Source organism: Telmatherina bonti, assembly GCF_933228915.1.
Source record: "Telmatherina bonti genome assembly, chromosome: 19".
NCBI classification, from domain to species: domain Eukaryota; kingdom Metazoa; phylum Chordata; class Actinopteri; order Atheriniformes; family Telmatherinidae; genus Telmatherina; species Telmatherina bonti.
Genome location: NC_136617.1, coordinates 27,211,335 through 27,283,423, shown reverse-complemented (window position 1 = coordinate 27,283,423; position 72,089 = coordinate 27,211,335). Strand labels below are relative to the sequence as shown.

At 39.9% G+C, this 72,089-nt stretch overlaps 4 protein-coding genes across 4 annotated transcripts; 2 read left to right on the top strand and 2 right to left on the bottom strand.

Annotated features, from left to right (window-relative positions):
- Positions 1–2,716: 2,716 nt before the first annotated feature.
- LOC306770271 (cholecystokinin-like) lies at positions 2,717–5,173 on the top strand (the record flags this gene model as incomplete). The annotated part of the gene is made up of 3 exons (XM_079259119.1): positions 2,717–2,837; positions 2,935–3,084; positions 5,037–5,173. 3 exons carry the CDS (start codon positions 2,717–2,719, stop codon positions 5,171–5,173), a joined length of 408 nt encoding a protein of 135 aa, XP_079115245.1.
- Positions 5,174–16,127: 10,954 nt separating this feature from the next.
- On the bottom strand, positions 16,128–35,455 carry trak1b (trafficking protein, kinesin binding 1b; the record flags this gene model as incomplete). The annotated part of the gene is made up of 17 exons (XM_079259310.1): positions 35,321–35,455; positions 26,378–26,454; positions 24,494–24,610; positions 24,290–24,390; positions 24,066–24,171; positions 23,889–23,967; positions 23,059–23,189; positions 22,893–22,967; positions 22,669–22,806; positions 22,511–22,587; positions 22,181–22,429; positions 21,817–22,094; positions 20,278–20,396; positions 19,566–19,773; positions 18,860–18,965; positions 17,334–17,459; positions 16,128–16,716 (listed from the first exon to the last, which is right to left on the bottom strand). The coding sequence occupies exons 2-17, from the start codon at positions 26,426–26,428 to the stop codon at positions 16,128–16,130; spliced, it is 2,550 nt and encodes an 849-aa protein (XP_079115436.1). The 5' UTR covers positions 26,429–26,454; positions 35,321–35,455.
- Positions 35,456–42,905: 7,450 nt separating this feature from the next.
- LOC306769992 (solute carrier family 22 member 13) lies at positions 42,906–59,259 on the top strand (the record flags this gene model as incomplete). Its single annotated transcript, XM_079258760.1, has 10 exons — positions 42,906–43,238; positions 44,748–44,851; positions 51,969–52,123; positions 53,536–53,704; positions 53,904–54,018; positions 56,622–56,728; positions 56,826–57,037; positions 57,112–57,220; positions 57,306–57,518; positions 59,157–59,259. The coding sequence occupies 10 exons, from the start codon at positions 42,906–42,908 to the stop codon at positions 59,257–59,259; spliced, it is 1,620 nt and encodes a 539-aa protein (XP_079114886.1).
- Positions 59,260–60,445: 1,186 nt separating this feature from the next.
- Positions 60,446–67,065, bottom strand: LOC306770041 (digestive cysteine proteinase 1). The gene is made up of 11 exons (XM_079258812.1): positions 66,929–67,065; positions 66,390–66,449; positions 66,146–66,238; positions 65,270–65,442; positions 64,732–64,993; positions 64,443–64,638; positions 63,871–64,064; positions 63,699–63,790; positions 62,016–62,177; positions 61,060–61,249; positions 60,446–60,969 (listed from the first exon to the last, which is right to left on the bottom strand). The coding sequence occupies exons 1-11, from the start codon at positions 66,972–66,974 to the stop codon at positions 60,782–60,784; spliced, it is 1,656 nt and encodes a 551-aa protein (XP_079114938.1). The 5' UTR covers positions 66,975–67,065; the 3' UTR covers positions 60,446–60,781.
- Positions 67,066–72,089: the final 5,024 nt, after the last annotated feature.

Sequence of the window (72,089 nt, the reverse complement as noted above, 5' to 3'; positions counted from 1 at the left end):
TTGACATCTTTCATTTCAAAACTGAAAGATCAACATCACCAACACAGCCAGATCCAGGTCATTAGCTATTTCTGAGAAATAGCCCTGAGACTGGTAGCAAAAAGCAATAACATGTAGATGACTTTTCTTCTTACTTAACTAGTAATATGCAATTTGTTAATCATAACTTGCTGACTGTGATTTATAACAGTGTAATATAGTTTAAACTGCAAAACCAAGGCTGAGTTCTTATCATGTAAGGACTAAAAAGGTTTGGATTTATTGTACAAAAAACACATGTTGGTGCAGCTTTAAACATGTAAGAGATGTAGTGAATGCTAAATGATTAAACATAGATCACTGATACCAACTATATGCTAATTCATGTAGACAGTAGCCGTTCTGTGTGGAGTTTGCAGGTTCTCCCCGTATGGGTGGATTCAGTCCGGTTTCTTCCCACCTACAAGACATGCGTGTCAGGTTATTGTCTATGGTTAATAGATCCTTTCTCACATGTAAGTTCATTCATTCATTCATTTTCCAAACCGCTTATTCCAATTCAGGGTTGCGGGGAAGCTGGAGCCTATCCCAGCTGGCTTTGGGCGACAGGCAGGGTACACCCTGGACAGCTCGCCAGTCCTTCGCAGCACATGTAAGTTGTTTTGGATAAAAGCGTCTGTCAAATGCCTGCAGAAAAAAACAACAGGATTTTAATTCAGTTCAATTTCTAATATACTTTTATATACTATATATATATATACTATATATTAATATACTAATATACTTTTTTATACTTTCTTTTCATCTTTGTCTATTTTTGATGTGTTTTAATATTTTATTATTATACTTCTTGTTTTTGCTGCAAATTTTGGTTGAATTTGAAGCACTTTGGTCAATTTTTAAAATGAACTTAAATTGAATTTTTAATTCAGATGCTTCTGGTCTTCTTGTGTGCATTTCTAATATTCAGATATATTGGATGTCAATGATTTGGACATTCGCTGCACTCAATCTTGTGTTGTTGTTTTTTTGCAGGGAACAAGCACTTAATCTATATTTTATTTAACTGTCAGGATATTTTTATTTCAAATACTTATCAGAGTTAAAGAGCTTTTTTATGTGTGTGAACAGTCTGTCTGAGTTGTTTCATTCATATTTCTTTCCGAATGAGGTTCATGCAGCTCTCTATAAATCCTCTCTGCATGTTAGCGTTAGTTAACAACCTCATTGATGCTTTTTTTTTTTTTTCTTATTATTGCCCACATTGTCTTGGCAGCAGGTAAAAACAGCTTTACATATCCGGAGAGAGATAGAGAGAGAGAGAGAGAGAGAGAGAGAGAGAGAGAGAGAGAGAGAGAGAGAGAGAGAGAGAGGGGAACCGCTGTTCCTGTCATGCATCAGTGGACAGTCAAACTCATTAATAAAAACATTAACTAACAACAGCTGATCAATAGCTATTGACTCAGGCTGACTGATTTGCCACACCAGTGTGATCGATGGACTGACTTAATCCTGTGTGATTAAAGAGGTAGGGTCGGGGTGGGAGACGGTGGGTGGATCGCGAAGATGTCTCACTTCAGGCATGAGCATCCACTGACATTTAATACATGTGTGGGTGTGTACAATTACTCACACCTACACATGCCCTTCCACACCACAAACACACACACACACACACACACACACACACACACACACACACACACACACACACACACAGGTGTGTCTTGAATTTTTCTTCAAGGATATAAAATCAAAATATTCTCAACTTCTACGTATTTCAGCAGCACTTTGAATCCTGACTTCCTTTGTATCTCTCTCTCTCTCTCTCTCACACACACACACACACACACACACACACACACACACACACACATATACAGCAACACTTTGTTATTGCATGTCAAACAGACATCTCCAGGGGTTTAACTTTATGACAAGCAAACACACAATAAATCTGCAGAACACTGTATAGTCGAGACTCCGGTAAATGTGCTCAGTCTGGGCTCGCACACGCCATGCACACGCAGGCAAAATGCACACACACACACGCACACAAACACACACGGAGGGAGCTGAGCGGGGAGTATAAAAGGGGCATCCTTCCCACTCATCAGAGAAGTGCTCTCCTCACTCTCACACACTCCTCCAACAAGCTGAACCTTCTTTTCTCAAGGTGAGCAAGACACTTATTGCTTGTTTGACAGATTAATTAGATTATTTTTTTAGACTAAAGAATTTTTTTTCCTCTTAATAGTCAGTGAAGAACTAAAGCTTGGAGGTTAGACAAAAAGAAAAATATTGACGGGACAGTGAAAGAAGAAAATTTGGTAAATTTGCTCAGTCTTTAAGATGTTTAAAGGTATTATTTATAGTAGTTCCACTTATTGCAAATTTTTTTTTTTTGTTTTTTTTTTAAATCAAAATTTTTTATTAGATCTTTTTATGAGATGATTCCCAAAGTGAAGCGGAATTGAGAAATTCTCCGTGCATAATAAAACCGGTCAGTTTGACCTGGAGAAATTGTTCTGAGGATTTCCAGACCATGACAGCTGATGCTCCTGGATGATGGTGTGAAAATGCTGCATCTGCTGGGATCAGACTGATCTGCTGCTGGGATTCTGCCATTTCCTGGCAGATCTTCTGAGTCGTATCATTGTGGATGAAAACTGTCTCACTGTAGACCAGAGTGCATCTCGGTTTCTTGTTAAACCTCTCTCTTCTCTCTCTGTTTCAGATGACTGCAGGGCTGGGTGTGTGTGTAGTGCTGGCAGTCTTGTGCACAAGCTGTTTGGGGCTCCCCTTCTCCCCCCAGCCCTTAGATGAGGGTCAACGTGCCATCTCAGCTCCCTCTGAAGGTAGGATTCTGTTACCCAAGCAAACATTCAGATATCAATCTGCGCTTTCCCACATGACCTCTACCCCTGTGTGTTTTTGCTGGTATGTGTTGGGCAGCTCTCCTGAAGGCTGACACCCACACGGGAGAGCCCCACCTTCGACACAGGCGTTCGAGCCCCCAGCTGAAAGATCTTCCTCTGGATGAGGATGCAGACTCCCGTGCAAATCTCAGCGAGCTGCTGGCAAGACTCATCTCCTCCAGGAAAGGTGTGTGTTAGAAACGTGTTTCTGTGTGTTTGCAGTCTTGACAAGGAGGGGGGGGGGATGTGTATGGTTACAGCATCGAACACTTGGCTGCATGAGTATTCGATTGACTTTCAGAGATAAGCTTTTTCCTGCCATTCTCCTCCCTTCAGTCATAGCTAATTACTGGAATTAGTGCAAAGCCAGCTTTGTAAAATGAATTAGTGGCTCTGAAAAGCTTTTGTGGTTTGGAAGAGAGCGAATTAGAGCGCGCAATCTTCCGGCTGTTCCTCTCCTACCATCTGATAAAGTACTGTCTTTTTATTTTTTTCAAATCTGTCTCCTAGTTGCTCCACTTCTTTTCTCTTTTTTGACCAGAAAAAGAAATTTACACATCCCTGCCAGTTATCACACATTTCAGGATCTGAATTCTCCACTGAAAAAAAAACTCCTAACAGCCTGAAAAGTGTACTTTCTTACAGTCACACACACACAGGCGGCCTAATATTTTAATACAGACTAAAAACGTAAAACATGTTCGACATTTCCAGCATTACTGAGGAATTTGTTTTCCAATTTGTCATTTTTCTTAATATTAAGTAAAAAAAAAAAAAAGGCTTCAAAAGCATGCAAAAAGATAAACCTTTATCTAACGGGCAAATATAAAAGCTGCAAATGTATGAAAACCCAAAGTTGCAACTAAACTCCACAACACACAAACTTAGGCTCTAAAGAGTTTTCTTTAGGATTAGAAAAAAATAAAACATGCTTGGAAACTGTTAAATCAGAAAATGATGAAATGTCAAAGGACAGACTAGAATAAACCTGTAATACCTGTGGGAGTGTGTGCTTGTCTTTATCTCGGTGTGTGTACATGTGGGTGTCTGTGCTCATGTTCATGCTGTTCACTTGCATGTTTCGGTGTAGGAGGTGTCGTTGTCGAGCCTTCTGCGGCCAATCCTCTCCGCACGCCAGGGAACCAAGACGCTGTGTTTATGCGTGTGCATGCATGTGTGCATGCTGGTGTGTGTGTGTGTGTGTGTGCTGTGTGGGAGGATGTGGGTGGAGGGAAAAGTGCAATCTCTGCGAGCGCACAACTGATTACAGAACGAATATCAACTCTGCTTCATTTTATTTGGAAACGAATAAATGACTAAAAAATCAGCGATTTGGAGATCAGAGGCAGAGAGGATGTAGAAGACGCTGGGGTGTTTATGGGGGGGTTGTGGGGTGGCATGTCGTGACTACACAAAACTGTACCCAAGTGCACATGGAATAACATGCAGACACTGAAAGAAGAGCCTAATTGTGCGTTGTCAGGCCTAGGTCCAGCTGTTGTTGCTGCATCCTCTTTCTCTTCCTTACATACCATTAGTGTGCGTTTTTGTGCATGTTTGTGTGTGTGCATATAGGGGATTTAATGAGAAAGCAGGGACAGAACCAGAACTGGGCAATTAAGATGCCCAAATGCAAATCAGCTTCACAGCAGAGCAGTCTAAAACCTAGATCAGAGAAAATGTAAAATCCACATACAGACAGTAAACGTCGTCGTTTGGGAGCCGTGAGGAGTTAAGTTCCTCTGGAACGTCAAAGTCAGGACCTAATTTGTTTCCGAACTCAGTTTACTGCCAAGCTAAGTGCCATGTTAATGTAGAAAATGTAATCAGAGGTTACAAAAGAGATGCAACTTCATATTAAAAGCATTCATCAGTAAAAGATGTTTGGCAGCTACATCTCAACTGCTGGATTCACAAGAGGCTTTTTGTGTTTTAATAAAGACAATGGCATCAGCTGTGTCATTAAATCTGTAAGAATCTCAAAAGTTAAAAAAAAAAAAAAGTTTTCATTCAAAAACTCATCTCCTTCAAAAGACACTAAAGTAGCTCTACAACTTCACAGTTTTCTAATGCGCCCTCCTCACTGATTTCCCCTGTGCTCTTTTTCTCTTCTCAACCCACGCTTCCTCATCCTCCCAGGCTCTGTGCGCAGAAATTCAACGGCAAAAAACAGAGGTGCCGGACTGAACGCCAACCATCGGATAGCTGACAGGGACTACTTGGGCTGGATGGATTTTGGCCGCCGCAGCGCAGAGGAGTACGAGTACTCTTCGTAAGGAGGTGTGGCTCCTGGTCCGTCCTTGCAGGAAGATGAGAATAAGCATAAAAAACCCCCCCACGCAAGCTGGCTCGTTGCAGTCTCAAAAAAAGTCTATTTATGATGTAATTGTTGTACATTTGTTTGTAAAACTATAATAATGCAATATTCATACTGTATGCCAAATTTTGCAGCAAAGCTCTCACTGTTTGTTCCTGGTTCTTTTCTCTGGTTTTATTATCATTTGGGGTGGAGAGGATTTGGGGCCTGTTGAGACTAACTGGACTAAATAAAGACTAAAAATACACTCTGCATGTGAGTTTGTCCTGTAAGTTGCACGCTGATTTAGTTTTTTCACACTTAATTGATGTTTCAAACAGCACACAAACTTGTGTTTGCAGCAATATTTAAGAATTTCCAGCATTCATGTAATGCAGATCAGATGATGTTAGCATGTTTCATCCCTTACATTAGGCCTATGAGTAGCATTACGACTAAAAGTAACTCAAAAACTCCTTTTGACAATCATTTAGGAGGGCAGCATCCATGCAGTTAGTTTCCACACATCATGCTATGCAGATGATACTTGACTATATTCATCCACGAAGCCTGATGAAACCAGTCAGTAGAAACTAGAAATAAGAAGAACAGTGGAACGTCATTCTGTCTAATGAAAAGTTTTTCCTTTCCATGCTCAGGACAAGAGAAGAGGAGATCCCTTAGCTAGGATTGGCTCATATGAACACAATGAATATACATTGAACTAATATAGATTATATCCTGGATTTCTTTAGTTTACTTTACAATTGAATTACAATTAATTGAATTCAATCTTTGGAAGTGCCTTCAGATTTGTAGTGAATTGGAAGGTGGTTCAATTCTGGTCCATATTTTAGACGTTTCCTGCTTCAACACGCTTTATACATGTCGTGGAATTTATCTGATGAAAAATAAATCTAGAAATCAACTATGCTCTGTCCAGTTTATTGACAATGCACAGTTGCTGCAAGCGAGAGGTCTCGACAGCTCTGCCCCCCAGTCCGGTCCTGGGACCCCACTTCTGACACCAAACTGCTCTGCCTCTTCTCAGGGTGTTACTGTGCTCTTTAAGCATACACAAATAACCTTTGCCTGACAGCACTAGTCAAAACAACTGCCAGCTTGAAGAGAACAGTTAAAGCTGAAACAGGCCTTGAACAAAACATTCAGTTTTATGCACGAATCTCCTAAAGCAAACTTTCTGAACTACTCTGAACTATACAAAATATATATTATGTACTACATAAAAGAGCTTTTAATAAATGAGTAACACATTAAAACTATGCTATGTGTATAATTTCCACCACAATACATGACTTTTAGAGAACATGATAACAAGCTGACAAGGAGATCCACTTAGATCAGGAGTTTTGGAGCAAGAAACATCTAAAACCAGGAGGACCTTGAGGAATGACGTTGGAAATGACTGACAAATAAAGCTGAATGAAAAGGAGGAACAAGAAATGCTTTTCAGAAAACCAGTTAACTGGTCGGTTACACTGGCCTGATCACACACTGACTCTCTGCATCACCAATGACTATCAAGCATTTTATTAAATGCTAAATAAGTAGCACCCTGCCACTGAATGCAGGTAGAGTTGTTAGCTTAAAAAAATGTGTTCAAGGACATGATAAACTGTAACACAAGGAATGGCTATTCAGTTTGATCACTTTGTTTTGTATGTAATTAGAATCAAATCAAAGTTTATTTGTATAGCACCTTTCATACAGGAAGCAGCTCAAAGTGCTTTACATTTATTAAAACAACAAGTAAAACAAATAGACACATCATCATTCACACACACGTACAGACACACCCCCAATCTCATGTTGCCTGATAAATCTTCTAAAATAGTCCACTGTCTCTTTAACCAACAATAATAATAATAGTAAAAGAATAAACATAAAAGAGATAACATCTAACTTGGCAGACTGTTAGGAAATTATATCCTGGGGATCCCCTCACACCAGGGGTCAGCCCACCTATAACCAGAATCAGAGTCTTAATTTATTATTTAAAACTGGAATTTGCTGTTTTCATCAGGAAAAAACACACAAAAACTGTTGAACTTATTAATTGATTTAATTGGGGTTCATTGGGATTCAGATCAACCCTTCCTGCTGCTGATTTAAAGCAGTTAATATTTTTTTCCAACAATTCTTTTGTGTTATTCCACTCTGAAATACTACCAGTGCTACAGCAACTCCACAGCATGATGGAACCTCTGCCATGCTTTACTGATAGTATGGTATTATTTTCTGCAAGAACTTTATTTTCTGGACTATAAACAAACTACTGCACCCTTTTACTGAAGACCTTGACAATCCATAAACATGATCACGGACAAATTGCTGCTTTTATGAGTTTTACAAATGTTGCTTTTTTTTTTTTTTTTTTTTTTTTTTACATTTTCTTTAGTGCACGTATCCTTCTTGGCCTTCATTTATTGAGTCCTAGTGTGCAGCATATATGGTACACTCTGCTCCAAATCATCCAAAAGCTATTTAAAGTTCCTTTTGTGGTATTTGTTCACAATCTGAGCTGTGTAAGGTATATTATTTTTAGGGTCCCATCATAGAAAGCACCGGTTTAGGTTGAAAATCTGAACAGCAATGCACAGGCTACTATCAAAACATTTTTTGTGTTCACTTGAGGCCTTGGGATATTTGTTACATATATTGCATTTGTTTTTATGTTTTTAATTATTTTAGTATAATTTTTAATATTTATTGTGATTTTGCTATTTGTTGTTGTCTGTATGGTTCTTTACACCATCTGTTTTGCTTTTAATATTTGTGTGAAGCACTTTGAATTGGTGCGAATAAACTTGCCTTGCCTTATATTGATAACAGTATTTCTAATGCTCTCAGTCAGTTCTCTTGATATCATCATTGTAATGAAGAAAACTAAAATAAATTTTTGCACAATGCAAAATAATGAAAGCAAACTCCTACAAATAAAAAAATGCTGGACCATGAATAATGATGCTGGTTTTAGGGGATGACGGATGTAAAGAAAGCTGCGTATGATGCTCAGAAACAGGGTCAGTCTGCAGCCTTAAGAGAAGATGAAAGTGAGTGAATGCATCACTGATGGAGCAGGCTTAGCAATGTTAAAAATATTTCTTCAAAAGAAAGTAAAGATCTCAGCGTGCTAAACCATCTGTGGTCTGGAGGAACTGCTAAAGAACTAAGAACTATAAAAGCAGCTCAAATCTTAAAAAAATACTTTTGGCTCCAGTGAGGGTTGATTTTTTTTTTTTTTTGTGAAAAGAGAAAGAAATACACTTTAAGGACCATTTCTTTCCCACGATAATCTTAAAACAGCAACTCAGATCAAAGCAAATTGTATTATATAACAAAATTCAACTAGTCAAGGAAATTGGTTAGGAAAAGAGTAGAAATCCAAAGTGGTGGTGAAACGTAAATAATGATGCCCATTTAACTCAAAGATGTGTTTGTGTGAGCGAGAGGTGGAGAGTGGGATCGATGAACAAAGCAAGCTCAGTGAATTATTCAGAGTATTGTGTTTGGGATCCCCTGGGGAAAAAAAGGAGGTATGCCATGTTTTTTGTGTGTGTTAGACATTAAAGCCATCGGCTTGGACTGAGGACACACTTGAAGTAGAAATTTACAGAGACTTTAGATTAAAAGCGATCCATGGGAATCGACCCAAACTTTCGTTTTAAAGATCTGAGGAGAAAAGACTTAAGAGTTAAAAGCTCACCGAAGGTTTGAAAGCTTCAGTGGGACTGCTGGTAAATGCCTCCACAGTGTGTGTGTGTGTGTGTGTGTATGTGGATTCCTGCAAAAACAAAACAAAACACACACATAAGAATCCTTTCAACAGCATACATGGAGTGACTGAAGCGCTTGTGCATAAATAAATATGGTGCTAGTTTTGGTTGCTAATGGGCAAAGTCAAAGACTTATGAAAGGAGCCTGAACTTCAAGAGGGGGGGCTATAATGAAGTTCCAGCAACAGAGACTGTAGATGGTCCAAACTCTTCCTGAATTTGGCTGAACATCCTGTTGCCATGTTCCTCTCCGTACCTTTCTTTTTGACTTAAGATTAGTCAGTTTAAGTTAATTTTTAAAGGCGGATAAAACAAAATAACTTCAGGAATGTGACCATGTTCCAAACTAAAGTAAATTCAGTACTCAGCTTAAGTACAGGACAACATGTCATAATAGCAAAGCTAAAATAAACTTTTAATTAAATGCAAATTATTCAGTATGTTGATTCTTATTGACTTCCAGTCTGACAGTCACACAACTTACACACCTAGTGTATGTGACTGCCTATGTGCAGCTCTATAGGCAATGACTTATCATACTCCATCCCATTTGTTTAATTTGAGATGAAAACTGAAGTTTTGCTGAGTCATGGTCTGAATTATCTTTAGCCCAGGTTGTCATTTTGCAAGTGTCAAGAAAGGACTTAAGGTGCTGATCGCACCTTTTAAAACACAAGGAGAAAGAAAAACACAGGCAGAAATGTGATTATTGGTAAGGTGACAATGTAGTACTTTAACAAACTACCTGATGTTACAGAACTGGATACACTTCCCAGAATATTGTGGAATTTTATAGAATTGTACACTGCAGTCAGAAGTAGTGAGTCTCTGTGTTGGCCCTGTGATAGACAGACAGCCTGTCTCCAGTGTATCCTGCTACTCACCTGGGAGCATCTTGTATGCAGCCTTCCCATAACCCTGCATTGGAATAAGTAGGTTAAAAAAAGGAAAAAAGAGGCAGTAACATGTTTCAAAGACATTTGAAGGTGCTATATTTATACATGTTGTGTTATCTCTGCATGTAACAACACCACAAATGCTGTTGGAAGGGGAAAAAATTAGACAAGTTGTAATTTTGACAGTGAAATGTTCTATTCTTGGACAGCCTCCAGTCAGAAACTGCATTAAGTCTGCCAGTGTGACAGTATATACCTCTGCTTCCCTTGCCTGACAGCGGCCAGAGAACGGGATGCAGCTGGATTCATTAAATTCCCGACAAGATGATTTCAATCAGTCGCCAATAAATTTGTTTTACCTTTCAGTTTTTTTCAGGGTTTGTTTGTTTGTTCTGTCAATTTTCAGAAAGTTCATTAAAAACAAAACACTAAATGGTTTCCAACTCAGTTGCTTAAGTGAACTTCTTTTAGTCAATGTATGCATTCTTAATTTCACTTCTGGGATTAATAGAGGTTGTTTTGTCCATTCAATGTAATGTCATGCACTGACAATGACATTTTGAGTCAATACTAATCAGGTTACTCAAAGTAACTTTCTGGCTGGAATTAATTACAGACTTTTCTGGAGTTCTTGTTGCCAAGCAATGTCTCAAGGCTCAGAGGCCACAATTCATTGTGAGAAACAACAAGATGGAAGCCAAATTAGCCATCGTTAGATAACGCCTTATAGACAAAATCAAAGTTCAGTAATGTAGCTTTAATGGGATTATTTGGCTAATGGGTGAAAGCTGATGTCAATTATTTTGATTTATAATTTATTAAAGGTGCATTGTGTAATAAATTCAGATTAACATGTTATCCAAAACTGTATTAAATGGATATTTTCTGTTGGTGTCCAATTACTATCCTAATTTTTTTTTTTTTTTAATTATTCTTAAAATGAGCCGTTTATATCTACCTTGAATGGGGTCCACATCCAAGGCAGCTGCCATATTTGCACCACAATTTTTACTATGGTGTCTCTGAATTGACAAACAACTCTGCAAGTCAAGTGTGAACCTTTGAGATTTTAGACTACTGTACGTGTGCAATTGAAGAAGACAGTTTATATTTACACAATTTTTGAGTAAATACCTGTAGAATAGTCTTTACTGCATTCGTAGATGAAAATCTGTTTGCCTGGAAGAATTTTAGCTATTGACGGCCACCAACTATTGACAAATTGTTCTGCCTATCTTTACTGCTAGATGCTGGTAATTCCTCTGCACTACAACTTTAATAATGGGGAAGAAATTACATGTTCATTTTAATAAATAATCAAACAATTTAGATGTGCTCCAGCCCTATATCACATATCAGGTTAGGTTTTTATGAACACAATTTTGTTTTATAAAAATAGTGATGTTTGTTGATGGCTTTTTTTTTTTTTTTTTTTTACTGATATCACATATATTGATTTTGTGCAACTTTTAATTTCCAATACCAATATCAACCAATACCAATAGTAAAATGAAAAGTAAAAACTGATATTCATTATTTCTGATATTACATTTTTATGTCAATATCGGCCAATAATATTGGTATGCCGAAAATATCCTACATCACTATATATAAATGTATCAAAAGCTTTATTACAAGCTATTGAATAAAATATATTTTAAGTAAATATTTAAATCCTTGTAGCCCATTAAATAATTGCCTTCTTAATTATTTGTGTGTGTCCAGTTTCAATAAATGTTAAAGTAATCAGTTTCAGTTGCAAAGTCGATGACACACAACCAGAACACACCAGAAAATTATTGGTCAGTGTCACTGGTTGATGTTGTGACTACTGATATCTAAATTCACTTGTAGGATGTGCAAAATTTATGAAGTGTGCTGGTGGTGTTTTCTGCAACACAACTATTCATCTAATTCTGCTTAATTATTTTTAGTATAAGTGCATTTAAATGTTGTCCTACTGATTTTCTGTGTGATTCAAACAGTTGTGGTAAGATAAGATTAGATACAAGATTCAAGACATTTATTGGCACATGTGCAACATTAAAAAAAAAGTTTAACAATGTGCAATTAAATTCTTTAGTCTGCACACTCCAGAATGTACTAAATAAAAGTTCAGTATCTCTAAAATAATACAACACAATAAGAAAAATAAATGAACTGTGGAGCAGCAAATGATTGTCAAGACCACAGTGTCAGCCAACAAGACAAGCAAACAGTTGAGAACCAGTCAGTGTTTGGTGTTATTTCATATAATGTCTTAGTTTTTTTTCACAAGGTAAAATATCCTAAAAACTTAAAACCACACTTTTGCATGAATATTTACACATTGTATTTGTACATTGTAGAATTTTTTGAGTCTCGGGTAAAGGGCCTGTTGTAGCTGATTGTGCTGAATCGCAGCTATGTCAGACATTTAAAACCTGATGTTTACTTTATTACTCACATGGAAAGCTAAGAAGTGAGTCTGCAGATTTGTTGCTGTAATGTAACGACTGCCTTGCCCAAATTTTGCAAACAGTCTGTATTAATTACTATACCATTTACACCATAAATTATAAAATACAGCCTATTTGAACCCAGCTTCTCCAATTATTTGGTATCCGGACTGTCCTCTGCCTCCTTTTTTGATATCTTAAGACATTTTCATAGCAATATAGTAGTAATGTTACACAAGTCATAAACAAATAATTTAATACTGGATAATCATTTTACTAACTCATGAATCCCAAATCCTCATCCACATGGACTCATTCACTGGCTCGCCAATGCTACCACTAGCTAGCTAACTGCAGAGCTAGCTGCAGAGCTAACTGAAGAAACAAACAATATTATTGTTAAATTGCTAATCTAACTGCACTTACAGAAATATATCAAGCTAATCATTTTAATTGTGCGGGGAAAGCAACAGCTTAAGTTTCTTAACTAAATTCACCCTACTCACAACACAAGACAATCACTCACTGGTATCAATCTGATACCAAATAAAATCCATCAAATAATGCTGGATTATCAATATCAATAGTGATACCGCTACCTTTTGCTTTGAATTTCACAATCATTTAATGATTCGGAATAACGGACAAATTTAAATTCAACCCTTTCCTGTTTTTAAACAACATAACTAACTACTTTAACAATGTACCAAAGCAATAAAATAACCCTGGTGTCCCCTTTTATAACACACAAACATTTGGGAAAAATAAAGTAAAGAAGGCAAATTAGCTCAACAATAGCACAACCTACTAGGCTATTGGTTGGCTCTCATTCACATTGCTTGGCTTTTTACTCATAAAGCCCTTTGCAAGAAAAATATTGATCTCATCAGCTGGTATCAAATGATACTGATACTTGACTTGGTATCGATACAATATATATTTGGATCAATCTGCAAAGTCCTAACAGAAAGTCACTACTGAGTTCAGCCATTTGAGATCCTTGGAGGTTTCACTCTCTTTTTCCTCAGTAAAATGGATTGTTTTTCAGTTTCAATCAATTGTTTTAGCAGGATCAATCGTTTAAAAATGGGTGCAAATGAAGCTTGTGTTCACAGGTAGATTTCTAAAAACTCGCTTAACTTATTCAGCAACTTAAATGATTAAAAAAACCTGCTTCACTTTGGTGAGTGAGTTATTCAAAATCAATTCAGTAAAAGAATCAAATTGCCATCCCTTCAAAGAAGCAATACAATTCTATTACTTTACTGAGTTTACCTTGGTAAATATTAGGTCAAGCTGTTATTGGAGCACCCTCTGCTGGGTCACAAGACTATTTACCTCTAACCGTCTGAAGCTCCTGCGTTTACAGCCCACAGTACTCACAGATTGTAATTTTTCCATTAGATCATGTTCATCATTTTCTTTTGGGATTAATAAATTTAATTAAATTTATTTTAATCACTTAATTTCTTATCAATGTTCTAAATTTTCAGCCATTTGTACAAATATTTAAACTGTGAAGAAAATGTGTGTCCAGCTGCAAAGCCACAAGTACTTTACAACTCCCATCTGAATGATGATAAATATAATAATGAAATGAAAATTTAATCTTCTTCCAGAACTGCAGTAGATTAGATAAAATAAATAAATGCATCAAATTGCTTATTAATTTCTAAAAAGGGAAAACTAATACAATAGTGTTTGACATTTGTAAAGTGAAAACAGCATGGATACAGCATTTGCACCTACAGGTGGATGTCTTCTTTTATCACTTGAGTTGTCTGTTGCTCTTAGAATAAATATAATTATAAAAATGTTATTCTGGAAAGATAAATATCCAGCATGAAAGGCGCCTTTGACATTTGAAGCGGTTTTATTCAATCTAATAAGACTCCATGCCAACCACAGTGGCAGTTTTTGTTTATTGCTCACTTCTGCTTCACCCTTTGGACAGAAGAGGTTTAATAAACAATCCCTGTCATATCCCTTACGATGCAAAGGAAGATACAGATGGAAAATGGATAATAGATTTATTACTGCAGCAAATGTGGACACACAGATACACAGTGCACTTTGCATACTTTGTGTTGGGTTATTTGTGAGCACCATCTGCTGGAAAAGGGTAAATAATAATTTTGTGTCAGTTCATGGCTTGTGATGATTACCCCAGTCTGGAATCAATCATGCTTTGATAAAGAAGAAAATAAATACATCTGACAGACAGGGAAAATTGTTTGATAAGATTATCATTTGATAATATTTATTTGGAAAACCCTTCATAACATGCTAACCCCAGCACTTACAAGTATGTGGTTCTTGATTATAAGCCTCACATTATCATTTCTTTATAAGTGCAGCATTAATGACATTTCAGTGACGATGACCAGTATGTACAACGACCAGGATCACATCATTTTTAGCAAAATAATAAAAATTAGGATAAGATTATCAAAATAAACAAACACATGTCCAAGTATGGCTGTGAGCTACTTCACAACTTACATGACAAACATAAATCAACATTAAAAGGTTGAGGCACTATATTGCTTCCTTTATATGAAGAGAATCCTTCAGGAAAATGTCCCAAAGCCTCTGACAACAATGTTTTATTAGCCCCCCCAATCACTTTCCCCACCCTGCTTACCATCCTCATTAGCAGTGCATTGATTTGTCCAGTTCAGTAGAAGCTCCATCAACTTCCCTGTTTAATGGCCAATTAGGAAATGAAAGCAAAGCATCTTTAATACTGCCATAAAATCTATTATGTGATTCCTTGGAAGTGACTCAGACTCACACCTTTCCACCTCATGAAAGATAAGAGTGGGGTGAAGATGAGGTCATGACACTTCTTACATATTTGATGTTTTTAAAAAATGCATTTATAAAATGTGCATCTTAATCCAGTTGTACTGAAGAAGAAAGGCATGGTTTCATGCTACAGTGACTAAAAATAGCTAAACAGCGTGATGACAGTTTCAGCAAAGCGCACCTGTGCATGTCTGGTTGTGTGTGGGATTTGTGTGTTTTAGAAAAGGCAGAAGTGGGAGTACTACATCTAGCCAGCAGAGTCAGTCTCCAAAGCAGGGATGTATCAATAGCTCTACTTTTAGCATAGTCGGTTTAAGTGGGTCAGTTCACTCAATTGCGTAAAATCAAAATTGCAATTAAAACGTTTTATGTGTCCAGAGACTTAAATATTTATTTAAAAATCTGTTCCGCAAGCTAGCTTTTTGCTAGATGCTAAGTTTAGCATGCTAATTTGCTTATAATAGCACTTTTTGGTTTTAGCATTCCAAAATATCTTATTGTCAAAGTACAACTATGGTTTATTAGCATGTTTTTGGGCAGGGAAAAACATATTCAAAGTAGAAATCTAGTCTACAAGTTAGATAATCGCAGCAACTGAAGCTTTGTGCAAAGAGCTTGGCCGTCTGCCTAAATTCAAGGCAATCGTTTGAACATGTTTTCAACACTGGTTCTAAAAAGTCTCCAATTCTTCCTTTAATGTTAAAATTTTATTTAAATCTCGGCACATAAAAGCAAAAATACAGTTTATACTGTATTGAACTAACCCATTAAGTTTTTTTTTTTTTTTTATATATATAATTTTTTTTTTTTTTTTTTTTACTCAAGCACTAGAGTGGTTAGTGTTCATCTGGAATAGCAGTAATTAGTGGAAACTAGCAGGGCCATTTCATCGCTGGTTAGTACTAGCATTGTTACTTGTTTGGGCTGCAGATGCCTGCTTAGCACACCCAGTCTTTCTCTTTCTTTGCAACTACCATGGCCCGCGGCAGACCAGGCTACTCCTGCGGCCCCGGGGCTTTCATAGCCATGCTGGCTCCAACCATGCCTGGATAACTCCTGTTCCTCCTTATTCCGTCTGGCCCAAAAGGGGAACCAGACCTGCGCAGCCCACCCAGAGGCCCCAAAATGGGACCTGGACTCATTGCCCTGCCCCCTGAAGCTCCAGCCACACCCAGCCTCTTCACCTTGTCCAGAAGGTTGAGGTTGTGGACGGTCACACTGACATCTGTTTGGCTTTCGCAGTCCCTTCCTCTCTGTCTGCCTCTCATGCCTCCAGTAACCTCCTTCAGAATGGAACGCGCCGGCTTGGAGGCCAGGAAATTGTCATAAGATGGGCTTTTGAAATCGAACCCTGAAGAGCTTGGCACAGCGGATGCACCAAGCTTCGTGGGGGAGTTTGGAGGGGTAGATGGGTGCAGAGGGTCAGGATTAGGTGCTCGGTTTGGGGCGATGGAGGTGCTGAACAGGACTCCTCCGCTGCCCTGACTGTTCTCCAAGGTCTGATGATACATGGCTGCTGAGATGCCTCTCTCCTGGAGGAGGCGTACCAACCCCAGGGAGGTGCTGGTGGTGCGTGTTGCATCTCTGCAAAATAAAGAATCAAAAATATGTTAAAAACATTAATACTTTATGTAAAAGTCGCCGTTCTTTTAGCTTTATATTCTTTAGGGGTGGGAAAATCTAATTGAACAATCGAAAATTGTAATGTTTTTGCTTCACAATTTTAAAATCGTTTTTTTTTTTGTTAAAAAAAATAAAAAAAATTTTAAATGAATAAAAATAATCCATTATGAAATTTTTGTCTTTTTAAAATTATTTTATTGATCTTTTTATTTGTGTTCTTGGGCATTATAGCAGCAAAATGATGCTCTGGCTATTGCGCTGTTTTTTCCTAACTAAAATCAAGAAATGATTGAAATGAAAAAACTTTTTTAGACATTTATTTTGTTTTTAATCTACAAAAATGAGCAATATTGAAGAATTGTGAGAATCACAATTTAAATCCAATCAGCAGCCAAAACATCGGAATCAAATCGAATTGGGACAAAAGCATTTAGTCACAGCCCTAATATTCTTGTGTATAACTTTGCTTTTCTCGCATAAAATAAAATAAAAACTCGTTAAACTCATTCCTTCCTTCAGCAAGAATAAGTTTCCATTCAAGATAACAGCCAACAGTGTTAGCAACTGTGACGCCTTGCCTGAGGTTAGTTGAGGACTCAGAGGGCCTGAGGCTGAGCCTGCGGGGTGTGCAGGGAGTAGCAGCAGGAGTACCCAGCAGACTGCTGGTCATCACACAGGAAGATGACGCAGGAATTGGGTTTAGACTGGAAGAAGTATAAAAAAAAGAGAAAAATTACAAACTTTCTTGGTTATTTAAAACTGCTTAAATTGCTGCTTTATGAGCAAACTAAACACAAGTTTTGTGCACAGAGGATGTTTGGTCCATAAGCACTTGCATGTATAATTTAACAATGGAGGAACCACAGTAAATATTGTGTGGACACGTCAGCCTTGCAGAGTTGAGTTTAATTCAGAGTTAGAGCTCATTTAGGACATTTATGCCTCTACAACCATGTCTCTGAAGTACGATAACATTAAGTTACACGATGGGCTAGAACTGTTTAAGTTTGCGCCTTGATTTTGATAAAATCTGCATTTTAACTATTCAAGAAAATCCACTATTCGGTGCAGATGAGTGTTCTCATAAAAGCAACAGATTTGTCATCATTAGGACATATGCAACTTTTAGTAGGTGAATTTACATGAATTGTGGTGAATTAAATAGACAAATAAAATATTTTTTATACATCATCAACATACACTTGTGTCACCAAACGTGTGTATTGTGTCTGGTGACACAGTGACGGCTGGTTTTAGCTCCCTATCGGTAACAGCCAGTTCAACTCTCAGAAATCTGCAAGTGATCAGTGATGGTTACCTGAAATTTTATGAACAAATTGTTAATGTGGTTATGATTGGTTTTTACCATCTACATTTGCTGGTCATAGCTAAGCCTTTGCTTAGTTGTAAGGTTGGGTTTAGTTCCAGACTTTGTTTTGTTGGTTTTCCCCAAGTCGCCTTCAGCTTGTGCAAAACAGATATAAGCATTTGTCATTTTCTCTCTAAACTGGCTTACAGTCACATTAAGTATTTATTTTACACTTTTAATGCTTGTTTTTAAAGCTCACACATTTGAGCTTTTAACTGTTTGTGAGCATGCAACCTGTTTTCACTCAAGCACTAAATGGAAACACTGGAAGAAACTGAGAACATTTGTTGGTTCCAGGCTCTTTAATAAGTCCCCCTGTGGTTTATGGTGTCTGGGACCTGGTACTTTTTAAGTATAAGTCATAAGTTGTTACTTTATCATTGGTTTTTATATCCAGTAGTACGGTGAGCAGATCATTTTACCATTAGAGCCTCTAACTCAGAAACAAATGCCGACAATCACAGGCAAAAAAGGAAAACAGCTTGGTGGAGGTCTGCACTCTCTGAGTGCTTATAGCTGTTTTATTCTGCTGGTTTTCTTCTTTTTTACTCTTTTATTGTTCATTTTTAGTTTTTTATTCCTTTTACTCATTTATATTTCAGTATTTGCTCGTGCAATTGCTTTGATGTAGTATGTTTTAGTGATGTTTTATCTTTTATAAATCACTTTTGTCACCTGCGGGTTGTTGGAAAGGACTGTAGTAATCTAGCATCGGAAGCACAAGCAGCATCTTACCTTGGTGTGACCCGTGTCTGCTCGTCTGTTGGGTGCAGGATCCGACAGGTTGTAAAGGTGTAAGTAGAGCTGGTGTGGGCCATACATTTACCTGGGTAGTATGCAGCTGAAAGAGGCACAAACACGGTCATTTTCAAGCTTGCATTGTGTACAACTGCAGCAGTGTGAAAGTCGACACAGATTTTGGTATTTCGACCGTTTACCAAAACAGATCATGTATATTGGCTTAAAGGACTCTTAGAGTCCATGTTCACATGCAGGATGGATTTAGGAATGTATGCAGTGAAACCTTCTGCTTGAGGATGCAATTGTGACTGGACAAATCAACACAGCCATCAGTAAATCTTCTGCCTCTTGCTGCTCTTGGATGCTTTGCCAGGTCTTTGCTGCAGCTTTCTTTAGTTACCATCTTTGTATCTTAGGACTTGTCTTCATTATGTCAAATGCAGCTCAGTCAGGTTAAGTTTGAGTGATTCATATCTCATTGAATTACTCAGTATTTATTTTTTATTCTGTGCTCAGAAGGTGCAAATATTAAGGATGTACCAGAAGTGCTGCTATTCTCACACAGATTGATCTTTACTCTGATGTTTACAGATTTGGAAGCTATTCTGGTAAAGTCTGATGATGCAGTGTTTTCCCTTGTAAAGTCTCGCATAAGACATGAATGTCTAAGCCTAACTGTAAATGTGTTGTTTTTCCTCACCCAGAGCATCAGTGTTGCTGAGATGTGGAGACGGGGATGGAGATGGCGGAGAGGGTGGAGCGAGGCTTGTCGGAGGCTGCGTTACGTTGGCATCACCTGTGCTGGAGGTGGAGGGAACTGCTGGTGAGGCAGAAGCTGAGGAGGTGGGAAGATTCTGGAAGTATTGCTCTCCCGGTTCATCTTCCTCAAAGCCACCCCATGGATACACCTTCAGACAGGACAAAAACATCAGCGCCTTCTCACACTTAATAGGAGTAGTATTCATGTCAGGAGATGGAGGAGCATCAATATCTTTCATGTTGTTTTGGTAAATAGTTGTTTATGCTCTCTCAGCTTCCCTCTCTGCTCTGAACTGAGATGAGAATCAGCTTCCAGAGAGCAGAGTGAGTACGAGCTACTTTCTGCATGTATGGCTCAGTTACGTCACTGGCAAATGTCTCACGGACCAAATGTCAGTGTTGTGTTGGCCAGAAGAGGCCCCAGTATGAGGAACCAACCTGGAGATTACAGCATCTTCCTTGTGGGCCAGATGTGGTGGTCATGTGTCAGAGTTTTAGCACTTGTGAATCCTATAAGTTGAAGCCAAATACGCAGCAAACATAACTGCAGATGTGGGCCTATCTGGGCATGCTCGGAGATGAAGAGTGCTTTCATGACTTAATGGATTGACCCAACAGACAAACTCCAAGTTCTTGCACGTGAACACACAGACCTGCTCCAGCTCTAGTTCGAGGGGCCTGTAGCCCTTTGGCACGACTCCTGGCCGGGCGTCCAGAATCACTCCGAGGTGAGGCTGCGCTAACTGCTGCCAGTGGTGAAGGGTGGCAGAGCCTTCAGACACACACACACACACACACACACACACACACACACACACACACACACACACACACACACACACACACACACACACATGTACCAAAAGAAATTTGCAGAGATAATTTAAATTTGAACACATTTGAGCACTGCAGATTTTTTTCTGTTTTCTGTTTACAGATTTGAAATATTTGTCAGCGTTTGACATCTCTTTTCTAAATTAAAGGAGAAGTTATTTGTTTTTGCAAACTACTGTTAAAGTAATTGATACTTCAACACCACAGATTATACAACAAAAAACTCAAAAAATAACCAGTAAAGGAGCATATTTAATGTTAATATTTTCAATGTCTTAATTGAGGAAAGGATCATTATGAGAAAGATGACAGTAATTAGGATGATAAAGATGAAGAGAAAATCAATTGACATGGAAAGGAGAATGGGAATAAAATGAAATGAAATAAAGGAGTTAAGCAGAATGAGAAAATGTTTTATTAGTGAGCCACAAGCATTATTATATATTATTTTTTATAATGAACAGAAACAGAGTGAAAATGGAAAAATGAGAAAGCATGACATAACAAAGAAAGTCATAAATAAATAACATAAATACCAATAATGAGAGAAAAATGCATGTATGTATATGTAATATCCATGCAATAACAACATGCAACAGAAAAGCAGCTGTCTGTCATTACGGGAAAATTTCATGATTAAAGTTGTTGGTAAGTTTTTTAATAAAATGTGAGTTGCTACCAGCAGGGGGCAGTGCAGGACTAAAACAAATCTACTCATTTAAATTTATACTGAATGATAAGGGCAGTGATAAAATGCTGCCGGTAGTCTTTCAAAGGTCAAACTCTACACCAGTAAACACACATTTAGAGGAATAACATTTACTTTTGGTCATTTTTACCAACAGGACACAACTAGTTAATGAAGGACAGTAAATGATGTTGATGTATGGACAGAACGTCCAAATGTCTCCCTCTTTCTTCTTCTGTTAAATTGTGTGTGTGTGTGTGTGTGTGTGTGTGTGTGTGTGTGTGTGTGTGTGTGTGTGTTTACAACCATCCTCTGGGCTGTGTGTCTTTGTAATAACTGCCTGACTTGTGATGGTGCATCAGACACCAGAAGGAGTTGAAGAGCATCAGAGACAGAGGCTGCTCCATTCTTTCCCTCGCACTCCTCCTCTTCCTGCTGCCGGCCCGGTCTCTGGCCCATCTTTTTCCTCTCTCCCTCTCTATCCCAGCTCCAGTCTTCCTGGCCCACCCCCATCCCTTCTCCCTGTCCCCTTCGAGCATTCGCCGCCTCCGCTCTCCATCGGATCCCCATCCCCGCTTGCTCCCTTTCTTTGTCCCGACCCCACGTTGCCGCTCGCCTTCCCAGCTCCTCCCCGCCTTGCAGACGGTCCCGCGCTCCCTTTCTCCCTCACCTTCCAGTGGTTTGACGATCTGTAGTTTGTCGGGGAGGTAGGGCCCCCGCGAAGCCCACAGGTGAAGGTTCCCAAGAGACATGATGCTGTCGGACGGCGTCAGCATGCTCTCCTGGCCGAGGGCGTCCTGCAGCCCGCTGTGTCCCGAGCGTCGCCGCTCTCTGTCCTCCTCAAAGAAGCGCCTCTCGCTCAGGTTGTTTTGTCGACGCAGAGACAGGCGCCGCAGGGCCAGCCGCAGGTCCTCGGCCCCGCTCGACTTCTTCTCCCTGCACTCTGAGCTGTTGATGCAGTGAAACTGGAATTAAACATGTTCTACCTCACTTCCTCCCTAACAAATCAACTGCAGATTCCTGCCCCTCCTCACCTGTCCTGATTGGATGCCGTCTCCATGAGGATGCTCTGCGTTCGGTTGTCAAGGGTAACACTGTCTCCACTGATGTCACCTCCGTATATAGTGGAATGGGGTGTGGAGAGGCCACTGGACTGAGGTGATGTTCGAGCTGACAGGGACTGGTTGGAACCTGGGATGTTGGCGCTGGTGGGAGTCAGCGAGCGCTGGCGGACAGTCTGGTTTACACTCTTCACTGTCTCAAACACACGCTTGCGATGACTCCTGCAAACACAGCGGTGTTGGTTTCTTACTGTGTGCACACACTGCTATGTGGGTGTGTGACCTCACAGAAACCAAACCTACTTCTGCTCTTCACACTCAGGATCATCAAGACTCAACTCCTTCCTCATCGTTCCCTCAATCTCAGCTGCCAGAGAATCCTGCAACACCACAGCTCTTAAAGAAAGGAAGATCATAACGTACACACTCAAACACACACACACACACATGCTGTCCCTCACCATTGGGTACAGTCCCAGTGGGTGGAAGCGGCGGGGCGTTCCTGCAGGGTAGTTTCTGTTCCTCAGGTTCTTCAGCTCCTCCTGAGCTTCGTGCAGCATCTCGATACACTCTGAATACTTCTCCTCCAACTCCTGCAGCTGTTACATGACGGACGTTGCAGCTACATGTTGCAAACTGTTTATTTACAGTAAGTAAACGATGATAGGTAATTCTGGAAACTTACCTCTGTTGTGAGCTGCCTTTGTGCATCTTTAGCTGCCATCAGATGTTGAGAGAGCTCCTCATTTTCAACTGCATACTGGACACACATTCATAGCTTCGACTTAGCAAACGCAGTAGCACCAGAGTACAGAAAAAAATGACAGCCAAAGCTGCAAATTTATACTCACAGATTTGGCCTTTTTTTGCAGATCTACAATCTGAGAGAGGAGGTGTGTGATCTCCTCCTGCTGCCGGGAGGCATCCTCTGTCTTCCGAGCCAGCTCCTCCGCGATGGCAGAGATCTGCAGGCTGGATAGTCCTAACAGGACAGGCGAAAAGAAATGTTCATTTAGTAGAAAAAACTAAAAACATGAGAGGATAATGTGTTAACCCAGAAGGGCAAAACATACCAGAGTAAAAAAAAAAATGTAAAATTTTATTTCATTCATTCATTATCCAACCCGCTTAGTCCGATCAAGGGTTGCGGGGAAGCTGCAGCCTATCCCAGCAGCCTCTGGGCGAGAGGCGGGGTACACCCTGGACAGGTCACCAGTCTATCCAGGGCTAAAATCTTATTTAAAACTTGAAAAGTATTAAAAAATGCACAAGTACGTGAAAGAGAATTAATATAGCAATATATAGCAAAAAATGGGAAAACATACGTTTTTCTTCTTATCTAATAATCTTCTAAAATGTTTTTCCAAAATGTATTTTGTAACAGTTTTGGTTTTATTTCACTTTGCTTTCTGAAATGTTGTTTAAAATAGGAGCACCAGAGCCTTTAGAGAAGACTTGTGTCACATCCGTCCATATTCATCTAAAGTTGTGCACATCTTGTGCAACTTTTCTATGCTTCAGCATTATTTTTTTGTCCTTTCTGATTTGCTTTTTCATTTCTGGTGTTGTTTCTGCATTTTCTCTTGGAGTAAAGCAAATGACAAGAAAGCTCAACATTTTCATTTAAGAAAAAAATGCAAAGAAGAGAAAGACGAAAAACTAAAGACGAAACAAAACTTACTGAGTTCTTTAACACAGTCATTGACAAGCTGCTGCTCTTTTTCTTCATAGGTTTCGGTCTCTGTCTTCAGATGGTTAGCCTGCACAGACATCCACGATTTAACAATATTTCCAAAGAAACTTCACTACATAACATATTTATCACATGCACACCACCACCCTTTACTGTGTGTTTTACCTCTGAGCGGAGGGAGAGGTTCTCCTCCTCCAGCTCTTTGAGTTTCCTGTGAAGTGTGTCGCTCACAAAGACTCCCGTAGCTGCTTCTGCTTTGCTCTTCTTACCCCTTACAGAGAGATAACCAGAGGGAGAATGTGCTTATAAACTTCTTCGGCATGAAAATAGGAAATGAAAGTATTTGTTGAGGAGTGACACTAAAATGCAGAGATAGAAAGGAAACTGACGTTGGGGAGCTGGTGGAGTCATCCTCACTCTCCTCAACAGCATTGGTGTAAAACTGCAGCAGCTCGTCCTTCAGGTTGAGCTCGTGGTGAAGCTGGGCCACCTGGAAGAGGAAATGTGCTGCTCAGTAATTCAGTTCTGGCACAAAAACCCGCTCGTCATGAGTCAGTCACTTATGGTTAAGCTCAAGGTGTGAAGGTGAAGACCTCCTCTGTGATTTGCCCCACTTGCTCCTCCAAATAGTCGTTCTGCTCGGTCAGAGTTCGGTTCTTTTTGAGAAGCGACTGGCCGATCTTTGCAGCCAACTCCAGATCTCTCTCTTTCTGTTGGAAAGAAGAGGAGTAAAAGTTGAATACAGCATGTCGCGTGACGTGTTGGGTAAAGTTAGAATCTAATCCCATTAAAAAAATCAATCAATCAATCAAACAATCAAAGTTTCAGGGCCGGATTAAAAGTGCACAAGCCCCTGGGCCCAGAGTGTTCCAGGGGCCCCCTTCCCCATATTGTGAAACATTGTGAAAATGTTGTAACTATCTGGCTTTTATGTACATTTTGGTTTATGTCCAAACTGCTGGTGTTTTAGGTATGTGGGCCCCAAAGATTTTTTAACCTTGATAGAATCCTTTAACTTAACCTCGCTGGTATCGGGTCCAACACACCAAAAAGGGCACACACCAGACCTTGTCCTGTCCTTTGATTGCAATGCTGAAATAATTGAAATCTTTGAAAGACATGTTTCTGATCACTTTGCTGTACTATTGTCTGTAACGATCTTTCAGAGCCAGGTTAGTCAGTGTGTCAGGGAACACCAGGTACACACAATTAACTCTCAGACAGCGTCTTTGCTCTCTGAAGCCTTTAACTTATCTAAAGTTTTGCACCAAGATTTTCTGCACAACGCCACCCCACAAGGACTGCTCTCTTGTTTTAATAATGTCTGCAGTGACGTACTGGACTCAGTGGCACCATTTAGGCTAAAACGCACCAAGCCTGCTACGCAGCCATGGCTAAATGAGACCACCTATGAGCTCGGCTCCCTGTGACTTTCAGAGTGCAATTTAAGATTTTAATAATTGTTTTTAAATTTTTGAATTTCATGGCCCCGCCTTATTTAACAGAGCTTCTGCTGCCCTATGCTCCGTTGAGAGCCCTAAGGTCTGCAGATCAGCTCCTGTTGAGGAGATAGAGCTTTCTCAGTGGCAGTGGAACAGTCTTCTGCTCTCTGTTAGGGCCTCAAGCCTCCTAGAGCAGTTTTAGTCCAGCTTATAAGCCCATTTCTTCTCCCAGGCATTTAAAACTTAGCTAACAGGATGTCTTGGCTATTTTTATTTTTATTTTTTATTAAAATGTTTTATTGTTGTCTATAACTGTTTTATGGTGTTTTTTTTCCATGTTGTCCTCATAGTATTTTTTTCTTTCAACCAAAGACATTTTTTAATTGATATCATTGGTATTTATACTTTTAACTTGATTTTAATTTTGTCCAGCACTTTGGTCAACGGAGGTTGTGTTAAATGTGCTATATAAATAAAGTTTTGAACTGAATTTAATTGAATACAGAGGCCACCACCGCAAAAACGACCTATCTCTGGGCAGGCTGGGGCCCCAAGCACTACCCAATAGGACAATGGAGGATGCCACCAACCCACCACAACAAAGGCAAAATCCGCAGCGGTGACTGAACCAGTAGGACCTTGCCCCGGTGTGCAGGATCCCAATAAGGAAAACACAGGAGAACAGTGAGGAATTCCATTTACAGCTTTAAAATACTACTACTAATATTAATAATAATAACAATAACAACAGCGACAACAAACCATAAACTTATAAACATTTTTTTTTAAAAAGTACTGAAAACAATCAAATCTAAAACAAATTAGCTACAACAACAAAGAGTAAAATAAAAAAATATATAAAAAATAAAACCATACAAAACTAAATAAGAGAGATGAATAACTTTTGTTAAATGACTATTATAAGAGGAAAGTCTACAAATAGATCTAAATAAAAGCCTGGTTAAAATAAATGAAAACTTCAAGTGTTGTTTTTGAATCACACTGACCAAAAAGACAAAAGTAGACTCATCTCACCTCCTCCAACAATCGTGTGACAGCATCAATGTCATTGTAGGTCTTCGTCATCTGGCCCACTCTGTCTGCGCATAGCACTGAAAGACAAAAACATGCATAGACAGTGTGAAGATCGGTGCAGCCTCTTTACGTAACACCCTAGTTGGGATGGACGGGTCACGTATAGGATGTAACACCTCCATCAGCTGTGATATAATGCTTGAATTTGCAAGAGCGGCGTAGAGTTCGGGGTGAAAGTGTTGTTTTCCATGGCGCACGGTGGTTGGCTTTGTTACCCTCAGGCAGCGGCTCTCATCGACTGCAGAGCTCTGATCGATAATAAACTCTGTAAAGTTATTGAATGCTTGACAGCTAGTCTCTTCGCTGCTGTTTATATTAAAATCAGCCCAGAACTATTTTACCTCTGATTTGCATGTTTTTTAACAAGAAAAGGTAGGCAAAAACCTTCAAACTAATCCATCTCTCTATTGTGACCATAATAATAAACACTGAGCAGAAGGCTTTTAATCAGCGGGATTTGCCACAGAACAAATTCAAAGCTTCAAAATTGGAAGAATTTCCTCCAATTGAGAAAACAACCTAAAGAAAATACTAAAAATGTTTTAAAAACACCACTGGGATTCTTGCCCAAAGCACGTAAGATGGAAAAAAACATTTGCTAACCGTTAAACTTGATTACACAAACTGTAAAAACATGGCAGATATTACAGCACAGCATAAGGAAGAAACAATGTTCGGATTGCACTTTTAACGGAATAAAAGAAATCACCATTTTCCATTTTCTAGACATGTACCTCACCTTTCTTGTCTTCCTTACAGTACCAGTCCTTCAGTTCACGCTCCTCCCTCACTAATCCCTTCATCCCATTCTTGCTTTCCATGTCTTCCACCGGTTTCACGATGATCAGTGTGGAAAGACGAACACGAGTCCAAACTCTGATCCATTCACTTTACTATCTCTGAGTCCAACTGCTCAGCTTCTCTGTAACAGGCTCAGAGGCTGAATTACCGTCCACCCACATGGACGCATCAGACTGAACACGAGGGGGGCGGGGGCCAGCGTGCACCCGCGTTGTGGAAATCCTCTACAGTTATTGAGCTGAAAGCCAAAGTGGAGTTGTATCATTGTTGTACTGGAGAGGATGGAAATGGAGGACAGAGAGGCTGCAGGGTGGACTCTAAATAAAAAGCACAAGCAAAACTCCCACATCTCTCCTTTTCACCCTGCTATGAACGTCTCGCTTCCTTTTCTTCCACTCCACATGAAGCTGCTGCAGGTGGATAGGCATCTAGCCGTTGCCACGGTAACCCTCATCCACTAAGAAAGAAATCCCTGGCATAAGTAAAGACATGAACTGTCACTTTTCAGTACCTGATCCTGCACATAAAGAACTTCTCTGGGCCTCTAACATATTACTGACTTGCATATCACTGTCCCTGGTTCGAGCCCCAGTGGACCAGCTCTATACCCTCTTCAGGGTCCTGGAGGGGGCATAGGAGTTTGCCCAACCAGTCTACATGTGCTTTGTGAACCTGGAGAAGGCGTTCGACCGTGTCCCATGGGGGGCTCCTGTGGGGGGTACTCCAGGATTATTGAGTACTGGATGCCCTTGTACGAGCTGTTTGGTCCCTGTACGACAAGTATCAGAACTTGATTCGCATTGCCGACAGTAAATCGGATTCATTTCTAGTGAGGGTAGGACTCCGCCAAGGCTGCCCTTTATCACCGATTCTGTTCATAACTTATATGGAAAGAATTTCTAGGCGCAGCCGAGGTGTTGGGGGGCCTCAGGATTGGGTCTCTACTTTTTGCAGATGATGTGGTCCTGTTGGCTTCATCTGGTCGTGAAGCTGGTCGTCTCCAGCTCTCACTTGGGCCATTCACGGCCGAGTGTGAAGCGGCTGGGCACCTCCAAATCTGAGACCATGGTCCTCAGCCAGAATAGGGTGGATTGCCCTCTCCGGGTCGGGAGTGAGGTCCTTCCTCAAGTGGAGTTTAAATATCTCGGGGTCTTGTTCACGAGTGAGGGAAGGATGGAGTGGGAGATCGACAGACGGATCGGTGCGGCGTCTGCAGGATGCAGACTCTGTCGTGGTGAAAAAGGAGCTGAGTCAGAAGGCTAATCTTTTGATTTACCAGTCGATCTACGTTCCTACCCTCACCTATGGTCATGAGCTGTGGGTTGTGACCGAAAGAAGGAGATCTCGTATACAGGCGGCTGAAATGAGTTTCCTCCGCAGGGTGGCCGGGCTCTCCCTTAGAGATAGGGTGAGGAGCTCGGTCATCTGGGAGGGGCTCAGAGTAGAGCCGCTGCTCCTCTGCATCGAGAGGAGCCAGTTCAGGTGGCTCGGGCATCTGGTCAGGATGCCTCCTGGACCTCCCTGGTGAGGTGTTCCAGGCCCGGGGTCTCTGGGAGGAGACCCCGGGGAAGACCAAGGACACACTGGAGGGATTACATCTCTCGGCTGGCCTGGGAACGCCTCGGGATCCCCACCTGCAGAGTTGGCAAATGTGGCTGGGGAGAGGTAAGTCTGGGCTTCCCTGCTTAGGCTGCTGCCCCCGCGACCCAACCTTGGATAAGCGGCAGAAGATGGGTGGATGGATGGTTCGAGCCCCAGTGGGGAGAGGTTTGAACACTGGAGTTTGCATGTTCTCCGCATGTATGCGTGGGTTCTCTCTGGGTATTCCGGCTTCCTTCCAACGTCCAAAGACATGCATGTTAGGTTAATTGGTTACTCTAAATTTTCCCTAGGAGTGAGTGTGACTTGTTGTTTGCCTCTCTGTGTGGCCTTGTGATGGACTGGCGACCCAATTCGGGTGTACACTATCTCTCACCTGGTGCTGGGATATGCTCCAGCTTCCCCAAGACCCTCAACTGGACAAAGTGGTGAAGAAAAATAATGAATAACATAAAATGATGCTTTTGACAAGTTTGAAAGGGGAAGCTCTGACTCGTCACAGTCGGTCCAACCCACCCCAGGGTTTTTGCTCTTTGTCACGTCTGTTTTTCCACTCTGTCAATCTCAGTTTATGTTTACATCACTGCTCTCATCCTTCAGTCTGCTAACTCACTATCTGCATGTCTGTATTTTAAAACTCAACTCTATTCTGTTCTTTCTTTGCAGATGGACTGTCATGCAAAACCTCTTGCTGATTCATGAGAAGTCTCTGCTCCTCATTGGGCTTGTCCTCCTCCAGTATATAGTAACCCTTTCATTCATGCATTATTGATAAAAAAAATTAAAAAAAACAACAAAAACTCAAGTACAGTATTTTACCTCTACAGACACATGCAATCCTTTTTTTAAATTAATATTTTACTTTATATTTATTTTTATGTATTTTATAAAATATTTATAAAATACACTATTCACAAAAAGTTAGGGATATTCAGCTTTTGGGTGAAATTTCACAACAAGCCTAAAATGCATTCAAACCTGTACAGGTGAACTTAATGTGATCTTTTCTAAGCTTTTAAATGCACATGTCCAACTGTTAAATGTTTCAATAAATTTTGCACAAGTTGCTGTTCTCTAACAAGGAGCTTAACGGCAAAAATCACGGCAGGTGTGTGATCCTTGAATTGACCAATAAATGTCCTGGTTCAATTAGAGCTGGTGTTTAAACAGTTGTCCTCATCATGCTGTTCACATTTTGACATGAGACCAAGACGACACCTAACAATGGAACAACAGTCCCTTGCCATTGCGATGCTTCAAACAGGACGTTCTCAGACAGAAGTGGCCACTGAGCTTGGAGTGTCACAGAGTGTCATCAGCAGGTTGCAACAGAGATATGGAGAGACTGGAAGAGTCACAGAAAGGCCTAGAAGTGGACGTCCTTTGGCCACATCCCGTGCTGATGACCGCTACATTGTGAACACTGCCCTGAGAAACCGGATGATGAATGCCACTCAACTCCAGGCATGTTTAAGAGAGGTGAGAGGCACCCAAGTGTCACGTCAGACCATTCGAAACCGTTTCCATCAGCGTGGTCTGCGTGCTAGACGACCTGCACGGGTACCTGACCACACCACCAGGCACAGGCATCATCGTCTTGCATGGGCCAGGGAGCATTTACGCTGGACGAGGAACCAGTGGGCCTCAGTGCTGTTCTCTGATGAAAGTCGATTCACACTGAGCAGAAATGATGGCCGGCAACGATGTTGGAGACGTCAGGGAGAGCGCTATGCATCAGCCACTGTTGTCACCAGGCGAGCTTTTGGTGGTGGCGGTGTTACAGTGTGGGCAGGGGTGTCCACTTGGTACAGAACTGCCCTACACTTTGTGAATGGTACAGTGACAAGCCCATACTACCTGAAGAACATCGTTAATCCAGTGATTGTGCCCCTACATGAACAGCACAGGCCTAATTTCATCTTCATGGACGACAATGCTCCTGCTCATCGAGGCCGCATCATCAGGGAACGGCTGTTGGAGACTGGTGTACCTCAAATGGAATGGCCTGCACTCTCTCCAGACCTGAATCCCATTGAAAACCTGTGGGATCAGCTGAGCCGTCATGTAGAGGCTCGAGACCCTGCACCCCAGAACCTCAATGACCTGAGGGCTGCCCTTCAAGAAGAGTGGGATGCCATGCCTCAGCAGGCAATAAGTTGCCTTGTGAACAGCATGAGACATCGTTGTCAAGCTGTAATTGATGCTCAAGGGCACATGACGAGATATTGAGACGTTCAAATTTTTTGTTGTGGTGTAACTACCATTGTTGTTACCTTTTGTGTTGAAAGAATTTTTTGAGATGAGGAAATCAGTAGTGCATCCTTCTACTTACATGTCTTACTTTTATGATATTATATCCCTGTAGCATGAACATATTGCATTTTCCATAAATTTCACCTGAAAGCCAAATATCCCTAACTTTTTGTGAGTAGTGTATTTTAATAATTATATTGTGTAATTATTCTATAAAAATATATCTGCATAATTTTCTTTTCCTATTTTTCACTAAAGAAAAACTGGGTAATTACAATGTATGTATTTATGTTCAATTATCTAATATATTTATTTATTCTCCAGTTAGTTATAGTGTACTGGACAACTCACAAGTCTCCACTGAAGTGGTTCATTTTTAAATATACCAACCTTATTCATGAATGTGCAAAAACTAAGCTTGTGAGTAGGCATCTGCTATAGTGACCACTATGCATGGAAGGCTTAAGTATCAAAAGGCCTTCTATCCATACAGGTCCTGTTGGCAAAGAAAACATGTTGGGCACAACATGGAGGCCAGACCACCATTCTGCAGTCCTCCAGCACACTTAGTTTACCAGTTTAACAAATCCTTGAAGGAAAACTGAAAATAATTAAAGGTTTTATCATGTACAACAGCTTTTTCATTAAAAGATTTACAGATTCTGTCAGGAACAAGTTTGTATGTGAGATTGACGGGGCTGAAAACTATTATTGAGTGGCTTCAGGCCCCCAGGCTGCACTAAAAAAAACAGGCCCAACAGTGTATGGGCTTAAAAAAAACAGTTTGCTGTTCTATTTCCTACAAATCTTTCCTTTTTTTAAAAAAATTACAGATAAAAGATCTTCATCATAAACAGGAAGATTACCGTTCAGCTTGTTGGCAGTGCACAAAAGCATGAAAGTTAGTGCACATGGCGTGGATGACCTACAAATCTGTGATGCACCACACTGGAGCAACACGCACCAACATAAAATGGCAACTTCATCAAAAAATCCCTTTAACAAAAGGTGAAAATTTCACAACTGCTCTCCACAGTTCCTCACAGCTCAAATTCAAACAGAATATGTTTTTGTTTTCATATTAAAAACAAAAGGAGTTGAATAAAAGTTCAGACCTGTCTGAGTCCACTTCAGTTCAGTTTATTTATAAAGCCCCAATCCACAGTTTATGTCATTTCAAAGCACTTTAAACAGACAATGAGCAAGTTCAAGTGTAACTTTTATGTTTTCTACACTGATTAGTCTGACCTACTTAGGTTTGTCTAATGCAAATCATCAATGAAAATAACCTTGGCTGCTGTTTCACTGCTATATGAAGATTCAATCTTACTACAAATGCTGAGCGCCATCATGTGGAAAGAGCATGCCACAAGAAAACTGAACATTTTGTTTATCCTCTGTGCAACCAGCATTAATGTTGCACAGGAGCCAAAATAATTATCAACTAGAAAAGCACTTGGAGAGCCCAGACCTCCACCAAGCCGCTGATTTCCACACGTAGTTAAGAATCCTTTTAAAACATTCTGTTTCTACAATTTCTGCCACATCACTTCCAAAATGTAATGGGAATTAAGTTAGTCCCATTCTCAGATAAAAAAAAAATCACAAATATTGGTCCAGTACTTTTTGAGTAAAGTTGCAAACAGACAGACAGAAGCATAACCTGCTTGGTGGAGGTAATAGAAGCAAACTGATGAGTCAGAGCAGCACAATTAACATCTGTCTAGTTAACCACTGAGAAGAAGAGCTCGTTCAGAAGCTGGAAAAAATATGTGCTTACATTGTTCAATTGTTTTTTAATGCAAATACTTCACCAGCCAATCACATGGCAGCATTTAAATGGATTCAGACGTGTCTGACATGTCTGAGACACGAACCCGGAATTAAGGAGATTTAAGTTGCTCTGAGAGTTTAAGAAACTGCTGATCCACTGGGATTGCCACAAACAACCACCTCTAGTGTTTACAGAGAGCGATCTGAGGAGAGAGAATATCCACTGAGCAGCAGTTGTCTGGACCATAACACCTTGATGTCAAAGGTCAGAGGAGAATGGGCACACCGGTCGGAGATGACAGAAAGGCAACAGAAACCTAAATAAGCATTCTTTACAACTGAAGTATGCAGAAAACTATCTCTGAACACTCATGTCTAACCTTAAAGCAGGGGAGTTACAGCAGCAGAGGACCACATCAGGGGGCTCCATCTGTCAGCTGAGATGAGCAAAGTGAGCCTAAAACTCACACAGACTCACCAAAACTGGACCATAAAAGACTAGAAACATGTTGCTGGCTCTGGTGAGTCTCCGTTTCAGCTCCACATTCACATGGTAGGATCATAATTTGGCATCAACAACATGAAAGCATGGATTCATCCTGCCCACCAGGCTGCTGGTGGTGTTATGGTGAGGGAAATATTTTTTTTAGCTCATTATGGTAACTTAGTACCAACCGAGCATGATTTTAACACACAGCCTGCCTGAGTATTGCTGCTGATCAAGTCCATAACTTTATGACCACAGTGTAACATCTTCTGGATTCTTCCAGCAAGTTAATGCACCATATCCCAAAGCTCAAATCAGTGTTTCCACTATCGTCATATAAAGCTTTTCAATTCAATTCAGCTTTATTTGTATAGCGCCACTTCACAACAATGTTGTCATAGGGCACTTTACATTTACAAATCAACATACATATCATTTCAAGCTAATTCATACATAGCCTATAATCAAAACCAACTGATTGCATCGAATCATGACTTCGATCCAATCCCCCATCCTGAGCATGCACATTGGGGAGGGTGCACATTGGCGACAGTGGGAAGGAAAAAACTCCCTTTTAACAGAAAGAAAACCTCTGACAGAACCCGGCTCAGGGAGGGCAGCCATCTGCCTCGACTGGCTGGGGTGGAGACGACAGGAAAGACAGATCAACATGTACAATATTGGGCAAACACCCAAACAACACACACCCAGTAGGTGCAGTTCATTTTTATCTTGTTTTCTGTACAATGCCAAGTCAAACCAGAAGTTAATTCTTAGCTCAGGAGGAAGAGCAGTTGTCCTTCAACTGGTAAGTTGGGGGATCGATTCCAGGCTTCCCCTGAAATCCCGAAGTGTCTTTGGGCAAGACACTGAACCCCGAACTGCCCTCCGATGTGCCTATCGCGGTATGAGTGTGTTGGTGAATGGGTGAATGTGACAAGTAGTGTAAAGCGCTTTGAGTGGTCTGTATGACTAGAAAAGCGCTATAGAAGTACAAGTCCATTTACCAAATACAAAACTTCTGCTGTTATTTATCTGATTGACATGACAGCATGTCATAGCTGCTCTGTACACAGTCTGATATGCAAACACATGGGTAAGCAGCAGAAGTAGTGTGCATGAAGAAAACATGTCAGTAACCTGGAAATTAGACAAAACCATGAGCAGTATTTAAAACTCTTCTAATGAGGTGAAGATGGGATGACTAATTTTTCATCCACAAGCAGCCGGAGTAGTTTTTCTGCTCCAATGTTCAGTTGAAAACTAATGAGTGTAGCAGGGACAGGCGCAGCAGAATAAGCTGAATTTACCTGTCTGAGGTGTGTTATGGCCTTAAATCGATCGTTTTTTAGGTTATTTTATTAACATCAACATGTTATCTGAGATCTGAACTATAAAGGATTTTTAGACTGACTCCACTGTCTAAAACAGTCTTCATCAGGACGTTAAAATCTCTTACTACTGTAATGCTGTGATGGGTAGGTTGTGTCTTACAGCACAGAGTGGAAGTGGAAGGGAGTGGAAGCCCACTGGTTAGAGAGGATGGTTTTATTGGTAAATTTGACTAGAAGTGGGTAAAATGCAGATCTTTCTTTTCCCAGTTGTGCTAAACAAATTGCATTAATGCTGCAGTGTGTTAAAGTTTGTTGAGTTTGTATAAAAACTAACATATGAAGCCAAAACAGACTAATCACAATCCAGAAAACACTATTTTACATGGTCAGTATCTCAGATAGTCCTTGGACAATCCCCTGTTCTTTTATAATATAAAGCACTTTGTGATTTTTTTTTGTACATTTAAAGTAACTTATGAATAAAATGAAATTTGATTTGATTAAGTTTTTGTTTATTGAAACATAGTGTTTTCTTACTGCATAATACTGTCATTATAAAGCCGTTCACCACCTTTCCCCCCTTAAATTACCAAAGCTTCATAAACACACATATGGTGAGGTGTGTGTCAGGCTTACAGAAGTATTTGAGAGTCTCTTCGATCTGCTCGGTGGTCAGGTCAAGCCTGGCGTCCGATGAGACGAGAGGAGTGTGGAGCCAGTCATCGTTGTCGTAGCCGTAGACGGTGTCCGCCCGCAGACGGTACACCGGCAGCTGCTCCTCCAGAAGACTGATGATCTCAAACTCTGGTAGGTCGGTGCTGTTGCACACATCTGATCGTCACAAAGACAAGAGAGATGAGCCGAAAGCAGGGAACGGGAATATTTAAATGGTAAAATTATCCGCTAACAGTTAGCAGCTTACACTTACGTATGATCAATCCACCAAATGGATTATTATTCAATCAATTAATCATGCTTTCAGAATCATCGGATAAAAATAATGGTTCTAAAAAGACAATTAACATATTGAACTTTCTGCTTTTGCTACTTTGTTGAGGATGTGAGTCCTTATCCCAAAACGTCAAACCGTGATACTCCCACCACCATGTTTCACAGATGTCAGCACTCTTGTGAATTAAGAATTTTCCTTTGACGAATTTTAAATGCCTGACTTTTTAAATGAAATGCAATGCAAAATACTTTTTTAATCCACAAAGGGAAATTCAATATTATAGTATATAATAATTAACTAGAGGAGGTCTTGTTCCAGAGGCTAATGGCTGCTGGCTGGAATGATCTTCTGTATCTTTCAGTCTTACATCGGACCTGAAGAAGCCTCTCACTGAACACACTTTGTTGTTTAATCACTGTGTTGTGGAGAGGGTGTGAAGAATCCTCCATCTTCTTCATCAGCTTGTGCAGCATTCTTCTTTGGACAATCAGCTCCAGCGGCTCCAGAGTTACTCCAAGCACAGAAGCAGCTTTCTTGATCAGTTTGTTGATTCTCTTCAAGTCTCTGGTTCTGATGCTACTACCCCAGCAGATGCTGCAAAGCTGACTGCTCTCTCCACAACAGACTTATAGAAGATATGCAACATCTTGGTGCAGACGTTAAACCATCTCAGCTTCCTTAAGAAGTACAGTCTGCTCTGCTTCTTATAGATGTATTCAGTGTTGCATTTCCAGTCCAGTTTGTTGTCCAGCTGAAGGTACTTGTATTCATTCATATTGTATTAAAGACGCATTATGTAACTTTCTGACCTCAAAACTCTACGTTCTGGACTTGTTTGACGACACAATGGCGTCTGTCACATGTATTTCTTGAACCACTGCTGCCCAGCAGCGTCCCGAGCTGAGAAACCAACCGATACAACTTTATCATCTGGGACTGGAACATCTGCGTGACGTTTCAGCAGTTTTGCTTCATGCTTGAAAACACACTGGAGGTTTAGAACATTTAAAGTTGCTGATTCAGCAAAGAAATGCAAGAAGATTAAAAGAGACCAAACAAGAGTCATTGTAGCTAACAGGTCAGGTAGGATTCAACATGGAGGTTTGTTTTTAACCCTTTCTATCGAGACAGGCCTCAGCAGTTCTGTCGACTTTTGACTCTACTTGGGTGGAAAATGGAAGATGTAACCCAGAAGCTGCGCTTTCTTCATGCCTAAAACGTTTCCCACCATACCTGTGATGGTCTCTGCGTCCCTGCAGTGAGGTGGCGCCAGGCGTGGCTCCGGTTGGCTGTACTCCCCCTCGCTTACATACTGCTCCTCGTTGCTTGGATGCTCACTGGATTCAGGGTCCAGGTCCGGGTCCGGGTCTGGGGCCGGGGGTGGGGAGGAGGCTGGGGAGGCCAGTTTGGCTCACCTCTCACTGGTGGCGAGAAGCAGAGGCCATGGGCCGCGGGAGCTGGAGCGCCACAGGGCTGGCAGGTCCAGCACAGAGACAACAGACAGCAGAATGGGACACCTGTGGGGAGGGGGGGGCGGCAAAACGTGAAAGGAACCTTAACAGAGTAGTTTGCTGTAACTCAAAGTCTACGCTGATCAATCTGTCTCTCTTTTCATACAGTCTTTGAGCTGAATTGCTGAATCAGCAGCATGCAGCCTGAGTGCAGGCTGCAGGAATCACAGCCTGTCGGCAGCAGAAGTTGTTGACTTCAATCTAGAAAAAAGGCCTCGCATCAACTACACTTGTTATCATACACTAATTCTTTCTTAAACCTGTTCATGCGTTCAGCAGGAGTTGCCTCGGTATCGGGACGCCAACCTCTATTTCTCTCACGACACCCCTATATCTTTCCTCATTCATTCATGCATCCTACAGCCTCCTCTCCCAACCACTTCAGGGAATAAAGGCCAAACTTTCTAACTAAAAGCCAGCTCTGCAAAGCTAACTTCCTGATCTTCCAGTCTTTCAGTGTGTCACACACTATACTGGGATCTGAGTCCTGATGCTCATGCCTGGTGACCTTATAGGCCAATTTGGATACTAAAGGGACGAGCATGTGACTACAGACACATAGAATGTGTGTCTGTGTGCAGAAAACACACTACAGGCTGATATCATGACATTGCTAGTGTATCAGATCAAACATCATATGCAGTAGTTTCCAGTAGAAAAACAAACATTTTGGGGTGCATGCTGTCTTAACTGTTTCTGTCCCAGGCAAACAATAAATAAGAAGGAAAACTTTGGGTAATGCTCTTTTTGAGCATATGTGTCTTCCCAGTGCAGCATTTTTGAATGCAAAGCACTGTTGTGGGCTTTGGTCTTTAAATCACTCCAACATTTACATAATCTGTGGATGAACTGCCATCATTTACATGCAGAAATGGGACACATTAACACAAATCCAGCAACCCTTCACCACCCAAATCAGCCAAAATGTAAGCTATGTCAAGTTTAAAAGCTTTTTCACAGGTCTATTACATGCAGCTTTTGACCAGAGAGGAATTCAGCTGTCCTGCAGGGTTAGCTGCCTGCTGACGGGGCTGCAGGCAGGAAATAGGTCAGGGTTCATTCATGCATGTGGCATAAACAATGCTATCTGAATGTTGTCTGAGGGTGTGGCTTCATCTACATCAGCAGGTCGCGTCACAGATGAGAATCCGGGCTTTCATAAATCGTGTCCTTATAGCATCTGAAAAAGGACCTGAGCGTGATCAGCTGACCTCACCATGCAAAGCAGCGCCATTAAAATCATGCAGCCATGGCAGAGCTTCACTCACACTGACCGAGACGGATCCAAGTGTGTTGTTTCTGTTACCAGGTCTGGATGTGATCGGCTGAAAATGTTTCCAGGATGAGCAGGTAGGAGGTCGGGCAGTGATGCAGGCTGGGAGGAGCTGCTGTCCGCGGTCCGGAGGCTGTTCAAAGTGCTGACAGCTCCAGATGATCAAGGGCACCTTAGGTTAGTCTCCAAACCTGACCCGGTCCACTCTCCCATCCATTCAGCCATCTCTCTCTGTCTCCTCCCTACCTTCTCTCTCACCGCATGAACCATCAATTTCTCTGTCTGAAGCAGAGGAAGAGGATTTCCGAGCGATCCCTTCAGAATAAAACCACCGAGAATGATGAAAATGTCTCGTCTCAAGGAGGGTTTTATTGTCTTTAATGCATGAAGATCTGAGTGATTGTGATGCAGGACTGAGGAACTAAAATATCTATAGATTATATTAAAAAAAAAACAAAAAAAAAACAAACAAACAAACAACTGTTTTTAATTGTAAAATAAAACCAAGCATTTTTAAAAAAAATGTTTTTGAATTAACAAGACATACTTGTTTTCTGAAAAAGAACAGAAAACACACACACACTCATATATAATTATATATATATATATATATATATATATATATATATATATATATATATATATATATATATATATATGTATGTAGAGAGAGAGAGAGAGAGAGAGATAGGTAGATAGATAGAAATAGATATAGATATATAGATGTATAATATTTTTTTTATCACAAAACGATAATGTCAGTTGGGAAGTAAAGAAATATTTATTCCCACTTTTTTCAGAATTATAAACTAAAGATAATGTTCTGGGAAGTCCAATAATTTCAAAACACATATGGCATGTATCGGTATGTCATCTTCTCTTTTTTTTTTTTTTTAATTAAATTAAGTGTATGTACAAATTTATTAATACTATGTTTTTCTTTTTTAACCTGTTTTTTTTTTTTATTATTATTAAATACAAGTTTATTCTCAACCTTAAGCCAATTTTGTTACCATTTTCGTGTTTGTTATAAAAATCCGTGTTTGATGCTTTTAATTGTTAGATCATGTATTATTTCTATCTGCTTCCTAAAAAATCTTTTCGCACTTTATCTTAACACCCACATCAGGACCCAGCTTTGCTGACGTCACGGGCACGCAGAGGAGGAGAGAAACAGGCTGGAAAGACGATATGTTGATCAGAACAGACATGTGAAGTTAGAAGCTTAACCCAAAACTCCACATCATAAAAAAAGAAGACAGTCTGAGGCCTCTTCATGCAACTTCCTCATCATTTCTTTACGTGGTCTTCAGGAAAGTTTTCCATGTCTAGAATCTGGAAGGACTTTCTAAAACTCTCCTTGTAAAACATTTTCCAATTAATTAAAAAGATTCCTGTAATTGAATACTTAGTCTGGTAAAAAAAAAAAAAAAAAAGGAGTCGTTTTAAACCCATCCAGTAAGCTGGTGTCCAGTTATGTTTATTGTTCAACTGAATCATCACTCACCATTATCATAATATCAAAGTTAATTTATTGAAAGCACACAAACATTGAAACAAAGCGTTGTACACAAAAAGAATCAAAAGCACTACCACAACCACAACTGGTGAAATAAATAAATTAAATTCAGTTCAGACAACTTTATTTTACTATTACAAAACATCTCAGTGGGACAGTTCAAGGTCACGCAAAAACAGACACACCATAAAAAACAGCACTGACTCTGAGACAAAGTCACACTAAAAATAAAAACAAAAAATCTATTGAAATAAATCATAATAAATAATGATTCTCAACTTACACCAACCATTTAAAATGAACTATTGGCTGTCAGAAAATACATAAAAAAGTTTAAAAACACAAACATCTACCCTAATAAATAACTGATTATATCTCTATATATGCTGGTTATTGTTCCACACAGGAGCAGATAAGCAAAGACATGATCACCTCTATTTTTGTGTTCAAGATCTTCTTTGTCTCAAAATGACTTGTTGCTCAACCTTGGCGTTACAGATGATGCAGAAGTTCTTACTGGGGAAAAACCATTCAAAGCCCCAAAACAGGAACAAGATCTGAACCTGAACATCAGTCTTATAACAAACTGAAAGCAAATTTATTGAAGCCAGCACTGACGTCATGTGATCATGTTTACTTCTTCTGAGTAAAAGACAAATGGACTGATCCAACCCCACATTCAATAATTAGAATAATTTAAGTTGAACTGACAGCATCTTTGCTTTTCTAAATGTCTGAAACAGAGAGAGTTTTATTAAAACCAAAAAAATAAACAAATAAAAGTAACAATAATTGACAGCTACATTGTTTTTTGTTTCGTACTAGAAGATGATTAATCCTTCATTTCCTTTACCTCCAGTAGAGGGTCACAGTGGTTCTGGAGCCTTCATCTCAGCTGCTGCAGGCTTGATGCGGGGTACGCCCTCGACAGGTCAACAGATCACAGGACAGGAAGATTAATTACATGCAAATATTAAGAATGAATGTAAAAACTGGTTCCACAGTTTGAAAACATGCTTGATGGGTCAACTGGTGTGTGAGTCACTTCTCCGTATTATTGAGTTTGAGGAGCAGCTATTGGTTGCCGCGTGTTGGCCCAGTAGTGATGTGCTGACCAATCCTGGTTACTTCTCACCTAACGGCTGGTGGCACAGGCTCAGTCCTGTATGAGTGAATGAATAAAAAAAAAAAAACTGCTCTGCAAGCATTGGGGATATTTTATGCTCCAAAGTTTGTTTTTTAAAGTAACACAACCTAAATTTAGGACCTGAAAACACTTCTGACACATTTTGATGGTATTCTGACATTCATTATGTAAATTGGCCATCGTAAGGGGTTGTCAGATTGCAAAAAATCTGCAAAATTTCAGTAATGCCTCTTCAGCATGAACAACATGCAGACCAAAAACTTTTAAAAGCAAGTTTATTTTTTAAAAATGTCTTGTTTGGTTTTTGTTTTTTTGTTGGTTTTTTTTTTTTGTGATTTTGGTCTTTGTTTGTTTTGTTCATTTTTTACAAATATATTTTCTGTTGAGTTTTTTTTTTTCTGAAATGCATTTTTAAATTTATTTTGTTTTATGCTAATGTTTCAGTGTTTTGTTCGAGTTTGTGTGTTTTATCATGATCCAGAAATGTTGTGGTTTTGATTTGATTTCATTTAATGGTTTCATTTTAAGACGCCAGTTTGGAAATACATAATTCATTTTCTGGATTTATTGATCCAAATGCTTTATGTTACTGTACACGCCTTATTACATTATATCAGGTAAATCACCCACAAACAGTTTTATTTTTTATTAACCTAAAGTTGTCCAGTGCACACATTATTGTGTAGAACCAGAGCTGCTTTAATTAAACCAGACGCTTTAAGCCTAATTTAATTTATAGTCATGCTGTTGTATAGTGGAACTATTTTATATATGTCTGAGTAAACAAACTGTCTCTGTAGGACAAAACCATCATAGATAGATTATTTATATCTTTATCCACTTCCACTTAATGTTGGATTTGACATAATGGTCCAGAAAGCAGGAGAAAAAGGTCTGCAGCCGGTCCAACAGTAGATGGCAGCAGAGGGCCTGCGTGGACAGGAGGCACGTGTTTCATCGCCAATTTATGCAAATAAGACGCTACGGTATAGTAGAAATATTGGACTTTACAGCAGCTCTGCGACTCTCAGCATATGGATCATAAGTTTACAATAATATCCATAAAGAGCATCGTTTGTCCTGGCCACCTGCAGGATCCCGGCGCGTGCGTGGCGCGCTCTCATCCTCACTCTGGAGCGCCTTGGCTGGGATTTTGTAATACTATAGCCCTGCCCTATACACTAAAACACTTACGTCACACAACCCGCGCCTCCGCTGCCATTTATTTGTGTTTTTCTCCACATTTTGCATCGAGTGGAAAACGAGGGTACCCATAAAAACAGCTCCAGCCGGTCTGTTGGATGCATGGCTTCGCTCACTTTTTATTCCCTTTAATTATGGATGAGGATTATTTTGCATGTAGTTTTTTTTTTTTCTTCCACGCGTGATTAATTTTATTTTGTGGCTCCAGTAAGGTGTTGGGGATCTTCAAGGAGAGGGGGGAGAAACCGCTTATGAATGCAATTTTAACATCAAATTTTGGAGACCTGAACAGACCTGTGAGAGCTCCCCCTTGGGACACTGTGTCACTGCGCGCAGGCAGGTGGGAGGGTGTCGGAGGGGAGATTTTATCAGTTTGGTCCATGATTGAGCTTTAATCAGGTGATTTCAGGACCGCTCACTTATTGGTGGACCTCACCTGGACAGACCACGACAGCACGTGGAGACAGATTTTACCTTGTTTACCTCCTGAGTAACACAACACAGCCTCATTGTGTGGTGCGTAAAGGTCCTCCTCCCGCCTCCTCCTCGGCTGATCCAAAAAAAAAAAAAGAAAAAAAAAGCCAGCCTTTCATTTTGGCCTACATATTAGACCAACATGAATTTTGACCAAATCCTCGCTGCTATCGGGGGCTTTGGCAAATACCAGAAGATTTTATACATATGGATTTGTTTACCTCAGATCCTTCTGGCTTTCCACATGATGGTGAGCATCTTTACCGGAGCTACGCCGCAGCATCAGTGCCGGGAGAGCCACAGTTTAGGAGTCGGGAATCTGACTTTCATCCCGGCTACAGTCCCTCTGAACGGCAGCCTCTCAGACGCCTCTTGCTTCACCTCGGATGTGTTTGGCAACCGGACCGAGAGCGTCCCATGTGGCCACGGATGGGTCTACAGCAAGGAGATATTTGAGAGCACCACTGTCACCGAGGTAGGCCTGCAACTGACCATCATAGGAATGAAGCTATAAGACTACAAGATGACCACCCACGAAAAACAACAACTCAACTTTTACCTTTATGCACATATTTAAACAAATTGGCCCTGAGTTTGACCCCCTTTGGTGGGCTAAAGGATAACTCACTTGTCCCCACAAGACCACTGGTCCTCACTGATATGGTATTTTGTGTTTCTCCTTAGTTCTGGTTTCCTGTTTTGGTTTGTAGTTTTCCTTGTTTAGTTCTCTCATGTCTAGGTTCTTGTTCAGTAGTTCGCCTGGTTTGATTTTCTGATTTGTTTCACCTGTATCTAGTTTCTTCTTCTGTGTATTTATACCCCTTGGTTTGCATTGTCAGCGGCTGGTTCACTTTGTTAGTTCTGCCCTCACTTTTGTTCATGGAATTAAAATCACGATTTCGGCATCCTGGCTTCCCGTCTCCTGCATTTGGGTCCTCATCTCCACACCAACCGTGACACTCACAGTCTTCAGTTGCAGCTGACATGTCTGTGGTTTCGCTGGTCTAATTTTTATCTTCTACATTTGTGTTTCATGTGTCATAGCTTGATTGTGTTGAATAGTGTTTGGGTCACATTTGTGACATTTTGAGTATTATTTTAATATTTTTCTTCTCATGGACCATTGTTGTGGTTCCATTAAGTCCTTTTTTTTATGCACATTTTTCATTTATACATAAAACACTGCAATGGGTTTATGTATATAGCACATTTCATGTACAACATAACTTAGAGTACTTTATATGAGAGATTAATAGCATTACAGAAAGGTGCAAAAGAAACATTAAATTGTAGTAAAAAAAAAAAAAAAAAAGAAGAAATAAAATAAAAGAAACAATCTAATATAGAGAGAACAGACTATAGGATACACACAGTGAGGTAAATATGATACAGACATTAACAAGAGATGCATCCATATCAGCATCAACACCATTAGTACCAGAGTACATGTGGGGGAAATATATTTGCAAAGAGTAAGAAAAACTTTCTCTTTGGTGTGAAAATCTATTATCAGTAAAGAGCATGAAATATCCCTCCATCCATCTATCCATTCATACATTCTCTTTAACCGTTCAGTGTCGCGGGAAGCTGGAGTCTATCCCAGTAATCATTGGGCGAGAGGCAGGGTACACCCTGGCAGGTCACCAGTCCATCACAGAGAGAATTTGAAATATCTAAATAAAAAAAAAAAAAAAAAAGAAGTATTAAAAATTGGAAGATATTCAAAACCTATTGTATTTATAAAAGTTGCACCTGATATCACACGAAGACCCTGATGCTTTATGATCTCATTGTCATCATGTTTTGTCCATCTTGTAATCCCGTCTTTATACCACACAGTGAATCATCAACACTGCTTGAGATTTTTCATACAGATCTAAGTCCAGTTGAAAAAATTGTCCTCTGCATGTGACCATCTAGAAATATTTAATGAATGTATATATGGGTCATTAAGAGAAACTGCATGCTTCTGTTCATCTCTTAGTGGGACCTGGTGTGCAGTAAAGCCGGCCTCAACAGTCTCGGATCGTCGATCTACATGTTTGGGCTGTTGGTGGGATCTGTGGTATTTGGAGCCATGGCTGACAGGTAGGCCTCACATCTTTCTTTCAGCATGTAGCCCTCAATCTCTGACTTTGTGTAGATGCTACACAGCCTGATCCTCTGCATCAAAGCTTGGCTGCAGGGGCAGTCGCAGCTGGAGTCCTTTGGTGTGTGGTTGCTGTGTGTAAGTAGGTCAGCTGACATGTCACCCTCAGTCAGGGGGGCCAAAGATACACACGACGGTTTGACTGAAACTGCAAAACTGGACTGACCTTTCCCACAATATTTGTTCCTTCAACTTAGCATAATTTAGGAAATGGTATGATGCATTTCTATATCAGTGTTTATCGAATGAGATGCTGGATGTGTCTAATTGCTGCACTATCAAAATAATAACATAAAGTATTATCATAATAACATAAGCTTTGCTCTTTAGGACTCTTAGAAGACAAATTGTTTGAGAGATAATCTAAATTAGCCTTGAAAGCTAGTTAAGTAGAGGTGATGCTGAAAAGATGGTTGTGTATCCAGTAACGATTTATAGACTTAAGTTATTATTATAGCTGCTCCATGTCAGACCACATGTTTTGCTGAGACGTGTCTCTGATGAGCCTCTGGATCCCGTTGGGTGTTGGCAGTGGCCCAATAATTAGCAAGACAGTTGAACAGCTCAGTAAAAGCCCACCCTTATTGGTAGGTTAATGCACAAAAGGTTTTTGGCTATAAATCAGTCAAAGAGTTAAGACCTTTTTTTTATGGGAAAGACCACACAAGCAACTGGGTAGCAATGCAAAGCTTATTTTTCCCAGGTTGATTTATGAGATTCCTCACCTTTTATTACGCTTTCTCCTCACACTCTTTGCACCTGTACTTACAAAAAAAGTGTCAATGTTCCAAAGTTTGTCTATAAGAAGAAAGTGATGCTTAACACATATCTGCAGAAACAAGGGGACTATAAAAATAACATAGATCCCTCCCACACTCGCTGCTCAACCACTCTCAACTAACCATACCCACATCATGTGTCAGTACCATGGATGCCCAAGTCTTCAGCTGATCAGCACCCTGGTGATGGAGCTCCCTCCCCCCACATATAAGACAGTCAGACTCCATCACAACATTCACATCCAAACTCAAAACGCCCCTGTTCAAACTGGGACTCTCACTCTGACTGGTCACTGCGAGCTAGACTTGTTTCAAGGTGAATGCATTGTGTTAATATTGTCTGATGTTGTTGTTTTATGTTTTTATTATCTGTAAGATAAACATGGATAACTTGGTAGGCGCCAGCAAATTAAGTGTATCATTGTTTTTATTATGAATATATCTATATTAATTCAAGAATTTCATCCACACTGGCTTTTTTGCAAAAAAAAAAACATTTAAACATTTCCACTGAAAGACGCTCTAGTTTGTCTGTGGTCTCCTCTAATTCACACTCAATGAGACAAATTCTGTCCCCACAACATAGACTATCTTTTAGAACTGGAAACACATTATCCAAATCTCACTTTCGCAGCATATTAATCGCCCAAAAACTTCAAAGTGTCCCCTATAATTGTTCATTTGAATGTTTCTACCATAAAAAATACTTTTGGAGACACTGACATTGACTTTGGACATGACTTCTCCTCATTCCTGAATGGGAATCTATGAATATGCTAATCTGATTGCCAGCAGATGACACTGCCTGCCCTGTCTCTGCTCCACCACACAATGGACACATCTCATTTTGGGGTAGTTCAGCTGTACATGTTTGTGCCAGTGAGCAATTCTCAGCCAGAGGATGTTAAATTGCACAAGATTTGATGGTTGCAAGCAACTGGTGACCTGACCTGAAAGAGTGCGTGTTTGTAAAATAAAACAGGTTAGAGATATACAGCATCACTCCTGACCTGTTTAGGCAGAATTCATCTGTCTTGAAAAAAGTGCCTGTGGTCCCAGAAGAAGTTAAAATTGTCTATAAAATGACCTGATTGAACTTTATGTGTAGTACACGCAGCTGACAGGCTGGTATTCAGGCTAAACAGTCTGCTGGATGTCTCCACTACTCTAATTGGAGGAAGAGGACCACTGATGAACATTTGGGCAAGCAGTCAGCTAATCATATCCAACATTGCAACAAAGTAAAATCAGCACACCTGATTGTTGTTTCAAATCGTCTGACCCCATTTTCAGTGTGAGGTTTTCCACAGTTGAGTGTTCAGCCGCAAATAGGTTAAATTTGTTTCTCACATTTGATGCCATGTGCTTAGGAAAGCACAGTACTTTTGCATGTTTGCCACACATTTGTTGCATTTATCACACCAAATTAAAAAACATTCAGCGTCTGAGGCACAGCCATTTACTTTTCCTGTTGCCTTTTACATTATGAATTGTTCTTGGGTCATACCCTGTTGTATATTTCATCCAGGTCATCTGATGTACATCCAGAATCCTGCAGTAGTGGAGCTAATCTGTTTTGTAGTTGCATGTCTGGTTGCAGCTGCACGGTGGCGTGGTGGTTAGCCCTGTAGCTGCACAGCAAGAAAGTCTCTGGTTCGACCCTTGGCTGGGTAAAGGTTTGGTCAGTTCTGTGTGGAGGTTTTCTCTGGGTACTCTGGCATCCACCATTCAATGACATGCACATTAGGTTAATTGGTTACTCTAAATTGCCCATAGGTATGAGTGGTTGTTTGTCTCTGTGTGGCCCTGCAATGGACTGGTGAGCTGTCCAGGGTGTACCCTGTCTTTTGCCCTAAGACTGCTGGGATAGGCTCCACTTTCCCTGCAACCCTGAATTAGATTAAGCAGGTAGGATAATAAATGAATGAATGTTTGATTGCTGAGGAAGAGACTTGTTTTTAGTATTTCTTTTGACAGCTGGCCATGGCTGTCTAAGGAGAAGGGTCGAGCAGGAACAAGGCCAGGATGGCAGTGCGAGCCAACCGGTCGCATCGCTAATATAAGTAAACTGAGCTCTGCTTGTTACTTATCCTCCCTTTTCCCTGTGAAACGATTTACTCTTGGCTTTGCACGTAGAGGAATCCAAGGACTATCATTGAGAGTTTTCCCCATGTAAACTGCTCTGCCATTTTTTCCCAGTCATGTTTGTGCTAATTAGCTTCATGTTAGCAAGATCAGTGGTTTTTTTTTGTGTGTCCGTGGCAAAGTTTTATTCTTTCCACACAGTCCTTTTACTTCAACAATAAACTCTAACCATCAAATCATTATCCCAACATGGGGATTTTATGTAGAAGTTGTACAGTAATTGTTTGTACAGAGGGGAGGCATCATGCAGCTACTTAGCGTTAGCTTGTGAGTAGCTGTCAGTCAGGCTTTTTTATTTGTAGGGGTGTAAAAGTCTTGTGTAAAAGTCTTGAAGCATAGTCCTCGTGATTACTGAGTGAAGCATTAAAGTGTCAGAAGAAACTGAAGCAGGAAGATTAGTCCCAAATGTGTGTACTATCTGCTATCTTGGTGGTCTCTCTTCTCATTCATTCATTTCCCACAATGCATACTAATACACTGCCTGGCAAAAAAAAGAAATAATATAAAAGGTCACGCATTCTAATATTTCATTGGACCACCTTTACCTTTGATTATGGCAAGATTTCTGCAATGTCACAAGATTTATTTCCATCCAGTATTGCATTAAGTTTTTCACCACGATCTTTTATTGATGATGGGAGAGTCCGACCCCCTACACAAAGCCTTCTCCAGCACATCTCAAAACCTCTCAATGGGGTTCAGGTCTAGCCTCTGTGTGGCCAATGTGTTTGAAAATGATGTCTTCTGCTCCGTGAACCACCCCTTTATAATTTGAGCCTAATGAATCCTGGCATTGTCACCATGGAAAATGTCTATGTAATAGCGAAGAAATGATCCACTGATGGAATAATGTTTACATTCAGTATATTCAGGTGTCAGCTGACCTCATTCTTTGTAATTATAATGTTGTTGAACCTAGACCTGACCAACTGTACAGTACTTGTACAGTACAGGCACCATGACGACTGCGTCCCTTCATTTACCTCTCTTGGCACTGTAACCAAGATCAGACTTATAAAATGCACAATTTCCAATGTTCCTAAATTTTTTATGTAAGCAGTTCAGTTCCCATTTAAGCTGGTTTCATATTTTTACAATGGCTAAGCTTCAGAAATTTACTAAACCAGCTTGCAGTTGCATAAAGCCTTTCCAAACTATTGCTTATACAATAATCTTCAAGACTTCAAGATAGTGAATTTAAAGGCAGATTGTCTTCATAGCGTTGTGTTGCATGGCACACTGGAGTGAACAACTCCATCACCCAATTGTGTATTTATACTGGGAAAAAATGTTGGTTCAGTCATATAGTCGAGGCAAACTCAGCTGTGCATGTGAGTGCAGTCTCTGCTCCAAAACCGCCTGACATATCTCCTCTGCAGTCCATTCAGATAACATTATGCAAATTTGCACAATACCTGCTTAGTGGCTGGTTTTCCTCAACTTAAAGGGCTCTGTTCAAATAGTTTATTTAAAAAATACTTTCTGTCATCATTTTCAAGCTCTTTTCCTCTAGCTCCTTGGAAAACACCAGGGGGTTAAAGGTGGTTGGAGAACTTTAAAAGGATCTAAGGAAAGACGACTGCGCTACAATGAGACCTCCCTTACACTAAACTGCCATGCAGGCCTGCAGTACTGCCACTAATGCAAATATAACTTTACTTTGAGACTACATATATGAAATTGTTGATGTAAAATAAAATTGGTTATTTTATTGTCAAGCTAATCACACAAATGGAGCTTTTTGTTGCCACAGGCTGCTCACACTCATCCCACAGTGTCTATATTTAGCCACATGAGTCATTCTTAACTAAACTGGATAAATATACTTGAGCTTTGCTTTGAAAGCTGCAGCCACACAGAATTGTGGGAGGGTATTATTTCCTATATTTCCATTAATAAAAGATTAGCATATAAGCTAAAGGAGAAAGCACTAGAGTTCCTGAAACATAGGGTGTTTCTCAATTCAGGGTCTGCACACTTCTAAGTGCGCAGACTGCGGAGGCAACAAAGTGTTCTACGTGGTCTGCACACACCGAAGTGCGCTTACTGCCAGTAAAATGAGACGGCCTCTCTAGTGGACGAGAATTACCCATAGTGCTCCGGTCCTCCGTTGCCTGGCAACTACATATGACAAGTTCGTCTAACTACTGATCCCATTCTTCCACAAAAAGACACAAAAATATTTTTTAAATGACAGAAAATGGTGCCAGTAATTAAACTTTGATTTATTTTCATTTTCCTTTGTGTTTAAATGACCAACATGAGGCGGTTTAGACGAGCTCTCCTCTGGCTGACAGCTCATCCTGTCAAGCTGACGTTAACTTCAGTGGAAAATAATCCTTGTTAGACACATGTACAGTCATCCTCATATGTATTCATACCCTCCCATTAAAGAAGGAGAAAACCTGGGAAAACTGCCTGGGAAATAAGCTGAAATTGACAATAGTAATAATAAATGAAAATGTTAAGAAAACCATGACATTATTTTCTAATTCTGGTTCAATAGAAATATTTTTTAAAAACCAAACCAATATGATAAAAACAAAAAAAGCATGTGGTATATCACTTAAACTTAAAAAAAAAAAAAAAAAAAAAAAATTATATATATATATATATATATATATATATATATATATATATATATAATTTTGTTTTATTTATTTTTTTAAATTTATTTATTTATGTTTTTATTCCTTTGTTTTCACTCCAGTCAGGTCTTTTCTGTTCCTCCCAGTCAGACTTCTGCACCTGTTGACTGGTATTTTGTCCCACTGTTCATCAGTAAAATGCTGTAATTTTTCCAGGATCGATTTGTTTTTTGTTTTCTTTTCTTTCACTCGATTAAATGACAAAACACTGTCTTATATCACTGGATTATAATTTAGCACATTTTGAATTATTGTTCATTATTTCAGTCTCCAGTTATCTGAATGACTGTAATAAATTCAGCCTTTTCTTTAATGAAAGCTGGCGAAGACATCTGAGGACAACTGGAATGAAATTCATTTGTGGTTATTGGACACAAATATATACATAGAAATAAATAAATAAACAGTCTCGCTGATGTGGTACCTACACCGACGCTCTGCTGCTCATTATTTTATATCAGGAACGCAATTAATTCTGGCATAGGAGAGGGTGCAAAGGATACATCTCTTGTATCCTTCGTTTTAAGCTAATCTGGAGCCAAACAAAGTGCGCATTTGAAGGGTGAATTCGAAGGAGCCTTTGAATTGGGACAGCACTTGGCGCGCCACGATGATGCTTGCAGCCGACGAATCTGCACTTCGAAGTGTGCAGTCCCTGAATTGAGAAACACCCATATAGTCCATCCATCCATCCATCCATTTTCTTAACCGCTCAGTCCAGTTTAGGGTCATGGGGAAGATGGAGTCTATCCCAGCAATCAAGAGGCAGGGTACACCTTGGACTGGTCAGTCCATCGAAGGGCACTGCAATACAGACAACCACACACACACACACTCCCTCCTAGCTACAGTTTAGAGCAGGGGTAAGCAATTCCGGTCCCTGAGGGCCGCAGTCCTGCAAGTGTTGGGAGTTTCCCTGCTGCAACACACCTGAGTAAAATCAATGGGTAATTAGCAGACTTATGCAGTTTGATGTCAAGCTCTGCACAAGTCCACTAATTAATTCTGATGTGTGTCAGGTGTGTTGCAGTAGGGAAACTCATAACACTTACAGTTGCCTACCCTTGGTTTAGAGTAGCCAGTTAACCTAACATGCATGTCTTTGGACAGAGGAAGGAAGCCAGAGTACCCAGAAAGAACCCATGCATACACTGGGAGAACATGCAAACTCCACACAGAAAGACCACTGTCTGAACCTCCCCCCAGCTAGGGCTCAAACCAGCAACCTTCTTGCTGTGAGGCCACAGTGCTAACCACTACGCCACCATGTAGCCATCTTTAATTTGTATTTCGAGAATTTCAACATTTTTTCCAGATCTGCTCTTTTTAAATAAAAAAGATTATTTGAGCAAACCCAAAGAGTGAACTTCAGTGAAGAGTAGACTGGACCTTTGGGAGGCGAACCTGTAATTAAGTCTAGAATGAGATCTTTAATGGTTTGAATATGTTCTCCAGTAGACTCATGTCCATCTCATCTCTCTAAGGTATGGCCGTCGTTTCGTCCTGCTGCTGTCCATTGCTCTCCAGACTGTCTTTGGAGTCGCTGTAGCTTTTGCACCCAACTTCCCAGTCTATGTGATTCTTCGCTTTGCAGTTGGCACCACCATCTCTGGAGTCATCATCAATGCTTTTGTTCTTGGTACAAACCAAACATACTCAAACACAAACAAAGTGATGCACAACATGACAGCAAACTAACAAATTTTCAGTTTTAAACAGGTTAATGTCTCTTCAAATGCGATTCTGTCAATAACTGCTTATGGCGGTAAATGTAGAGTTACAGTCAGTTAACTTGGTGTAGAACAAAAACCACAACATATCCAGCCTGGTTTTGTCCAAACAAGTCTGCCTATTAGTACATTTACAGAATATACTAATCAATTTCATTTTCATTCATTTTCAAATGTTAAAATTAGAATTTAACATTTGTAGATTAATTTAACTACTAGAATCATACAAGTAATAAAAAAAACACTGTTAATCACAATTAAAGCTTTCACACCAATGAAAATATATTTTAACATGTTCCTCAAGTAACAGCTCCATCTGTAAAGGTAGATGTAGATTTGGGAAGAGTTTAGTCACAGATATAGACAACATAGGATTCTTATTAGTTTCGGAGGGCTTCACAAACTTCTGGACCTTTAGTGTCACCATATAAAGTAAAGCATCTGGACAGCTTCCAGTCCCACCTCCCTCATCAGGCTGGCTGGAGTTGTATTTGTGAGACTGCCACCTTCTCTGGTTTCTCACAGCTGTCATCATTAAGTACCTGGCTTGAAGAATGTTTTTTATTTGCTTTTATATCCATAGTAAAACCATTTTCTTTTCATTTCAGGCTGATTTATAAACAGTCACAAATACTTTGACGTCACTGTGTTATACATTTTCTCCGGAATATCACATTTACTTTAAATATTTTTTTTACAAGCATATTCATTTTCCAGTCATGAAAGCTCTTCCACCAGCTTTTTGTGCAAGGCACAACATTTGCTTATATACAGAGCTTATGAGGGATTATGTATGCTAACAAGCAGTGAGTCTTGCGCCTCCGACAGATGAGATAAGAGACTGATCATTCAGCACACCTGCTAAAAACCAAAGAAGATACTGATGGTTCAAACATTTGTTGTATTTATTGAACAATGTCACAGAGTTTTGTAAGTTCTTATAATTAGATTGTGTCAAATTTAGTAAGAGCTAGGCCCATATTTCCAGTCTTTATGCTAAGCTATGCTAGCTGGCAGCTGATAGAAGGCTTCATTTAGCAAACAAATTTAGAGTAGCATCAACTCTCTGTTCTTTAAGAAAACCAGGCAGCAGATAGATATATGATTACAAAAAACAGATGTAGTAGGCACAGCTGCAGGAATGAGATTTTTGCATCAGAATTTCAAACGTTAATGTTGTTTTTGCAAACCTTTGCCACTCTTTCCTCCACCTCTAAGCTCCAAGCCAACACCTCACTTGAACCCAATACCCATGATCCCTCCTGTCCTCTCCTTTCCTTTCCCTTCCTCTCCTCTCCAAACCCACCACTGTTTTTCCAAGGTACTGAGTGGACGTGCACCAAGAGACGCATGCTGGCTGGCATCATCACAGACTACACCTTTGGCCTTGGTTATATGCTCCTAGCTGGGGTAGCGTACCTGATACGAGACTGGAGAAAATTACAACTAGCTATATCAGCCCCAGGCTTCTTGCTTATCTTCTATATACGGTGGGAAATTCAACTGGCACCTAAACATTAAATCCACTGTGTATTCATGCTATACATGAATGCCCTCTTTGTAGCGCTCATTTCCTCCTCTACCCTTATGTCCATCACTCTGTTGCCACTGTTCACTCACCACCAACCCACCACCTCCCCAACACTTCTTTCTCTCACCATCTACGCTGTGTGCTCTGTCCCCTGTCAGGGTGCTTCCTCAGTCTGCCAGATGGTTATTGGCAAATGACAGGCGAGAGGAGGCCATTGCACTCCTACGTAAAGCAGCGCTTGTTAATGGGCGAGTCTTACCTCCTGCTGTCCAGGTGTGTGTTAGATTTTTAACTTTTTTAGTTTTGGGGGAAAGAATGATCAAGGTATTATTCTCGTTTTTATTAAGGAAAATATACAATCAGGAGGAATTAAACAGGAGCAATTAAAGATTGGAAATCTGCCACAAAACAAAAACAACTGTCAGAGCAATTCTTAGCTTATGAGGTCAAATGGCAACACATCAATAACTTGACTAGGCATAACAGGAGCAAATTCTCAGAGCATGTCTTGAAGGTAAAGATGTTGACCAATGTGTGACATACTGCATCTTAAAATTGTGGGATAAATTCAGAAATGTTACTTAACATGAAACTGTGAAGAAATGGAAGGTCTGTGGAGAATATATTCTAAAGATTTAGAGAAGCAGAAGGAATCTCTGTATGCTGGGACAAAGTCAAAAGTCAAAACTGAATACTCGTGAATTTTGGTCCCTCAGGTGACAATGCTTAAAAAACACAAACATGGTTCTCCTCTGGAAATTATTGCATGGAGTCAGAGCCATGTCCAGACATCACCATCTATGAACACAGTGTAGTGTGAAATCCAGAAATGCGGTTTATAGCTCGATCATACAAGGAGGTTATATGTGGGTCAAAACTCTTTTGAAATCTGTAAAGGATCCATCATTGCTAAAAAGTCAGATCTAGAATATTTCAGAAAGATGATGCTAAAGCACATGCTGCTTCCATTTAAACAACATGTGGTTACTTGACATTCCTGATGCTGAACTGGCCTGCCTGCCATCCAGACTGCTCACCAGTAGAAGCATTCTGTTTTTATTTACATTTTACATAACTATTTGTGGAAAAATGGTTGACAAATGCTAAATCAACAAGCCATTTAGCTTGTCTTAGCATAGTTTAGCTTAGCTTAAGCATATTTTACTTAATACGGCTAATACATCTGTATTTTTTGTAAATCACAGACAGGAGTAAGTATTTGTTCCATATTATTACAGGGATATGTCTTGTGCAAAAACAGTCAGTACTGCAACTTTTTGTAATTCTTTCACTATTCACCAACAAAGTGGATACATAATAAAGCAATAAATATTTGACTGAAATGAAAGCTTTAAAACAGTAATTAAATATCCAGGGATGCAAGCTTCTTTATGGATGAGCCATCCATTTTCACAGACTCAAAAGTAACTTAAAAAACTGACATGATTATAAAATTAAAGCTTTTTTTGTTTAATTTTCATTCATGGATTTTAATCCTCTACAACCAAAATCTTTAAGCAAGTTGGGGAAAGCCAAATGCTTAGTTTTCTTGGTCATGATACCTTTCCAGGTCTCTCTTATCTTTTTATTGTTGCTGCTTTTTGGTTATGAATATTTTTGCCTTTGATCAGTAAATAAAAGCTTGCTTAAATAATTTTCATTCATATGTTACCAATGGTAACAAACAAATACAAATAATGCAAGCGAGCAGTCAGAAAGCTCTCAGTTTGGAGGATCAGGGAGGGATTTTGAGTGAGTAAGCTACTCTCAGGACAAAGCAACAGAATAACAAATTTGAACCAAACAAAATAACTCAGATGTTTAAAATATCACAGCGGTTTGAGCAAATCCTATATATAGGAAAGTTTGTACCACATTTGCAGCAGCTGTTTACTATGTTGATATTTTCTCCAAAAGATATCTTTCCATTTCAATGATTGCATAAATGATCTGAATATGACAGCAGGAAGTCATCCCTTCAGTTCCTGAGTGTTAGCAGTAGTTTTGAGGTAAACTCATTGTATTTATACCAGTAGTAGTCGCTTTTTTAAGTGTTGCACCTACATTATTGGGAGTGTTGTTGTTTTGAACAGATGTTATAAAGTAGAGGTGTCCAATTTGGGTCCTTGAGGGCCAAAATCCTGCATGTTTTCCATTCATACCTGCTCCAACACACCTGACTCAAATGAATCAGTCATTGTGCAGAACCTGATAGGCTGCTGGATGTAATGTAACCCAAGGAAACGCAAGCGTGTTGAAACAGGGATACATCGAAAACCTGCAGGACAGTGGCCCTCGATGACTGACTTTGAACACCCCTGTTGTAAAGGGATGTTCCTCTTAGAAAGAAACTCTTCCTGTAGTCAATAACTGTGGTTGCCTTTTGTGGTCTGCCATGCTTAGTTCATTATTCAGTTCCATTTCTACCATCTATTACTGTTTTTTGGAGGGTTTTTTTTTTTTTTTTTTTTTTTGCCTTATGATGGCCTCCTACGCTTGCATCAACACCTCTTTGAGCTGCATATCAAGAAATAAATGATACCATAAACAAATGTGACAAGTGCAAATTCCTTACTTGGAACAAACTCAAGATCTAGTATTTCCTCAGTCCCCACAGAGCCACAAAACTACCAAACAGCCACTTCTCTCATTACTTATGAGCCATGAAAAATGGAAGGACTTTTCCTTTTTATTTGGTTTCAGCTATTATTGAATAGTATCTATGTCACTGATGATTAAGGAAAATTAGATTCTGATACTACAATAGAGATATAAGCACTAAATTGTTTATTTTTGGTCTCAAAATGGACCTTAGTGTGAAAAAAACACCTTACCTAAAAGCTTTCAATTTACTTACGTGTCCATTTGTGTGTTAGGTTGAAAAATGGGAGATTTTAGGTGGATCACAGCGAAGTCATTCAGCTGTGGATCTTGTTCGGACACCACAGATGAGAAAGAGGGCAATCATCTTATTCTACATCTGGCAAGTGTCATCACTTCAGTATCACTTGTTGCATTTATAACAGACCCTGTTTTCTGCTCCTCTCATCACCCTGGTTACCTTGTGTTTGCAACCCCAGGTTTGTGAATGTACTGGTGTATTACGGGCTTTCCCTGGGTGTATCCAGGTTAGGGACAGACCTCTACTTAACCCAGTTTGTGTTTGGGTTGGTTGAGATCCCAGCTCGCTCTCTGGTCCTTCTTGTCCTGCCCTTTAGCCGCCGTTTTACCCAGAGTGGCTTCCTGGCTGTGGGAGGAATCGCCTGCCTGCTTATGCTCACTATCCCAGCAGGTAAGATGGACATCATTTACACTTACCACCTCCAAGCAACTGCATCTCAATCATTTTTGTCTTTCGGTCTTCAGATCATCCCAATGTCCTGACTGGTCTAGCTATGCTAGGAAAGTTTGGCATCACAGCTTCCTTTGCTGTCATCTATGTGTACACAGCAGAGATATTTCCCACCGTGGTAAGGTAAGCCTTGTTGGTTTTTCCCAATTGGTCTATAATTACCACCAATGCTCACCTCCTGCCATTTATGCTTTTGATGTACCTCCAGGCAAACAGGAATAGGTGTGTCCAGCATGTTCGCAAGGATGGGTGGTGTGTTAGCACCCATTATCAACATGCTGCATAACCACAGCCCAACTACACCCCTCATCATCTTTGGCACCTCCCCTCTTCTGGGAGCCATCCTTGCCTTGGCACTGCCTGAAACGGCTGACAGACCTCTTCCTGACACACTGGAGGATGCGGAGAACTGGGACGTGAGGTACTAACATTATACATCAGTTTAAAGCAAAGTTTGATTTTATAATATGGGATTGAGGAGTAAAGTATGGTTTGATATAACCACACACATTGACCACTTGCCAATTACTGAAAGAACTGCCTTAATTCTCAGTGACACAGTTTCTACAAGGTGTTAGAAACTTTCCTCAGCGATTTTGCTCCAAATTGACATGGTAGCATCACACAGTTGCTGCAGATTTTTCAGCTGCAGATCCATGATGAGAATCTCCAGTTCCACCACTTTCCATAACTGCTCACTTGGATTGAGATTGTAGGACAAACAGTAAATTGTCGTTTTCTAGAAACCAGTTGGAGAGGATTTAAGCTTTGTGACATGGTGGATTATCCAGCTGGAAGAAGCCATCAAACGATGATACACTGTGGTCATAAAGGGATGGACATTGTTGACAATTCTCAAATAGGTTGAGGTGTTTGAATGATGCTTAGCTGATACAAAGGGGCCCAAAGTATGCCAAGAAAAAATCCCCAACACTATCGGCAGCCTGAACTGTTGATACAAGGCAGGATGGATCCATCCTGTCATGTTCATTCATTATCCTAACCGCTTAGTCCAATGAAGGGTTGTGGGGAAGCTGGAGCCTATCCCAGCAGTCTTTGGGCAAAAGGCAGGGTACATCCTGGACAGCTCACCAGTCACACAGCGATAAACAACCACTCATGGATATTCCTAGGGGCAATTTGGAGTAACCACTTAACCTAACCTGCATGTCTTTGGATGGTAGTAGGAAGCTGGAGTACCCAGAGAGAACATGGAAACTCCACACAGAAAGGCAACTGTCCAAACCTTGCCCCAGCTGAGGGTCAAACCAGTAACCTTCTTGCTGTGAGGCCACAGTGCTAACCACTACGCCACCTTGCAGCCTTTATGTCAAACAACTGGTCCTACAATCTGAAGCTTTCTTATGAAATAAAGACTAGATAGACCAGGCAACATTGTCCCATCTTTTACTCTCCAGTTCTGGTGAGTTTGTGAAAATTGTAGCCTCCTGTTGTCAGCTGAGTGGATGGAAACCTGGTGTCGTCTGCTTCTGTAGCCCATCTTCTTTAAGGCTGAACATGTTGTGTATTCTGAGATGGCATTCTTGGTTGTAACCAGTAGTAGTTTTAGGTATTGCTTTTCTATCACATACAACGATTTTGTCCATTGTCCTCTGACTTCTGATATAATTTTGACCCAGACAACTGCTGCTCTGTTGTCTCTCCCATTCTAACTTCTAGAGGTGGATGTGTGTAAAAATCCCAGTAGATTGGCTGTATATAAAAATACACCTTTAACCATGCCATATTCAGAGTATTTTAAACCCTCTTTGTTAATCAGTTTGAACTTCAACAAGTTGTTTTGACCATATCTACATAAGATGAAGCTTTATTTAGTTAATAATAGAAGTTTGTTATGCACATGTAAATGCCTGAATGTTGATGCCATGTCAATCACTTATTAGCTATTTGTGTGCAGCTTTTCGAAGTTTGACTTTTGTCACACTTTCCTCCTAGAACTGTTCAAACAAAACAAATAACACTGTCTTGTTAGTTCCCTCTAAATATTTCTTGAAAGGTTTTCTGCAAACAGTCATCTGCTTTGTGTTTTCTCTTGCAGGTTGGCTCCCACCAAGGAAAACCCTGAGCTGTTTGATGACATTGGCCAATTAGCAAGCAGCACAGAAAAGCAGGAGCTACAAACTGTAGCAAGCCAGCCCTAATAGTGTGTGAAGGGATGCCCATGTTCCATTATTCACACAGGATACAGTCTCAACTTTGGTACCAGATACAGCACTTACCATAACACCCTCTATGCAATTCCATGTAAGGATGTGATTATGAGCTCTATGCAAGAAAGCCAAACACGTTCCACACACCAAACTAGCACAATGTGTTCATGGATACACGCACAAACCAGGCATTCAGTTCTCCTGGCAGGTCCAATAAGCAGCTTAGTGTTTACAGCAGATGCAGGTAAGAGTTCAACAGTCAGGAATAGTTGCGTTTTGCAGTTTTGTATGTTCTTCGTAACTTTTTACCTTTAACCCAGTTTTGTGAAGGTGTTTATAAACAGAATAAATAGTTCACTCTCAGATGGAAATTTCCTACTTGTGTGTACATTTATAGACCAGTACTGATCAGAAGAACAACATTCCACCAGAGGATGTCGCATCCTCTCTAATGCAGCGCTCAGTCCTGATAAGCTGCTACTTTTAAACTTTTAATTAACTGAACACTAATCTGCATTATTTTGTGGATACCATATAAGAAAAAAAAATCTGATCATGTCTTTTGTTTTCTGGTATATATTTGTTGTATCTTAATGTTGTTTTGCAAGCAAAGCCTCATAATCTCCTTTTAAGGTCTCTAGCCAAGGTTAGACTGCATGAATTAATTACTCTTGTCATGCCTAATATAGCCTTTTGTTTGACTGCTGTAGTTGAATTCGTTTTCTATAGAAAATATGGGATGTAACTGATCAGCATGTAAACAAGATACTTGATTTTAATTGTTTGTAGACATTTTTTTTCTCTTTACTTAATTGTATTCAAACATAAGTTGACTGTGACGAAATCTTGGATCCACAGAAGTACATATTACATGTATTTAAAGGGCTGGTGGGAGCGAGAGGTATAATGAGAAAATTCCAGGCATGCATCAGAAGCAATGTTATGCAATAAGCAGCTTTGAGGTTTGCCATTACTCAGGCAAATTATGTAGTCTTTTAGTGTCATTTCATTAGTGAATAAATTAAAAGTCCAATACGTTTTAAGTGCATAACATATACATGAGGTGTGGTAGCCTGTTACTGTAATGCATGGATCTGAGAAAGCATACCTTGCTGCTGGCCGCAGCACGTGGTCATTTCAGATGAACCAGAGATGTCACAGCAGATGGACTCCTTTTAAAAGTTTTTTTATTGCCATGATTCTTTGTCTGATGCATCTGAATTCAACAATTTTCTAACAAAAACAAAACAAATGTTTCACAAAATGCACATTGCCTAACTGAAATGAAGGCGTAGTGCCTTGGTGTCTCCAGCAATAAACTTGTTTGACAAAGTGGATTTATTCTCTGTGCAAGTTGTACATCATCAAAGCAGCAATATTTAACACAATGTTATCAGGCAGTTTAACTCTTTACACACCCAACATTAAGTGGTGTTTGATTCCAGGCACTCACGAAGTGGCTTCAAGTGAATTAAATTATCATTAAGCTTTACAGAGAAGACAGAAGCAGTGTCTATACCAGAGTAACATATGTAGCATCGGTGGTGACACCACAGTTGTTATCTTTCATAGACATCAAGATGTACCCATCGTTGCCCCAGTAGGTAGACCAAGAGTTTTTTATCAACCAGTACGGCTCCCCGTTTAAAGTGCCGTACCCCACTGCAAGTACAGCGTGGTCCAAATCATCTGGAGTATTACCTGAAAAACAAGAAGCAGAGACATTAAGGTGTAGAAAGAGGAAGGTTTGTGTGATCTAAAAAGTCTGAGAAACTGTGAAGTAAAACGCACCACAAGCAGGTTCGTAGTAGACGCCATGGCTGTAGAAAACAAACGACCGGTGTGAAGCATCAATGCTGACGGCTGCTGGGCCGTTTTTGAACAGAGCCAGTTTGAGGGCCTCTGCACTGCCAGATGTCACGTTGGTGTAGCTCTGGATATGTGCTACGAGCTGGGATGAATTCACGTGGCAAAAACCATTCTGTTCATGCAAAAATAATAATTTAATTAATTTTTCAATTCAGTTTTATTCGTATAGCGCCACTTCACAACAATGCTGTCTCAGGGCGCTTTACAGACACATCAATTCAATGACCATGCTTATTCCTAAAATGCATCTGGGTTGTTTTGATATTTGCAAAGTTTGCATAAAAGACTTGGTATTTTACCGGACGTTTACATGTATTAAGTAAAAAATGTTTATAATTCTGAAATTGTTTTGTTTTTAATGGTAAATCAGTGTTACTGCGCTAAAAGGGCAAATTTTAGACAAATTTACAAACATCAAGAGAATCAGTCTTTAAAATGAGAAAAATTCAGAAAACTGCACTTGAACATATAAACTGGGTCATTTAGAGCTTGCAAATGGTTTGTTTGCATATCCAGTGGGCTTACTGTGAGCCTGGAGATAAAAATGAAATACTGTGGCATTGATGGTATTTACAGTTTCACAGCTCTGGTGGAAAAATGTGTTAACATGCCTCAGTCAGTTGGAGAACGGCCAATCGGGCACACAGCTGAAATCACATTTCGCTTGAACAAGCAGCCTAGCAGTTGTTTAAATGTGTCTAACAAAGTCCTGTTGCAACAATGAGCTGTCCTTTTCCTCTCTAACACCTCTAACTGTATTTCAGTATCACATCTAGTATAAAAAAAAAAACATTTCAGCTGCTTGCAAGCGCTTGCATTAACTTCTACGTTAAAATCATAGTTATTTTTTTAACTTCATCACCACAAAGTTATCTCACCATTCCCAAATAAGCTCCATAGGTTTCTGTTGTGGCAATGCCTCCATGTTTCATAATCCACTCGTACGCCCTCCACTCCTCCCCTCCATCACAGCCATTATTACCAAAACCCCAAGAACAATCCACCAGCATCTGCTGAGACAGGACCTGCAGAGCGCCCGTCTGAAAAACAAGAGCAAAAATACAGTAAGGAAGATTAGCAGCTTGCTGTGCTCTGCATGACTCACACACATTGAAATATAGGAGATAATCAACCACTAACACAAGTCTCTCATGGTTAAAACTAAACACAGGGTTGTGTAAACCACATGGACAAATATGTTTTGAGTCCTTATGAGGGAAGAAATGAGACTAAGTCTTGTAGAAGACACAAAGAGGCAAGGCAGCTCCGTATGTATAAAAGTGGAGAAGGGAACATGGAGGTTTATAAGGACAATTTTTGCACCAGCTGTTGTCTCCGGGTTGCTAGGCTGATGCTGTGAGATCATAAAGAGGTAAATTTAAAATTGGCCCCTGGAGGGGGGTTTGTTTATGAAGCTGCTTGTGGGGACGGGGTTACTGATTCGCGCAGGTCACCTCCCGCTGCTGCGCCACATCCTGGCAAATATACAAAGACAGACTGCTGGGGCCTCACAACACTACTTTATCCTGGCCAAACCAAACTGTTCCTGCAATGGCTGCAAAACAACTGGGGATTATTAAAGCTAATGGAGTTTACTGGTAAAGTCACTCATCATGTCTGACATCTCATCCCAATCCTTTTTGATACTGAAAAACCGTGTTAAGATGCACAATTTCAGTGATGTGTACATCAATGCGTAGCCTGTGTTTTGACACAAAGGCTTTATTACTATGTAGTACAGCTTGTTCCATTCGAGTAAAGCGTTCCTTTCTACGACCACCAGACCTCAGCCCATCCGTTACACAGCTCCCGGTAAAGTGCAGGAGACATTATCGATAGTGATGTGCACGTAAGAAAGAGACAAAGAATTTGGTCACTTCCAGGGGGTGCCATCAAATCCTATAATAAACCGGTCCTATGTTTGGACCATGTTGCTAGGTAACATGGTGCAGGAATGCCTTTGAGCTCTGGCCTGTATGTGATGCAGGCAGGCCTAAGCAGACATTCACTCAGCGTCACGTATTCACGCTCACTGTCAACTCTGTCTGTCCTGTGTTGAAATTTACACAATGACTCATCCACCTCTGCTATAACGGGGGGGGGGGACTCCTCTTCACTCACAGGGATGCTTGTAAGTTATACGTAACAAAAGAGCTGTGAGTAAACGGGCACTTTATAAAAAAAAAAAACATGAAAAAACTACACATTTCTCCACTGTGATTCATTTAACATTTGAACTTATTTCTATATATATTTTTCCTGTAATCTCCACATTTTTATAACTAGATAGTAGAATGTATTTTAAATTTAGCATGCTATTATGTAACACAGTCTTACAATTACAGAACACTCATTATTTTCTGTCTTGATTATTCTACAGTCTATTACATTTAAAGCTTACTATCTAATGACTAGTGCAGCTGCTGTAAATAAACTCAACATGAACAGACGAGGCAGCGTACTGAACATATTTTGCTTCAAAGAGAATGAGTAACTAGCCCCATCAGTGGAAAACTGGGATGCATCCAGGGTCTGTGTTATGAGCTGCCAGCTTTATTCACCTTCAGGAAGAGAGCGCCCTCTACTGCCCCAGTGGTGGCGAAGCTCCAGCAGGAGCCACAGATGGCCTGGTCCTTGACTGGAGTCACAGCACCTGGAGGAGCAGGGTTGAGATAAAAACTAGGTGCTCTGTCAAGACAACATCTTTGGAAAATGCTTCAGGATTTTACGCACCATACAGCCTCCAGTCCAGCGAATCAGGTACTTTCACCCCTTCGTAAACTTTGGTGGGAAAGGGGAGTCCTTTGTTTGGGGTCTTTCCTTGTTTTCTTCCCCTCATATTTGCCAACTCTGACATGGTGCGATCTGCTAAGGAGTTCAGGGCCAGAGAGAAGGATAGCCCAGCTCTGTTCTTAGAGTGGACATACCTGCAGTAGCAACAAAACAGGCATCAAGTCATCCGTTGAGGCTGTTTAACTCACTGGCTAATAAAGACGCCTTTGGCCGGGTACACTCATCAAACCGTCCCCAAAATGCGCTCTCCGAGTGCGCACCAAACAGATTGTGAATGCACTCCGAGGGCTGCACCCTGCACCCATTCAGCAAATCCACCCTCCACATCTACAACATTCTGCAGTCCTGAAAGTTAAGCCAAAATCCCCCAAAACACCGGTTCCCTGCTGCAGCTGCCAGCCGATGGGTTAAAGATTACACAAAACATACAACCATGCTGATCTTCTATGAAGAATGCAAATATCAAACACGAAGAGAAAAGTACAAGTAAGACAGCTAAATGTTTCCCTCACCGGAGATTGTGAACAAACGCGTGCTCTCTCTTCTCGTGCTCTCTTTCGTCGCTGTACCGGCGCTGGAACTTGTCCTTGAAATGACTGAACATCTTCTGTGAGTGGCCTGAAGCCGTAGTGTGGATGAGATCTTTCATCGGATTAGCCAGCATGTGGTGCTCCACTCCTGGGCCTGGAAAGCCTCCACAACTCATTCCTGTTGGGAAAATGGTTTATTTTAAAAGTTTATTCCTGCTTTGACTTGTTCTTAAAAAAAGGATCCTGTTTAATGTAACGCTGGTATGCAAACCTTCAGGCAAGGAGAAGACTTTGGGGTCAAAATTAGTGCTGAACTCCTTGTAGTCCACCAGGTATTTGTCATAATGGGACCCCAGCAGTGTGTTGTATCCCATCATCTCATAATGGAGGGGTGTAGCAATGTCTGTTTTGCCATCAGCACCTTTCTCTGAATTTGTCACCCACAGTGTATAAGTGTTCTTCTTGAAGCCCACAGTAGTCACATTCTGCCACACCTGACACAGGGAACCTCCAAAGTACTCCATTCTGAGGAACTGTGGTGGAGTATGAAGAGACAAAGAGGAAAAAGGGATTGAGTGAGAGAGAAGAAGATTTTGAAAGTCTGCTAATACAATGACACATACTGCAAAGTGTTTTTCTGCAGATAGCAACCCAAGCTGGTGCCATTTCAATGCTTTTCTTATAAAAAATACAGTTATAAAAGACAGAATGCATCTCAGCCAATAAATCATGCAAAATGGCACATATAGCAAGTTAAAGTAAATTTATTGGCTCCAAAGAAACACACAAACACACACACACACACACACCTGGAAGCCCTGTACATCGGGTAACGATGCCTGTGGTGAGACAGCTTCATCTTTGGTTCCATTAACTTGGAAGCACTTCATCACATTTTTCTCCACCTCTGTGGTCTCAGGAGTGATTTTATAGGCAACACCGAACTGTTGCTGAGATCCCAGCTGGTAAGTAGAAACTTGGCCTGTTGAGAACCATAAGGGGAGAAAGAGAGACTTATATCTGGACATTTACTTACTTTTTTGTTATGACCATTCACTTTGTTAGTTTCTAAATGTCTGCTCTTAGCCTAAATTAATGTCACTAAAACCTTCCAAAAATAATCATTCTGGTTTCATTTGTCAAATATTTGCTGTATTTTAATTTAAGACTATATTAAGTGAAACCTCAGCTCTTTCAATGTTCAAACAAAAGTGAAACTGCTGGTCTGCCGATTCTGGGTTTGTTTTGACATTACCTTATGACTCTTTGCTGTAAATTTATGGCTCACATTTCAGTTATTGAGGAAGCTATTTTACTTAAAAGGTCTGTAAAGTTGCACAATGTAGGAAAATTGTTGCTGTTCTTACATATTTGTAATAAAAGTCATATGACAAAGTTATATGTTCCTTTCTTAAAGGATGACTCAACACCAGCTTACGACGGGACATTTAGCAAGTCAAAAACATTAAATCAATCTAAAGAACAAACAGAAAACTGCGTTAAACTAACCATGAAATGAGCTAACAGATAAAGTTCACACAGCACTTATTCTTTGTTATTGACTTCCTGTCAATTTGATGATGTAGCGGTTTAGTTTCTTTTCTCTGACACAACAGAATCACAGCCTCAAATCATTAGCAGTCATGGGATGAGTGAGTAGGTTGTTTTATTTTATTTTTTTTTACCATGGTAGTAATCAATTCGGCTGGACTTTGCTGCCAAGTCAAACCAGGCCTCAAATGGCTCCACAATCTCAGCATAGGGCAGAGAGATCACACCTGCAGTGGTAAAGAGATGCATAAATCCAAACAAGTTAAATAAAAAATACTTTCTTAATCCACAAAGTGAATTCATAATCAGTTGTATTATAACATAATAATAACAATACACAGTAAATGCAAAACAATCCTCTGCCAGTGTCCAACTTACCCTTCACATGATAAGTCTTTCCAAAATCAGGAAGTGGGGGGACTGCTTTTCCATCTGTGGCTGTAAAGGACCAAAAAGTGGAAATGTCCTCAATGTTTTTAAGACATAATACAATCTTTGCAAGGTAACTGTCATTTTTTATGTGACTTAATCAAATAAAATCTGTGTTTTTAAGCCGTAAATGTGACAGTGTTTTCCCAGCACTGATGGCTGGTATTAGACATTGTACATTTAGCAGCAACTTTAGCCCCCAAAAGATGCTTTTGTGCAATGAGGCCTAACCCTTACCTAAACATAGAACATCTTTACTTAACATTTAAAAAAAAAAATATATATATATATATATATATATATATATATATATATATATATGTTCAGCTGCAAATTTACGTGTATAAGAGTATTTTTTTTATCTACCTGTTTAAGGTATACAGTCTATGCTCTTATCAAACCTTTATGCGCTCTGTGCTAGCTGCTTGAACAGCATGTAATGTTCGCTGACTGGAGACAAGCTAAGGAAATTAAATGTTGTTTCTTACCACAAGCAGCACACAGAAGAATGGCTACAAAGTATAAAGGCTTCATTGCTATACCAGTAAGGAAAGAAAGACTAAATCCGAGCCACACAGCAGCGGGCCATAACTTGTTCTACTCAAGACTCGACCGACAAATTGCTAAACACAGTCGTTCTATCTCGACCAATCACAGTGCAGAAAGGAAGAGTTTCCTCCAATCAGATACAAGAGGCGGGCTCTTGTTGATTGAGTGTCATGTGATCCGTGTCATGTGACTTCGGCTGTTTGCTTTATTTCAAGCAAATTATTGATGTTCATTGTAAATTTGTAAGGATCAAGGTGCGTTTGTGGTCTTGTTGTTTAGATAAGTCTTGTGTTTCTTAAATATCACTGCAGGGAATGTGGTTGGAGCACTGGAAAGCTGGAGCACCGCATTTTATAATAATTGTTTCATATTAGCTGTTTATTCCAAAGCCTCATTTACACTATGTATCACTAGTGTGAGGTAGTTAGCATTTTATTAATACTAATATTCCAATATTTTGCAATACTTTCCTATGGAATTTTATATCTACAGGGTTGCGTCTTAAACAAGTGACTTACCCAGCAAAAACCGTCCTGCTGCAATTCAGTTTATATTGTGTAATTCTGTAAACACTGCAGCACAGATTATTTTTTTATGTGAAAAAAGGCTTTGCCACACCCATCTGCAATAATCTGTTGACAGCGCTCAAACAATTGAAAAAAGAAATATCAATCAGAGCACACAGCTACGCAGGCCGAGAATGGTCGTGCTCGACTATTATTCTTTTTTTTTTTTTTTTAAATTATATTGAGAAAACAAGTCAATTTTCTCATTATCTTGAGATAAGGTGGAGGGCCATTTTCTTAAGAAAACGAACTTTGTTTTCTGAGATGATTAAAAATAACTTCCACTGTGGGCTCATGAGAGAGACAAAATTTCCATCATTAACATATTTCTTCTATTTTCCACAGGTGTTCCTGAATAATAGTTGCTGTACATGTTGAACTGTCTTTCCTGTCCTCTCCACCCCAACCAGTCGAGGCAGATGGCTGCCCTCCCTTAGCCGGGTTCTGCGGAGGTTTTCGTTCCTGCTAAAAGGAAGTTTTCCTTCCCACTGTTGCTGCATGCATGCTCAGGAGCAAGGAGCAAGTTAAGATTTGATGCAATCAGATGGTTTCTATTATCTTGGCTTTTTACAAAATGTACTTGTACTGACGTGTCTGTAAAGTGCCCTGAGACAACAGTGTTGTGAAGTGGTGCTATACAAATAAAGCTGAATTGAATTGAATTGAATTGAATTGAATTGAATTGAATTGAATTGAATTGAATCAAAAAATTTTAAAAAAATTAAAATTCTAAGTTCTCTGTGTGGTTCTGTCAGAATACCTTCATCAGAAAATAACTTCTGTAACTAGATATTTTTCTGTTATCACATAACAGCAAGTGTGAATGCGATAATGTGTAGTTACTGATGAATAATGCAAAAAAGCTGAAGATGTCACTGAAATTAACAGCAGCACATGTAAGCAGCAAGCAGATGTGCAGCATTTGTTCCACTATAATGCTAATAAAGTATTAAAGAAATCCAAAGAAAATTTTTTTTTGAAGTTATGAAAACTGCAGAGAGAGAAAGGAATAATTTCTTGAAGATTAAAATGAGGGAGGAGCTAATAAACTATATTGTGCAGATATGTTAAATGGCACTTGATCTGGTCCACACCTGTCAAATGAAGCTATAATAAATATTTCAAAATAATTCAAACTTAAATATTGGTGGGAAACCTGAGTTTGAAATTATTCTGATAATCTCAGTCCGTCATTCCTCCTAGCAATTATTTACAAGATAAAATGAATTAAACCCAGACTGGCTTCTTAGAAGTGAACAAATATAACAATGAGCTAAATGAGACAGTTTTTTGAAGGGCTTTTTTAAATGAACAAATCCCAAAGATCCGGCTCCCTTCAAAGAGTCAATAATCCCATCGCTACAAAGGATGGCCATCCAAAAACATCAAACTTACCACTTTACCATCAGTGCAACTGGAAGTAGTATCATGTTGCGCTGACTATATATTTTTTTTCCTTTTAAACTGGAAACATGATTTTATCTTCCTTTTTTTAAAAAAGTTTTTTACTTTTAGGTCTTTTTTTTATATTGCATGAGAATCCATCAAGGGGTGTGATTTCAAGGTAAGATCTTTCATTAAATGACTTTAGAGTATTTTGGTGAGGAGAAGCGTCCAGATTGCATGAGTTAGGGTGTCTCAGGGATCGGTGCTTGGCCATCCTCTTTTTACAATATACCTCTCCACTTGGCACAGTTATAAGCTCTCATGGCTTTTCCTACCACTGCTATGTAGATGACGCTCAGTTTTTCTTTTCTTTCCCACTAGGTGACACAATCATTTCCCTGAAAATACTGGCTTGCCTTACCGATGTCTCTCCATGGGTAACAGCTTGCCACCTCCAGCTAAATTCGAGTCAGCTAAATAAAGACAGAGCCAACTGTCTCTTCAGCTAACTCTTCCTTATCTACACAAATAAGTGTGAAGCTTACATTTGTACTCTCATCTGCTGCCTTGAATCTGGGTGTCATGTTGGATGACCAGTTAATCTTAAAGTCCATGTTGCCTCGCTTGCCTGTACCTGCCAATTCACTCTCTACAACATCAAGAGAATCAGACCGTACCGGATAGAACACACAACACAGCTTTTGGTTCAAGCTCTGGCATTGCATGCATCCATTACTGCTATTCCCTTCTGACAGGTCTTCCTGCATGCTTGGTTAAACCACTGCAGATTATTCAGAATGCAGCAGTTCATCTGGTCTTTAAGCTACCCAAAACAGCTCATGTTACTCCACTACTGATCATGCTTCACAGGCTTTCGGTCGCAGCACACATCATATTCAAAGCTTTGCTTCTAGCTTCCAAAACAATAACTTTAATATCTCTGTTCTACCTTCATTCCTTGCTCCAGAGCATCCCTACCTCTCGACAGATGCACTCTACCAGTGAAAGATGCCTCATTTTACCACCACTACATGGGACTAAATCCCTAGCCAGACTCTTTTCCTCTGTTGTTCCACAGTACTGGAAAAACCTGCCAACTCTGTTTGATCTGTAGAGTCCTTATCTACTTCGAAGAGAAAGCTGAAGACTCAGCTCTTTGAGGAGCACTTCTGCACCTAGTTTAACTCTATTGTCAGAGGAGTTGGAGAATTTGGCCCAGTTCTTTGCAACAAATATTGCAGAATTTATTCTTTGTATTTTAACATAGGGAGCATTGTGGGGGAAAAAAATGTAAAACTAAAAATACAGTAACAGGCTGTAGCACTACATGGCAACATCTGTGTCCAACTAGACTCGCAACAGTCTGACAAGCACCTCAACAAGATGTCCTCTGCAGTTAAATCTCTTGCTTGTGTTGTTCTCACTGTCATATGTAAGTCGCTTTGGATAAAAGTGGCTGCTAAATGACTGTAGAATAGAATAGAATAGAATAGAATAGAATAGAATAGAATAGAATAGAATAGATTTTCAAGCCCTGTGATGGACTGGCGACCTTTCCAAGATGCATCCTGCATCTCGCCCAATGGTAGCTGGGATAGGTTCCATCCCGTGACCCTGAAATGGAGAAAATGGTTAAAAAAAATGGATGAATGGATATTAAAAAACCTGTTTGCCTTGAATACAGGTACAGTCATTTTTGTCAAAACATTTGAAAAATAATATGGTGGAAATATGTCATATGATGCCCAGCCTGTTATCTTTTAAGTCAGGTAAACATCCTCCTTCATTAATTAGTCAATTCTACGTGTTTCTGCAGACACCTTAAATGAACTTGTCTGACAATACACACACATCTCGTCTTCATTCATTCATTTATTCATTCATTTTCTTAACCGCTTCATCCAATGAAGGGTCGCTGAGAAGCTGGAGCCTATCCCAGCAGTCTTTGGGTGAGAGGCAAGGTACACCCTTACACAGTGCTAACCACTATGCCACCATGCAGCTACACACATCTTGTCTTATTAAGCATAATTACTATATTTATTCATCCAGCCATTCTCATCCAATTTTCAAGGTTTGGACTAAAATGTCTGCAAATTCAGCAGAGAATCCCAGAATTCCCCTTCTCTAGCCATTTGTTCCAGTATGTTTGGGAGATCCTGAGGCGCTTACCTCACTCAATGTAGAGGAGCAGTTCTATTTTTCGCTTCCATCGTCTGTTGGACAACTTAACCTCTTGAAGGAGATGTATGGCTTTTCTGTTATCTGCAGAACAGTGAATCAGCTATACCCCCTGCATGAGGCCTTGGAGAGAGTTTGGCTAACTATTTTGTAGGTGTTTTGTGGACTTTGAGAAGGTGTCTGTCCATGTCCGCTATGACCAAGGCCAGATTAGCCAATGGGCATTATGGGCACAGGCCCACGGTCCCACACCCAGTTGGGGCCCATGTGGGGAAAACACCAGCAGTTTGGACATGAAACAAAATATGCATAAAAGCCAGATAGTTACACCACAGTGTCCAGTGTGTTGCTACTAGTACCACTGGCTGACTGATGTTAGAAATGTTGTTTCACAATTCACAATTTCCACAATGTTATGGTGTGGAACGGGGCCCCTGGAACACTCTAGGCCCAGAGGCCTGTGCACTTTTAATCCGGCCCTTGCTATGACTGTGTTTATGTAAAATTTTTCTAATACAGTAGATAAAATAAATAAATAACAAACAGCACCAGGAATATGTAGCTATAATTATCATTTTTTGTCTCAGCTTGTCATCTTACCAATGGAGGATTCCTTATTAGAAATGTTATAAGTTACAGCACAGACCAGCAAAGCATACCTGCATTTTTTTAAATGTTTCTTTAAATTAATGTTATGGAGCAACAAGACTGCTAAATATTTTTTTTAATAATTGAAATAAAAATTATTCCTGTTTTATTATTAAAAACAAAAAAACAGGAATATTTTAAATGATTGGTTAGTCAAAAACAAGAAAATATGAACTTAATAAACAAAATGTGAAAAAGATCCCTGCTCATATGAAGCTAAAATTTTGAAATGAAAAACAAATAACACAAAGTAAAGAGATCAATTAAAAGGCAGTTATGAAGTCAAACATATTAAAACTAGACAGAAAATATGTTCTCA

Coding starts and splice junctions, on each gene's coding strand:
- LOC306770041 (XM_079258812.1), bottom strand. CDS start 66,974: ATGAAGCCTTTATACTTTGTAGCCATTCTTCTGTGTGCTGCTTGTG. Junction 64,994..65,269: donor CCGATGTACAGGGCTTCCAG/GTGTGTGTGTGT, acceptor ACTCCACCACAG/TTCCTCAGAATGGAGTACTT. Junction 60,970..61,059: donor CTACTACGAACCTGCTTGTG/GTGCGTTTTACT, acceptor CTTGTTTTTCAG/GTAATACTCCAGATGATTTG.